The 57,194-nt window shown below is 37.9% G+C and overlaps 1 long non-coding RNA gene across 1 annotated transcript; it reads left to right on the forward strand.

The window, feature by feature from the left end:
* Positions 1-1,503: 1,503 nt before the first annotated feature.
* Positions 1,504-43,770, forward strand: LOC143654823 (uncharacterized). Its single transcript, XR_013161986.1, has 3 exons — positions 1,504-1,642; positions 1,757-1,939; positions 43,657-43,770. It is a non-coding gene; the product is annotated as an uncharacterized LOC143654823 (long non-coding RNA).
* Positions 43,771-57,194: the final 13,424 nt, after the last annotated feature.

The following is a 57,194-nucleotide window of genomic DNA, read 5'->3' on the forward strand; positions in this document are numbered from 1 at the left end:
TAATTCTTGTTTCCCCCAACTCGTGACTCCCAGCTCCACGTTCTGCCCCGAGCCTCCCCCCCCGCCGCCCCCCCGAAGTTCTTTTCCAACACGACAGGGACAAGTCAGAAAACAAGACTGGCAATTTTCTCACCACCTAGCAAAATGAAAAGCCCTAAATGTAATCCAAAAAATCCCAGAGGGAAATAGCTTCAAGAATCTTGAAAATCATACCTATTTTTGTTTGTAACATGTGAAATTATTACAAGTGTGTTCACCAAGAGGACTGTTGCTGGATGACTCACAATTTAGCTAAATCCAATGAACCACACACTGCGCCTAGCCCAGTAGGTGATTCATGCATTTCTTATTTCAAGTATCGAGTGTTTGCCAAAAACAGTATTTAAAAAAAGTAATGAAAATTGTTCTGAAAGGGCTCGTGAATAGGGCAGGACTACCCACTGACAGCCTCGTCGGTGCCCTGACCACTCACATGGGATCTGGTGGGTCTGCGGGAGCAGAGCTGGGCAGAGAGGAGGCTGCTGGCGAAGCAAGCAGGTGGAGGGCAGCTGCTGCTATTCCCCGTGCTGCTTATCTCCCCACACCCCAAAAAAGACCTGGGACCCTTGGGGGGCTCCCTCAATGATGCGTGTGAATGCACATATATTTGGAGGACACATATGGGTTTTGCTGGATCATATGGAAAATACATACATTCAATTCCCGTTCATCTTTTATTGACGTTATCCTTTTCTCTACCTTTTTAATTAAGGGGAAAAAAAGAAAAAGAAAAACCCAGATTATCAGAGAAAAAAAAAGGTCGCCCAGAGGAAATAATGGCGAGGCTCGCTGGCGAGGACCGCAGTATACACTTTATTCTGACTATTAGAGTTTGCACACACACCTGCTACTGTGCCACTCACAAAGCCCCGGGAAGGGTCCCTTTTCCCAGCCTGCTTTTCTGAATGGCCCCTGGCGCAACAGCCAAAGGAAAGTTGTACAGTCCCCTCTGACCTATTGATTTTCTCTTGCAAAAAATAGTTTCACTTCACTGATCACCTAAAGACATCCTTGTAAAGCTCCATCAGATATAGCATTGCACATTAACTTAGGTGTTTGAATAAACATTTACAGATTTGGGGTGTTTCAAGGGAACGAATTTTAACACTTACGAATGACATTTCCAAGGACGTGAAGATGAGCACAGACAACGTTCCTAGTGCCGGTGGTATTTATTTCTAGAGATTATTGTTCTTTTAAATCACAAATGATGACTGATTCAGGTCGTATGTCAGCTTTTCTGTTCCTTCATCATTGTGGGCAAATAGTAATGAAGGGTTCACTGTCCTTTTAAGATTCCTAAGACCTTCCCCCCCCACACCTGTTATGGATATTATGTCTTCCTATAAGAAGGTTAATAAAAGAAGAGTGCAGTGGGAGAACTTAGGGGCTGACCCAAAGCCTTACATTCTATGGATACACCTCAGTGGGTTCTGATCTCTTGTTGCTTAGCAACATCTACAAAGATATAATCTCCTTCTAGTAATGAAATCAAGTATTTGGGGGCCTCTGTTTACGTCAAGATAAATTGAGCTCTAGATACCCTACAAGGCAAAAAGGCTCCTTGGCTTCTATTTTATCCTCAGTAGGAGAGAAAAAGGAGGTGGGGAGAGGCTTTTTCCTTCTTGCACACTTCTCTGGTCTGCTTATCAACTGCTGCATAACGAACCACTCTAAAATTCAGTGATTTAAAATGACAACCTGTTATCTCTTACAGTTCTGCAGGTGACTGGGCTTAGGTGGCGGGTAATGGCTTTGATCTTTCATGCAACTGCAGTCAGAGGACAGCTGAAGCGGAAGTCTTCTGAAGGCCAGCCCGGGCTGGCCAGCCAAGATGGCTGCTTTTCTCACATTCCTGGAGTCTGGACCGGGATGGCTGAACTACCCTGGGGCTGGCCAGGTATCTCTCTCTTGCCACATGGCTAGCGTGGGCTTTCTCACAACATCGGCTTGCGGGGGCTGCCTCACAACATGGCTACCTCTGGAAGGTTGGACTTCCTACCTGTTGACAAGCTTCCCCCAGAGCAAGCATTATAGGAAGAGAGACATCATCTGGGAGGTTTCTTAGGCGCTAGCCTCAGAAGTCCTGTAGTGCCACATCCACCGCCTTCTGTTGGTCAAAAGCAAGTCGTTGAGACATCCTAGACTTATGGGGAGAAAGTTAAAAAGGATGTGAACACTGGGAAGCATACTTCATGGGGGGCCATCACTGGAGACTAGAGGTCACCTTCTCCATTACCATTTGCCTTCCTCCATGTAGTCTAGAGTCATATGATTATTTAACTAAAGCGAGAGTTCACTACATTTCAACCCACTGGAACCTATTTTGAATTCAGGATTTTATTGGGCCTTGGGATCCTCTGGTGAACTTTCTTTAAGTATTTTTTTTGCTGAGGTAAAATAATTTCTAGTAGGTCATACCAGCCTGTAGCCATGACTTTCAAGGTAATCAATTTTTCTCACCTTAACTTTGGGCCAAAATTCTTGTATTCATAGTTCAACTCTATTTCTCACATGAATTCATCTGAACAACTGGGAAGAATCCAGAGTCGTATCACGCCACTATAACTCAAAATTTTTAACATAGATCCTAGGTCAGCTGTGAATAGAATTTTCAGGTTTCCTGAGCCCATAAATTATGACCAATCAGCATATCAAGACCTTAGAGGCATAAATATTTCTTAAAATAGCAATAAGCAAGCTTTTTTTATGTGCCAGGCACTTTTTCTTTCTTTATTCACATATATTAACACATCTAAAGCTCATAACAATCCTATGAGATAGTAACACTTATTTCCCCTATTTGAAGATGGGGAAACTGAGGTTCAAAGAGGTTAAGAAATTGTCTCAGGTTGCAAAACTAACAAGTAGAAAAACCAATACAGGCTGAGTCTAGTACCTAAGCTCTTAACAAAAATGCTACGTTGCTCTATAATTTACACAGTGGGTATTGTTGGGCATGAGGGACATAAATGTGAGTGCACCAAATCGTTGTAAAAAGTTCCTTCAATCAACAATTAAAAAATAGCTGAGCATCTCCCATATGTCTTAGATGTCTTGGGGGGTACCAACGAAGGTGACTTGCTCCCCACATACAAGCAGTCTGATATCTGCTAAGGGAGACAAGACTAACTATACACAAATCCTAAACTTGTGTGGCGATGTAGACTCTAAATAATATAAGAATTCAGGTAGGGTCAGAGGACACACTGTGATACTAGAGACAGAACTTTCCCATTTCAGTCAAGCTACAATTTTTTTTTTTTTTTTTTTTTTTGACTCATGTGATGCAACCTGTGACTTTCGGTCTCTATAGAACTCCATGGTCCATGGAATAGTGCATCAAAAAATCAGACCCATGGTTTTACACCACAGTCTGAATTTAGTAGAGCTCCCTCAAAGAGAGGTCACCTCTCTACTCTTTTAGGATGCCATGATGTGGTAACAAGGATGAACACATTTTTTAAAAAATGTTTAACAATAGGAGTGACTTACTATCTCAAAAAGTGGTCATCTTGAAGAGGGAAAGCTGAGCTCTTGACTGATTCCTTTATTGAAGAAGCTTGGCAAGGCTCAGAGAATAAAGCACCCTCCTGGCTGTTGGATTCCAAGCTCCAAATCTGGCATTGATCTTGGGCTGGTCATTTAACCTGCAAAAAGAACAGAACATAAGGGCAAAGAACTTACAGATAATAATGATGTTCAGAATGCATGAAATCAATTATTCTGTGGCATAAATATGCCAAACAGACACAGCATTGTGGGAGAAAGCAATCCTTTGAGAACACGAACCTCTGAAATATATCCACTTTAAAGACTATTCCTGGTGCAAATTGAGTGTACTTTAATTTAGGATTCATATGTATTTTTAATGGTGCACCATGAACTAAAAACAGAAAACACCACTGGGGGTGGGAAAAGCCATATGTACAACATGAAACAAAATTACTTTGTTTCTTTTACAGGGAAAATAAAGTATTAGCACCACAATGAAATTTTAAGTTGATTTATTCCTATCATATCTAATAGGACTACTTGAAGAAAAATCATAAAGTATCAGCAAATAATGATTTCTACTTCAATGGTAAATAAATATCTGTCACAATGACATTAAATTGTTCAACACTAGACTCTAAAAGCATAATGAATTATTGCAGACCTTAAACTTTGAGCTCAGAGCACATTTCAGAGAACTTGCTTCTTTTAGGATGAGATTTTAAAGATTTAGTTATATAATTCAGACTTTCGTAACACTGAATGCAGCAAATGTTTCTTATGGTTTTCTAAGTACCGCAGTAGCATGGACATTTAACAATCATAATTCAAAATTCATCAACAGTTTTTGACTTAATGACTTAACAGTTTTTGACTATCATAAGAGCAGATATTTTAAATATTATATCTTTTGACAACCTTTATGAAAATCTCCAGTTACTGAAAAAATATACAATTTTCCTCACAGATTAATTTAACAGAAGTTTATCTCAAATTTTTGAAAGCACTAAAAGTTATTGCACAAAGAAGAAAACAGGAGAAAGCTGTTGCAAAAACAGATAAAAGGATCTATTAGGCAGATCACTTAACCTTTTAAAACAATTATGTAATTGCATCATTATAAGAAACATAATTGTGTGTTCTTCATATCATTAATTGGGTTAGCTCCATTAATTATCACTAGATGCTCTAAGGAAAACGATGCACTTATCTTTTCAATCTATAAAAGAACAAAAATCTTTTTATTTCAAATTTCCAATAAAACCAAACATTTCAAAGTTAAAGAGTTCCAGTGGTCTTAATGACCTAGTTTTAGTTAAAACCAAAAATTCCAGTAAAGTCTAGCCACAGAAAAGGCGAGGCCAGCTTTGGTTCTAGGTTTATTTATTATTTCTCAATTATCTGGGAGCTGTTAGTTCAGCTCCCATAATTCTAGAAAAGATTTCCACCACCACATCAGAGAAAATCTACAGAGAGAACAGAAAATAAGGGTAAAATAAATTATATTCTGGTCCAGGTTTAGAAATTTCTTATTGTTCCTTCCATACTTTAAAAACTGCATAGAAACTTCTCTTTGGGATCTTTTGCCAAGGATCCAGAGTTCTGTTTTCTCAATGGACCCATGTCTAAAATTTAGTGCATCATGGTCTTCTAGCTGGCACTTTAGAGTTGCCACCTCTGGCTTCTGCTCCTGGATTCACCCACCAATTCCCTCTGTGACTCCGTAAATTCTTTGAAGACTTGGCATGATTTTTTAAATCTGTAATGTAAGCACAGATTCATGCATCTTATTGTCCAGATTAAGTCTTTGGGGAAAAAAAATCGAAATCATTAACTTTTTTTACCTAATTTGTGACTTTGTAGAAAGAAGTAAAGTTCTCTAGGAAAATTAAAGTGAAGGTTTGCACAGTCTTCCTAATAGTAACAAAAGTGGCATCAGCAGTCCCTTTCCAAGTGCAGTCAGAGTCCTATAGGAAGTCATAATCGTCTCAAACTGGAAACAACCCAAATGTCCATCAACAGGAAAATTGATAAACAGATTGTGATATATTCATACAATGGAATAATAACGCAACCATAAAAAAGAATGAACTAGTCACATAGAAAATGATGATGAATCTCAAAAACTTTATGCTGACTGAAAAGTAAACTTGCAAGAATGAATGTGTATAATTCCATTTATATGAAAGCCAAATGCAGGTAAAACTAATCTATAAGGGATAGAAGTCGGGTAGTGTTTGCAGAAGGGGTAGGGTAATTGACTGGAAAAGGGCACAAGAGAAATTTGGGGGATGGAGGGTGGAAATGTTCTAGATCTTGTTTGGGGTGATGGTTATATAAGTAGATACAATTATCAAAACATGTTAATCTGAGCACTTAATATCTATGCATCTGATTGTATGTTACTTACACCTTGTCAAAATAGCTTCTTTAGGAGTTATGCTTTGCTGAGGACTCTTCCCCAGACAGTAAGGACTGATTGAAAGCTAACAGCAGTGCTTATTTCTCGGAGAAAGGAATGGGGATCAGGAATAGGATTATTGGTCAAAGGGGATTCTGCTCTATCTGTGACATTTTTCATCTGTATAGCAACTTGCCTTTTCGCTTAATAGATTTGGGAAATCAATCCGTATCCGTATTGGAGATAATTCTTAATTTTTAATGGTTACGTAGTTTGTATCAACCAGGGTTTAATCAGGAAAATGTAACCATATGAAGTTATGATGTAAGAGATTTATTATAGGAATTAGATCTTATACTAGTGTAGCAGGAGCTAGGGAAGCAAAAAATCTGAAAATGGGAGTTAAAGTTTCAGAGGAATCACCAGCCAATCAATCGGCAGAAGCCGGGTACAACCTGCCACTAAGGTGGGACCAAAAGGGGTTGCTGGGAGAACTGTCTTTGGGACACCATTGCCCTGGGGAGCAGCAGAGAAGCAACAGTTGGGAGGAATCTTGATGCGGAGCAAAGAAAGGTGAGGACATGCTGGAAGCCATTGGTACCTCTGAGTCTGTCTGTTACCGCAACTAACTCCCATGAACTTAAGCTGCCAGAGGCACCTTATCCCAAGCAGTGACAACTAAAAATGTTTGCTAGTGGACAAACTATCCAAACTATCAAGAAATATTGAGAAGAAAAAAAAAAGGATTTCCTCCATAAAGCCTTTTTGTTGCAAAAGATAAAGTTTACTGGGTACAAGATGGAAAGATATATTTTGAAGTCGAGCTAAATCACTCTGTATTACAAGAAGTGAAGGATCTAGAGCTTAGGAAAAACAGACTGGGTGAAAAGGGGGCAAGGAGAGAGAACAGAGAAAAAAAGTAGACGAAAGAAATAGTAGTCTGACTCGTGTGATAAGACAGGAAGTTAATATGTGTCGGGCTGTACCCAAAGAGGAACTATTTTAAAAATACTCCATTTTGATTTTCCCTTAGATTCTCAGAACAATTATTTTATGCATCCAGCATTGAGTCTTATTCTAAGTTGTAGAAAAAACTCTTTTACCCCTGAATCGTCAGTAAAAGTTCTCTACATATGACTGCCTTCTTTGTATTAGTAGTGGTTGTGATGGTTGGATGCGTGTCCACTTGGCCAGGTGATGGTGCCCAGTTGTCTGGTTAAGCAAGCACTGTCCGAACATAACTGCGAGGGCATTTCATGGACTTATAGCATCAGTCAGTTGACTGCATCTGTGGCTGATGACATCTATGATCAACTACAGGGAGTGCCTTATGGAATGAGAGACATTTAATCCAACCAGCTGAAAGCTTTTAAGGGAGAGAAATGACTTTAGCAATAAGAAGAGAGAACTTTCATCTCTACTTCAGTCAGCCAGCTTCTCCTGGAGAATTCACTGGAGACCTTCACAGGAGTGCCAGCATGCAGCCTGCCCCATGGAGTTTGGATTCATGCATCCCCACAGTTAAGAAAGTTTTATAAAATGTCATACTATTTACAGATATCTCCTGTTGGTTCTGTTTCCTTAAGGAAACCTGACTAATACAGTGGTACTCTGAAGAAAAGAAAGAGAGTGCTATCCAGAGGTGCAGAGAAAGGGTAGCAAACACAAACACAAGATGCTAAAAGAGTGTAGATTCAGAGGAAGTGTGCCTCAAGGCACAAATACTTTCTGAAAATCACACACAAATTGGGGAGGAGGCACACAGAATTCCCCACTTCATGGGGAAAGGGGGCTTGAGCTAGTTTAATTGGATATTAAAGGAAAGATCAACCCCAGAAGACAAGTGAACTTAGAAAAAGTTACATATATTCTTATTGTATGCATGAAAAGAAATCTGGAAGGGTGTATAGAGACCTGATTTATAATTAAGAACATGGACTCTGGAACCAGACTGCCTTTGTTTGCATCCAACTCTGCCACTTATAGCTCTGTATCTTTGTACAAGTTATTGAAGCCCCTGAAACTCAATTTCCTTGTCTGTAAACAGGGAAATAATACCTACCCCACAGGGTTGTTATGAGAATTAAATGAGGACAATTGTAAAGTGGCTGACAAGTGCTTGGTATATAGTAACTGCTATACAAGGGCTTTTTAAATAAAATAAATATACATCAAATCCTTAACAGGGTTTATTTCTGGGGAATAGGGTTATGGGGGATTTGAATTGTTTAAACTTAATGTTCACTTCTGAATTATTTAGATTTTTTTACAATGAGAATGTATTATTTATAAAATCAGAAAAAAAGATAAAAAGGTTTCCATTTAGGAAAAATGCAAAGTAGCAGTAAGAATCTTCTCGATAAGCATCAGGAGCAAGATTTTTTTCTACAACAAATGATTAGATTATTGTGAATTTTTCTGTTAAGATACAATCCCTATGCTTTTTTTAAGAGCATTTAAAGAAGTCAAATCTGGACTTGTGTCCAGCTCAAGATTCAACTTATGTATCATCAATAGACAAGCAAGACTAATGAACACGTTTGTTCAGAGTCTGGTTCTATTTCTAGAGACTATTACCTTAGAGGGCTCATCAGTGTCTGCTTGTAGGAGATAATATGCTTGAATCATACAAATCTCACAGTTCTTAAACAGGGCCCAGATTCATTCATTATTGATGAATAATTAAAATTGCTATGAATGTATAACACTCATCTTAAAAAGTACTTTATGTGGCTGACAAATAGAATTACAAATAGGATTCTGCCCTGTTATGCCCACTTGGAGACAACAGCAATATGCATATTATATGAAAATGCTCATGTTTGAGGGCCTTTTCCAATCAGGATGTAGCTCCAGTTACATCCCCAACTATTTTTCATACAGGTTAACTTGGTTTAAACTAGCACTGAGTCGACCAATATTTGTTATGCTTTTGTCTCACACAAGGACTGTATTCGGAGTTCTCCAGCATTTAAAGACACGCGTGGTAGTGTTCCTGCCTTCTGGGTGGCATGCAGGCCACGTGTGAGGACCACATACGTGCTTTGGTTGGCCAGGCAAAGGGCAGAGAGGAGCAGGGAGGTACTGTATTAGGAGCTTCAGATCTTCTGTAGATACCATCTGCCAGCCTAGCCTCTCCTTTTCCTTCTGTAACTTGAGCTAGTCGATTACAGAAGCAGAATAGACCTGCCACATGGACAAGTGTGGGTCCCAGGAAACACTTTGGCACTCTTATTTTCCAGAGTGCAGAGTGTGCAAGGCAGTTTATGTAATCCGGAATATAGAACCCCTAGCACAGAAACTCCCATCCCTGGATTTATAACCACCAGGGAGCATGAGGATTATTAAACAATGCAAAGATAGGGCGCCATTCTACACTTGATTGTTGGCCAATGCATCTTCTGGCAAATGCATCCTTCCCTTGTTTGGGGAGCAATTGTTCCCCCTCCCCGCCACCAACTCCAACCATGTGGTTAAACGGGATCTGGAATGTTCTTATATAAGTCTGCCCTTCTAGTCACAGCTGATTCTAGTCAAGGGCTAGCAATCACCCAAAGCAGCCAATCAGAGTTCTTTCCCCACTACTTTCAGCAATGGCTGAGAAAGAGTCAGTCCATCTCTCTAGTGGAAGAAGTTGTAACATGCAAGGTGCCCAAAGCCCCATTCACTGCCAAGTAGAGTAAGCTGGTCTGTCACAACAAAAGAAAATAAGAGAAGCAGAAACTAAAAATAGACAGATGAAGTACTAGCATGCAGGGGTTTCTTGCTCAAGGATTCCTGGGGACCTGCTACGTTCTTTTCTTCTCTTCCTGTGATTTAGTTGTTCTGCTGGTTTGAAAGGATGTATGGCCCCTAGAAAAGCCATGTTTTAAGCAAAACCCCATTTTTAAAGGCATAATAGTCCCTATTCAATACTCTCTATTTGAAACTGTAACCAGATCATCTCCCTGGATGTGTGATTTAATCAAGAGTAGTTGTTAAGCTGGATTAGGTAACGACATGTCTCCACCCATTTGGGTGGGTCTTGATTAGTTTCTGGAGTCCTGTAAGAGAGGAAACATCTTGGAGAATGAGAGAGATTCGGAGAGCAGAGAATGCTGCAGCACCACGTAGCAGAGAGTCCACAACTAGTGACCTTTAAGATGAAGAAGGAAAATACCTCCCAGGGAGCTTCATGAAACAGGAAGCCAGGAGAGAAAGCCAGCAGATGATGCTGTGCTCGCCATGTGCCCTTTCAAATGAGAGAGAAACTGTGACTATGTTCGCCATGTGCCTTCTCACCAGAGAGAAAAACCCTGAACTTCATCGGCCTTCTTGAACCAAGGTATCTTTCCCTGGATGCCTTTGATTGGACATTTCTATAGACTTGTTTTAATTGGGACATTTTCTCGGCCTTTGAACTGTAAACGAGCAACTTATTAAATACCCCTTTTTAAAAGCCATTCTGTTTCTGGTATATTGCATCCTGGCAGCTAACACACTAGAACAGTTGTCCTACTCTTTTTTTTTTTTTTTTTTAATGATGTGAGCTACCCCAAGATCTTTCCATTAAATACCTCTTTTACCTAAACTAGTTAAATATGGATTTCAGATACTTGTCTGTAGTGATGCAAATAAGCTTTACCCAACCCAAATAAATTATGGAGTAATACTTAAATATGGCTTAGATATCGCCAGCCTATCTTTACAGAACAAATTTAGCATTACACTGATGTTTTATTAGATCAATTATTGTAATGGGTTTCTCTATTTAGCAGAGGTTTCACATCAAATTTTTGTGATAGATTTTTATCACTGGGCTGTTAGCTTACTTTGGTGGAAAGACACTTGGATCTGATAGTTCCTCTTCTTTCCCCCTTTTCAGTGAACATTGCTTTACATAAAGTACGAGCAGCAAACCTTAGGGATCCATATTTTTCCACTGTGAGTTATCAAGTATGTAAATTATTCTTGGCCACATTTCATCAGTGTTTTAGTTTTCTTGGCTGCCCCAGTGAACACCTTGAAATGGGTTGGCTTAAACAACAGGAATGTATTGGCTTACAGGTTTGAGGCTAGAAAAAGTCCAAATCAAGGCAAAGCTTTCTTCCCAAAGACCGGTGTTGTGGGATAAATGTTGGCAGTCCTTGGTCCTGGCTCCTCTGCCACATGGCAATGCACATAGTGACCTCTCTTGGCCTCTCCCTTCTCCTCCAGATTCTGTTGACTTTCAGCTTCTGGCTGCTCCCTCTGTGGCCTTCTGTCTGTCTGAATTTCATTCTTCTTATAAAAACTGCAATAATAGAAAAGGGGAAATATCCAACTTCCCCATTGGAGAATTCCTGATATTCTAGCAAGCAGTGGGAACAACCAAATCAATAGGCCGAGCCCTTGATCTTGGGGTTCGATGGGGGGTTGGGTTTCAGAAACACACACACAAAATTATGAAAATAAGCATGTGTGGAGGCTTAATAGCTAATTTTCCAAGTTGATTACCTTGACCAGTTCATTGGGATGCTTAGCTAATTTAATTTGTTTCATCCTTTTTATTGTCTTGTTTAAATAGCAATTAGTCAGTGGCTGAGAGATTTCAAACAGAGTTGAGATGTTATCCATAATTCTTACGCATTATAAAGATATCCCCTTTCCAGCTTAAGGAGTATTATAGAGGCTGGAGGGAAGTGCCTGAAACTGTAGAGCTGTGTTCCAGTAGCCATGTTTCTTGAAGATGATTGCATAATGATATAGCTTTCACAATATGACTGTGTGATTGTGAAAACCTTGTATCTGATGCTCCTTTTATCTAGGGTATGGACAGATGTGTAAAAACTATAGTTAAAAAATAAATAAATAATAGCAGGAACAAAGGTTAAAGTAAATTGGGTAGAGGGAAATACTGGTGGTCAATAAGAGGCAGGGATAAGGCGTTTGGGATGTATGAGTTTTTTCTTTTTTATTTCTTTTTCTGGAGTGATGCAAATGTTCAAAAAAATGACCATGGTGGTAAATACCCAACTATGTGATGATATTGTAAGCCATTGATTGTACACCACATATGTAATGTTTTCTGTTAAGAATGTTTGTATCTTCTTAACAGATACAAACATTCTTTTAAAAGGCCCAAGCTGAATGAGGTGGGCCACACCTTAACTGAAGTAACCTCATCAAAAAGTCCTACTTGCAATGAGTTCATGTGCAGAGAAATGGATTAAGTTTAAGGACATGTTTTTCTGGGGTACATAGCTCAAAACCCCCACAATGGGATCGTAGTGTTTCAGAACTGGTATCACTTGTATAGACCTTTTCTTGCAAGCCATATTAAGCCTGATAAAATCTTGGGTAATCAAATATGTGTATATGCAATCAATACAGCCTTCACTTTAGAACACTTCTAAATTACTACTGTCAATCTAAGGGAACAAAAAGAATGCTATTTTCAGTATTAATACTCTTGCATTCAGTTTGGGAATCCTTAAATCTTCTCTTTTCAGCCTTTTAGGACAGAGACCTATATACTTTTTTATAAAAGGAACAATAGCAATATTAAAACAAAATGGTAGCACACATAGTAAATAATGCAACCTCATTTTCATTGTGAAATATGTGATTATGGTACTGCTGATTACCTGCAGAGGCAAAACGCTACTAGCGCCAATTGCTATGAATTAACTCGTGTTCACTGGCATACATTCAAGGATTTAGAATGACTCTTGGAATGAGTGCTAATGAAATGAAAACATTGATTCCATCTACTCAGCACATGGCAAGACAATCTGCTTTTCCCGAAAGTAACAACAGATCAGATGTTTAAGCATCCCATTAATTCCTTTCTTATTTATCAGAAGAAACAGGAGTCTTGAGAAGAGGATGATCTAGGAAAGTACTGAGATTTTTATTTGAGTTTTATTAGATTTGCTGAGTCTATCACATGTCTGAAATGCAGGACAGCTGCATTTTTAAAGTAATCACTGTGTTCAAAGGAGAGCTTTTAAGTTAATAAACAAATGCTCACTGGGTATTCATGATGGACTAAGCTCTGTGCTAGACACTCTTCTTAATCTAATAACCTAGTTAGAGAAAAAAAGACTAACATATATGAAACAACAGTGAAAAAATAGTATGAGAACATAATTAAAAACTACCTTGTGTAGGACTAAGATAGTGGCATAAGATAATCCAGGTGCTGTTCCCCACAGAATCTTTGAACAACTTGCAATAAACTGGCAAAGTCATCTTCCTTAAGACTCCAGAAAACAGTTAAAGGATTACAATAACTGGGTGAGTGCCAAGTCCAGAAAACACAGCATTAAAAATGGCAGGCGAGGGCGGTGCATCTGCGACTCAGTGGCAGAGTTCTCACCTGCTCTGCTGGAGACCCGGGTTCGATTCCCGGAGCCTGCTCATGCCAAAAAAAAAAAAAAAAAAAGGTATCATCTGTGCCAATCTATAGAGCAGCAGCCTGAAAGAATGACCCACCTCTGGTCACCCCCCCAGAGTGGGCCCTGCAGGCAGAAGCAGCTTGCAGGCAGCTAAAGCAGAATAAGCAAAAACTAAATCAAAATAGTTTGGGGCAAAGGATTACCTGCTTTAAGTCATAAAATATACACCCCAAAGGGAGGAAGGTATATTTCCAGGGAGTAGAGGGAGCACTCGAATTCCTGTAAAAGGGGGAATTCCTAAGGCTATGAGCAAGCACAACCCAGAACAAGAACAGGCTTGAAAAGACAGAGCGGACCCTGCACAACGCATTTGTTTCAGAAGGATCTTGATAACAGGGTTAAAATTTGAAGGAGAGCATCAGCTGATACAGAGCCAATTTGCAAATACTGTGAAAGGTGTTCTTTGCATTGCTTTGTTTGTTTTTATTAGCTCCAGGCACTCAAGGAAATCTCTGTTGTTTCCTGGGCTGGATATAAACTTAAGAAACACATGTTAAAATATTGAAATGTACAATGTGTAACAAATTATTATGACAAACAAAGAGACAGGAAATGATGCCTCACCCAAAGGACTAAGATGAAAATTAAAGAAATCATTAAAGAAAAAGAACAGACTTTGGGTATACCGGACAAAGACTTTAAAAAAAACACGATCCTCAGTGTGCTCAAGGAGATAAAGGAAGACACAGAGGAAGACATAAGAGGTATCAGGGAAACAATAAATGAACAATATGGGAATCTCAATAAAGAGATGGAAATTTTATAAAGGGACAAAACAGAAATACCGGAGTTGACACTCACAATAAGTAAAATGAAAAATTCCCTAGCAAGTTTCAAAAGAGATTAGACTGGCAGAAAAAGAATCAGAGAACTCAAAGACAAGACAATTGAAATTATTTGGGCTGAGGAACAGAAAAAAAAGAATGAAAGAAAAAAGGGAGTAGAGGCTAAGAGACCCGTGGGACACCTACAAGCACATCGATACATGCGTTAGGGAATCTCAATAACATAAAGTGTTGATTTCACAAGAGAAACCATGGAAGAAAGAAGACAGTGGGATGAAATATTTCAAGTGCTGGAAAAAAATAATTACCAATCAGTAATTTTACATCCCGTGAGACTGTCTTTCAAAAATGAGGAAGAGATCAAGACATTCCCAGATAAACAAAAGCTGAAGAATTCACCACCAGCAGCTCTCCCCTGCAAGCACCGGTAAAGGAAATTCTTTAGATTGAAAGGAAAAGACACTAGACAATGGATCAAGCTGGCATAAAGAAATAAAAACTTCTAGTAAGGGAACAGAGTGGGTAATTATAAATGTCAGTATATAGTATTTATTTTTTGGCATGTATTTAAAATGCAAATGAATAAAAAGTAATGATAGAGTTATGCTTTTGGACAGTATAAAGGTAATATTTGCAACGACTACAACAAAAAGGTGGGAGGATAAAGGGGTATAGGAACAATGTATGTGTATGATATTGTTAAGTTGGTACCAAATCAAATGTGATTGTTATAGATTTAGGCTTGATATAGGTTAAGCCCCATGGTAAACACAAAGAAAATATCTAAAAATATATACAGACAGAAATAAGAAGGGACTCAAAATGGTGCACTACAAAAAACAAATAAATATGAAATAAGTCATTCATAGAAAAATTGAGGGACAAAAAAGGTAGAAGATTTACAAGACCGAATAGCAAAATACCAGAAGAAAATTTTGCATTATCAGTAGTTACTTAAATGTAAATTGGTAAAACTCTCCAGTCAAAAGTAGAGATTGGCAGAATGGGTAAAAAAGTATGACCCCGTAAAAACATAGGCTGTTTCCAAGAGACTCCCCTTAAATTCAAAGACACAAGTAGGTCGAAAGTGAGAGGATAGGAAAAACTAATCCTAGATAAAACAGATTGTAAGTCAAAACTGTTATGAGGAACAGACACTATATACAGGTAAAAGGGTCAACTCTAAAAGAAGACATAACAATTATATATATATGCACCTAATGATAGATTCCCAAAATACATGATGCAAATATTGACAGGTTTGAAATTCAAAATAGACAGTTCTATATTAATAGTAGAAGACTCCAATACATCACTTTTAATAATAGACAGAACATCTACATAGAAGATTGGTAATGAAATAGAAGCATTGAATGATACTATAAAACAACTAGACTTAATAGATGTATATAGAACACTCACCCTGCAGTAGAATACATAGTCTTCACTAGTGCATATGGGTAATTCTCCAGGATAGAACATAACTTAGGCCACAAAACAAGTCTCAATAACCTTTAAAAATCTGAAATCCTGCAATGCATCTTCTCTGACTGCAAAGGCATGAAGCCAGAAATTAATAACAGAAGAGGAACTGGAAATTACACAAATATGTGGAAATCAAACAACACACAGAGAAAAATTATCCCTCGATTTTTCTATGAATGACTTCTTTCATACAACCAATGGATCTGTGCCAGTTTGGAAGTATTATGTATCCTAGAAAAAGCCATGTTTTAATCCTGGTCCAATCTTGTGGGAGCAACCATTTCTTTTAATCCTAATTCAATATTGTAGGTAGAAGCTTTTGGTTAGCTTATCTATTTCATGCAGATGTGACTCACCCAATCGTGATTGTGATCTTTGGATTCGATGGAGATGTGACTCCACCCATTCTAGGTGGGTCTGGATTAGATTACTAGAGACTTTAAAAGGGCAAACATTTTGGAGAAACAGGAGCCTGCAGAAATGACAGATGCCTCAGAGCTGACAGAGGGGATGCTTGGAGAACAGTTGCTTCAGAGAACAAAGACATGGATGTTTGGAGATGCTTGGGGCCTAACAGACATTGCCATGAGATGTTAAGCAAGCCAGAACCTGGAGAGAGCCAAGGGAAGCCAAGAGATGAAAGCCAGCCCCAAGGAAGCAAAGTGAAGAATCCCCACAGAACACAGGCTGAAAGCAATGGAGCCCAGGAACAAAGGACCAGCAGATGCCAGCCATGTGACTTCCCAGCTGACAGAGCTGTTCCTGACCCATCAGCCTTTCTTGAGTGAAGGTTACCTCTTGTTGGTGCCTAAATTTGGATATTTTCATTTCCTTAGAACTGTAGACTTGAAACTTATTAAATTCCCCTTTTGTAAAGGCCTTTCCAGTTCTGGTATATCACATTCCAGCAGCTTACTAACTAGAACAGGGTCAAAGAAGAATTCACAAATGAAAATAGGAAGCATCTGGAAGTGAATGAAAAAGAAGATACAAACCCCAAAACATGGGATGCAGCAAAGGCTAGCATAATACCTCTAATAGCCTACATTAAAAAAAGAAGAAAGATCTCAAAATTAAAGAGCTATCTTCACAATTGGGGGATCTAGAAAAAGAAGAGCAAACTAAACACAAAAGTGAGCAGAAGGAAGGAAATAATGATTAGAGTGGAAATAAATGAAATAGAGAATAAATAGCAATAGAGTCAAAGAAATCAAAAGTTGATTTTTTAAAAAGATCAATAAAATTGGTGTACCTTTAACTAAGACTGACAAAAAAAGAGGACAGAAATAACTAAAATAAAAAATGAAAAGGGACTTTACTTCTGACCCCACAGAAACAAGGATTATAAGAAGATACTATGAATTACTATACATCGACAAATTTGATAACCTAGATGAAATGGACAAATTCCTAGAAACACACAAACTGCCTAGGCTGACTCAAGAAGAAATAGAATATCTCAACAGACCAATCACAAGTAAAGAGATTGAATCAGTAATTGAAACTCTCCTGTCAAAGAAAGCACAGGACCTGATGGCTTCACTGAAGTATTTTACTAAACATTCCAAGAAGAATTAGCACTAATCTTCTTCAAACTCTTCCAAAGAATTGAAGATGAGGAAACACTTCCTAATTCATTCTATGTGCTCAACATCACCCTCTTACTAAAGCCAGATAAAGATTACAGACCAATATCCCTTATGAATATACATGCAAAAATCTTCAACAAACACTAGTAAACTGAATCCAACAGCACAGCAAAAGAATTGTACATCATGATCAAGTGGATTTTATACCAGGTGTGCCCGTCTGAAAGTATTATGTACCCCAGAAAAGCCGTGTTTTAATCCTGATGCAATCTTGTTGGGGGCAGCCAGTTCTTCTAATCCCGATTCTATATTGCAGGATGGAAAGTTTTGATTACACCCAATTGTGGGTGTAATCTTTTTATTAAATGGAGATGTGACTCCACATATTCTAGGTGGGTCTTGATTAGGTTACCAGAGACTTTAAAAGGGGAGAGATTTTGGAGAAATGACAATGTCTATAGAAACAACAGAAGCCTCAGTCAGCACCAACAGAGAGCAGATAAAGACAACTTGAAGAATATTTGCTTCAGAGAACAGAGATATGGATGTGTGGAGATGCTTGGAGCTAAGTAGACATCATTATGAGATGTGAAGCAAGCCAGAACCTGGGGAGAGCCAAGGGAAGCCAAGAGATGAAAGTCAACCCTCTAGAAGCAAATGAGCAACTTCCACAGAACAGAGGCTGAAAGCAACAGCAAGAGACCAGCTGAATCCAGCCACATGTCTTCCTAGCTGACAGAGGTGTTCCTGACCCAACGACCTTCCTTGAATTAGGTATCTTTCCCTGGATGCCTTACTTTGGACATTTTCATAGGCTTAGAACAGTCAACTGATAACCTATTAAATTCCTCTTGTTAAAAGCCATTCCAGTTCTGGTATATCGCATTCCAGCAGCTTGCAAACTAACACAGCAGGTATGCAAGGAAAATAAGAAATGAATTAACATAATACACCATAATAGAACAAAGGGAAAAAAGATATGATCATCTCAACTGGCAGAGAAAAAGTTCTTACAAAATCCAGCATCCCTTTCTGATAAAAACACTTAGGATCTAGGAATAGAAGGAAACTTCCTCAACATGATAAATGGCATGTATGAAAAACCCGCAGCTAATATCATACTCGGTGGAGCAAGACTCTAAAGCTTTCCCTCTAAGGTCAGGAACAAGACAAGGTCACAACTGTTTTTCAGCATTGTACATGACACTCTAGCCAGAGCAATTAGGCAAAGAAAGGAAATAAAAGACATCCAAATTAAAGCATGAGAAGCACCGATCTAACCAAGTCCCTAGCTTTATAATTGAGGAAGATGAGGCTCAGGGAGGTTAAGTGAGGTGTCAGTGACCAAACAGCTCTATAGAAGTCCAGCTAGGACGCCTACGTCTCCTTCCTCACAGGCCAATGCTCCATTCACGTAACTCAATCAGAAAAGATGGACTTAAGTGTGTGCCAGTCTTCAAATAACTGTTGATTGTTCTCATCATTTCTGTGCAAAGTGCACACAGAGGGCCTGAGTGGAACCCAATCACTCTCTTCCCAGCACCCCCACAGGCCAGGCTCATGTCAGCCGCCCACTGATACTTATGCTGTCACCCTCCCTGGAAGGCGTTTCGTCTGTCCATTTTCTAACCTTTTTCGGAGATCCAGATGCTTCAGGAAGCCTCCCTCAGTGATTCCAACCCTCTTCACTCTCCCCCTTTTTAATCCAGCTTTGCTCCTACAGTCTGCAGTCAATCTTAAATAGTTATAGCCTGATACACTTTCTAATTTCCTGCACTACACATTTTGGCATTTTAAGATATAATGATAGCATAAATGCAATCATTTCTCTGTTGCCCTTTTCAGTAATTGTCCATGTCTCCTTTCCTAAATAGATGGCTTTTATTTTATTGTATTAGATTTGTCACTTAATACCAGGCACAAAAACAATGCTCCATTCTTAGTGTAGACACCACCAAGCTCTTTCCCAGTGCAGGCAGTGGCCCTTTATAAAACATCCCCGAGACATAGTCATTCAGTTTGTACTCACTTTCTCTGTTAGGACACTCACTACTTTTTTTCAAGGCAGCACTTTTTGATTCTGAATAACTTTCGTTATTACAAAATTCGGAGCTGAAACTTACCTTCCTCTAACTTCCACCACGTGTTCAGTTGTGTCCTCAAAAGTAATTTAGAATACGTCTACTCCATCTTCTACAAGAAAGCCCTGCAAGGATTTGAACCAATTTGGCAAAAAGAAGAAGAAAGGGCAAGGCTAGCAACTAAAAGCAATGTCGAGTCTTTCATTCCAAGCCTGTCCCTATACATTTTAATGAATTCATGCTTTCAAGAAAGTGTGTTGAATGCCAACACAAGGCAGAACAGGAATAATTTCACAGTGGAAGCTTGAGGCCATTTTTATCCCTTTATCCCACTTTGCTGCTTATCCAGGTCCTCGTAAACCCCTCAAACCACTGCTCATCTCCCATACTCTTATCCGGCAGGGACCTGCGTTTCTTCCTGGGCGAATTATGTTCTGATGGCTGCCCTTCTACGTAATCCTTTCCAGAAGGCTTCCAGAATTTCAACTCCAAAGTAAACTCCCCAAAACCCTCACCTTTTCCCATAACATTCCTCACCTGTATGCTGGAATTTCCTCTGAGAATTCCAGCCTCGCCTCTTCCCTCCCCCCCGCCCCCACTAAGGTGAAAGATGCTTTTCTTCCCCCGACACAAGCATTCTTTAAGCTTCCCCCTTGGCCTTCCAGATGTCTCATTTATTTATTCATTCATTCATTCAATACCCATTGAGTACTTCCCATGTTTCAGGAAGACACTAGGATCCTTCATCCAGCATACAAGCACCTCTTTTAAGGCTAATGCAATCTAGTTACAGGAATAATTAGAGAATCTTATGATTGTCCTGCTCTGCAATAAAGAACATTTGTTCCTTCTGGGCAACTGTTGCACTGAGGCAGGAACTGCTGAACTGAGGACAGACTTTTCACCTGCGTCTCTGATTTGCATTTGCCTCTCGAGGAAAGTAAGACCTTTTCTATTCCTTCATCGGCATATTACAACTTTAAAAAATTTTCTACCTTTACAAAGTCAAGAAAAAGATACAAAGGAAATTAGTAATGCTAAAGGCTTGTAGAGGTCTATCATGATTTAAAAGAAAACGCTTGAGAGCAAATACTCTTTTTTTTTTTTTTTTTTAGGTTCTTCAACTGTGAATCAAACCTGGGTCTCCTGCATGGAAGCTAAGCATTCTACCACTGACCCACCCGTGCACCCCAAATACCATTTTAAACATGTATAAATTTCTGCTTTCTCCTTAATGATCTTCCAACAGACCTTTTCCCCTTCATTACTTTGGTTATGTGAACCTGGGGTTTCAAGGACAGGATAGAGATAAGGGACAATAATTATTATTAGACTTTTTGTGGCTTTTTTGCAAAGCTGCAAGGGCCAACTGGCTATAGAGAACTCCACACACTCAAGCTGTGTCAACCCATCTCTCTAAGGTTCTACCACTTCAAGGGGGCTTCCAGCCTAACCGCACTCCACACTGACCATCCTGCACTTAAAACTCTTCAGCACAATAAATAAAATAAAAAATTAAAAAAAAATCAAAAATAAAATTCCTAAAGTCTCCAACACAGTTATGTCATTTACTTATTGCATTCTATTTCAAATGTGTTTACTTTTTCATTTCCAAGTAAAGCCATCTGAGAATAGGGACTGTCCTTCCTACTTCTTTTTTCTATACATGAGGCATTAAATCAATATATGTTGAAATTAGACATCTTAGATTGTCATCATAATACACGATGCAAAGACTGCAAAATTTATTAGTGGAGTGCTACATATCTAGAAAACCCCTTTCAGCTCACCTAAGGTAGGGCTACATATCAATGAGCAGTTGATATTAGAATGCCTTTTAATGACAATACACCGAAAAGTTACACCATGTAATAGCTGCTTGACATCTATGCAAACAAACAGTTTTAAAACAGAAGGTACAAAACAGAAGCATTCTGATTTCTAACCAGGTTGATAAGTGGCTTTTAAATAATTACAGCATGTGGTTGGCATCATATAAGTGAATCTAAATTTCCAAATAGCCAAACATGTTTCAAATTTCTGAATATGTAAATAAATAAGTTGCTCTAAGGTATTCACTGCTTAGACACACATATTTTGATCATTGGCAATTTTTTCCTGGAATGACTCAGGCTTGAGTCAAGTATGTTCACCCGCTCTGCCTTTCACCAGCGCCATCATTTCAGATACACAAAACTATCTGGCACAGGGTGAAATCATGATTTAGCAAAGGGGCAAGTAGGAGGCAAAATAGAGTGCCATCACTAATTGCTATTTAAACAAGACAGTAAAAAGGATGAAACAAATTAAATTAGCTAAGCATCCCAATGAACTGGCCAAGATAATCAACTTGAAAAACTAGCTATTAAGCCTCCACACATGCTTATTTTCATAATTTTGTGTGTGCATTTCTGAAACCCAACCCCTCATTGAAACTACTGGGATGAAGGTATTCTTCATTTCTCTGAGATAAGTCATTTGCAATTGGGCTTGTTGAAGCTAGAAGTGAGATTTTTGAAATGCCTTAGTTCATCATTTCCCATTTCAGTGCTAAAGTTGTTCAAAGGTATTTTGATTGGACTTGGGGAAATATGTAAAAGGGGAGAGAAGCTGACTCAAGCTACTCACATCCCTGAATTCTTCTACTTGATTTTTTTTTTTTTTTTAGGGTAAGCAGGCAGAAAATATATTGAGAACACATGTGAAAGGATATGTGGTTACTCTCAGGAGTGAGGGAGGCAAGAAGCCCTTCCACTTGATTTTAATCTCTTTTCCAAATATGTGTGCTAAAATGTATGGGTTTGGGTTTTTTACATTACATTTAGGTATTTATCGTTATCATTCTTATTTTAAACACCAGACTTTGACTGGTTTGCAGGCTACTCTCAATAATATTTTTCAGGGATTTAAGAATTCTTATTTCTATTTTTAATATTTTCTACCTCATCATCCTGTCTCTCTCAATGTTAGCCCCTTTTACATATAGGTCTTCATACTTATAAACAGCTAATTCTTTATTGCTCATGGTAGTCACTGAAAAGACCATAAACATCAATACAATCTACAGACAATAAATAGTCATGATTATGTCTACCCAATAATTCTAACTTTATAGTCATAGAGCTATTACTGGAGCATTTTAAAAATAAGTAGCCAAATGGGTTTATTCAAGAGTCTCCATTCATACTGCTTCACTAGGCATCGCTTTGCTATATCACAATTTCTACCCAGGGCAAAAAGGTGTTGGACCATATATTTAACAGGAAAAGAAGCAAGGATTCGGATGATTCACAATCAGGAAATCTGAAACCCACTGTCTTAAAGATTAGCTTTTCAAGTAAGAATGTTTTTTTTTATTATTAATTAAAAAAAGAATTAACAAAACAATTAGAAATCATTCCATTCTATATGTACAATCAGTAATTCTTAATAACATCACATAGTTGCATATTCATCATTTCTTAGTACATTTGCATCGATTTAGAAAAAGAAATAAAAAGACAACAGAATAAGAATTAAAACAATAATAGAAAGAAAAAAAAAACAAAAAACCTATACCTCACATGCAGCTTCATTCAGTGTTTTAACATAATTGCATTACAATTGGGTAGTATTGTGCTGTCCATTTCTGAGTTTTTGTATCCAGTCCCGTTGTACAGTCTGTATCCCTTCAGCTCCAACTACCCCTTCTCTTTTTTTTTTTTTTAATTAACAGAAAAAAGAAATTAACCCAACATTTAGAAATCATACCATTCTACATATGCAATCAGTAATTCTTAACATCCTCACATAGATGCATGATCATCATTTCTTAGTACATTTGCATCAGTTTAGAAGAATTAGCAACATAACCGAAAAAGATATAGAATGTTAATATAGAGAAAAAAATAAAAGTAATAATAGTAAAATCAAAACAAAACACAACAAAACAAAACAAAAACCTATAGCTCAGATGCAGCTTCATTCAGTGTTTTAACATGATTACTTTACAATTAGGTATTATCGTGCTGTCCATTTTTGAGTTTTTGTATCTAGTCCTGTTATACCGTCTGTATCCCTTCAACTCCAATTGCCCATTATCTTACCCTGTTTCTACCTCCTGCTAGACTCTGTTACCAATGACATATTCCAAATTTATTCTCGAATGTCTGTTCACATCAGTGGGACCATACAGTATTTGTCCTTTAGTTTTTGGCTAGATTCACTCAGCATAATGTTCTCTAGGTCCATCCATGTTATTACATGCTTCATAAGTTTATCCTGTCTTAAAGCTGCATAGTATTCCATCGTATGTATATACCACAGTTTGTTTAGCCACTCTTCTGTTGATTGAGATTTTGGCTGTTTCCATCTCTTTGCAATTGTAAATAACGCTGCTATAAACATTGGTGTGCAAATGTCCGTTTGTGTCTTTGTCCTTAAGTCCTTTGAGTAGATACCCAGCAATGGTATTGCTGAGTCATATGGCAATTCTATATTCAGCTTTTTGAGGAACCGCCAAACTGCCTTCCACAGTGGTTGCACCATTTGACATTCCCACCAACAGTGGATAAGTGTGCCTCTTTCTCCGCATCCTCTCCAGCACTTGTCATTTTCTGTTTTGTTGATAATGGCCATTCTGGTGGGTGTGAGATGATATCTCATTGTGGTTTTGATTTGCATTTCTCTAATGGCCAGGGACATTGAGCATCTCTTCATGTGCCTTTTGGCCATTTGTATTTCCTCTTCTGATAGGTGTCTGTTCAAGTCTTTTTCCCATTTTGTAATTGGGTTGGCTGTCTTTATGTTGTTGAGATGAACAATCTCTTTATAAATTCTGGATACTAGACCTTTATCTGATATATCATTTCCAAATATTGTCTCCCATTGTGTAGGCTGTCTTTCTACTTTCTTGATGAAGTTCTTTGATGCACAAAAGTGTTTAATTTTGAGGAGCTCCCATTTATTTATTTCCTTCTTCAGTGCTCTTGCTTTAGGTTTAAGGTCCATAAAACTGCCTCCAGTTGTAAGATCCATAAGATATCTCCCAACATTTTCCTCTAACTGTTTTATGGTCTTAGACCTAATGTTTAGATCTTTGATCCATTTTGAGTTAACTTTTGTATAGGGTGTGAGAGATGGGTCTTTTTTCATTCTTTTGCATATGGATATCCAGTTCTCTAGGCACCATTTATTGAAGAGACTGCTCTGTCCCAGGTGAGTTGGCTTGACTGCCTTATCAAAGATCAAATGTCCATAGATGAGAGGGTCTATATCTGAGCACTCTATTCGATTCCATTGGTCGATATATCTATCTTTATGCCAATACCATGCTGTTTTGACCACTGTGGCTTCATAATATGCCTTAAAGTCAGGCAGCGCGAGACCTCCAGCTTCGTTTTTTTTCCTCAAGATGTTTTTAGCAATTCGGGGCACCCTGTCCTTCCAGATAAATTTGCTTATTGGTTTTTCTATTTCTGAAAAATAAGTTGTTGGGATTTTGACTGGTATTGCATTGAATCTGTAAATCAATTTAGGTAGGATTGACATCTTAACTATATTTAGTCTTCCAATCCATGAACACGGTATGCCCTTCCATCTATTTAGGTCTTCTGTGATTTCTTTTAACAGTTTTTTGTAGTTTTCTTTATATAGGTTTTTTGTCTCTTTAGTTAAATTTATTCCTAAGTATTTTATTCTTTTAGTTGCGATTGTAAATGGGATTCGTTTCTTGATTTCCCCCTCAGCTTGTTCATTACTAGTGTATAGAAATGCTACAGATTTTTGAATGTTGATCTTGTAACCTGCTACTTTGCTGTACTCATTTATTAGCTCTAGTAGTTTTGTTGTGGATTTTTCCGGGTTTTCGACGTACAGTATCATATCGTCTGCAAACAGTGATAGTTTTACTTCTTCCTTTCCAATTTTGATGCCTTGTATTTCTTTTTCTTGTCTAATTGCTCTGGCTAGAACCTCCAACACAATGTTGAATAATAGTGGTGATAGTGGACATCCTTGTCTTGTTCCTGATCTTAGGGGGATAGTTTTCAATTTTTTCCCATTGAGGATGATATTAGCTGTGGGTTTTTCATCTATTCCCTCTATCATTTTAAGGAAGTTCCCTTGTATTCCTATCTTTTGAAGTGTTTTCAACAGGAAAGGATGTTGAATCTTGTCAAATGCGTTCTCTGCATCAATTGAGATGATCATGTGATTTTTCTGCTTTGATTTGTTGATATGGTGTATTACATTAATCGATTTTCTTATGTTGAGCCATCCTTGCATACCTGGGATGACTCCTACTTGGTCATGATGTATAATTCTTTTAATGTGTTGTTGGATACGATTTGCTAGAATTTTATTGAGGATTTTTGCATCTATATTCATTAGAGAGATTGGTCTGTAGTTTTCTTTTTTTGTAATATCTTTGCCTGGTTTTGGTATGAGGGTGATGTTGGCTTCATAGAATGAATTAGGTAGTTTTCCATCCACTTCGATTTTTTTGAAGCGTTTGAGGAGAGTTGGTACTAATTCTTTCTGGAACGTTTGGTAGAATTCACATGTGAAGCCATCTGGTCCTGGACTTTTCTTTTTAGGAAGATTTTGAATGACTAATTCAATTTCTTTACTGGTGATTGGTTTGTTGAGGTCATCTATGTCTTCTTGAATCAAAGTTGGTTGTTCATGTCTTTCCAGGAACCCGTCCATTTCCTCTAAATTGTTGTATTTATTAGCGTAAAGTTGTTCATAGTATCCTGTTATTACCTCCTTTATTTCTGTGAGGTCAGTGGTTATGTCTCCTCTTCCATTTCTGATCTTATTTATTTGCATCCTCTCTCTTCTTCTTTTTGTCAATCTTGATAAGCGCCCATCAATCTTATTGATTTTCTCATAGAACCAACTTCTGGTCTTATTGATTTTCTCTATTGTTTTCATGTTTTCAATTTCATTTATTTCTGCTCTGATCTTTGTTATTTCTTTCCTTTTGCTTGCTTTGGGATTAGTTTGCTGTTCTTTCTCCAGTTCTTCCAAGTGAACAGTTAATTCCTGCATTTTTGCCTTTCTTCTTTTCTGATATAGGCATTTAGGGCAATAAATTTCCCTCTTAGCACCGCCTTTGCTGCATCCCATAAGTTTTGATATGTTGTGTTTTCATTTTCATTTGCCTCGAGGTATTTACTAATTTCTCTTGCAATTTCTTCTTTGACCCACTCGTTGTTTAAGAGTGTGTTGTTGAGCCTCCACGTATTTGTGAATTTTCTGGCATTCCGCCTATTATTGATATCCAACTTCATACCTTTATGATCCGAGAAAGTGTCGTGTATGATTTCAATCTTTTTAAATTTGTTAAGACTTGCTTTGTGACCCAGCATATGGTCTATCTTTGAGAATGATCCATGAGCACTTGAGAAAAAGGTGTATCCTGCTGTTGTGGGATGTAATGTCCTATAAATGTCTGTTAAGTCTAGCTCATTTATAGTAATATTCAGATTCTCTATTTCTTTATTGATCCTCTGTCTAGATGTTCTGTCCATTGATGAGAGTGGGGAATTGAAGTCTCCAACTATTATGGTATTTGTGTCTATTTCCCTTTTCAGTGTTTGCAGTGTATTCCTCATGTATTTTGGGGCATTCTGGTTCGGTGCATAAATATTTATGATTGTTATGTCTTCTTGTTTAATTGTTCCTTTTATTAGTATATAGTGTCCTTCTTTGTCTCTTTTAACTGTTTTACATTTGAAGTCTAATTTGTTGGATATTAGTATAGCCACTCCTGCTCTTTTCTGGTTGTTATTTGCATGAAATATCTTTTCCCAACCTTTCACTTTCAACCTATGTTTATCTTTGGGTCTAAGATGTGTTTCCTGTAGACAGCATATAGAAGGATCCTGTTTTTTAATCCATTCTGCCAGTCTGTGTCTTTTGATTGGGGAATTCAGTCCATTAACATTTAGTGTTATTACTGTTTGGATAATATTTTCCTCTAACATTTTGCCTTTTGTATTATATATATCATATCTGACTTTCCTTCTTTCTACACTCTTCTCCATACCTCTCTCTTCTGTCTTTTCGTATCTGACTCTAGTGCTCCCTTTAGTATTTCTTGCAGAGCTGGCCTCTTGCTCACAAATTCTCTCAGTGACTTTTTGTCTGAGAATGTTTTAATTTCTCCCTCATTTTTGAAGGACAATTTTGGTGGATATAGGAGTCTTGGTTGACAGTTTTTCTCTTTTAGTAATTTAAATATATCATCCCACTGTCTTGTCTTCTAGCCTCCATGGTTTCTGCTGAGAAATCTACACATAGTCTTATTGGGTTTCCCTTGTGTGTGATGGATTGTTTTTCTCTTGCTGCTTTCAAGATCCTCTCTTTCTCTTTGACCTCTGACATTCTAACTAGTAAGTGTCTTGGAGAACGCCTATTTGAGTCTAATCTCTTTGGGGTGCGCTGCACTTCTTGGATCTGTAATTTTAGGTCTTTCATTAGAGATGGGAAATTTTCAGTGATAATTTCTTCCATTAGTTTTTCTCCTCCTTTTCCCTTCTCTTCTCCTTCTGGGACACCCACAACATGTATATTTGTGCGGTTCATATTGTCCTTGAGTTCCCTGATACCCTGCTCAAATTTTTCCATTCTTTTCCCTATAGTTTCTGTTTCTTTTTGGAATTCAGATGTTCCATCCTCCAAATCACTAATTCTATCTTCTGTCTCTTTAAATCTATCATTGTAGGTATCCATTGTTTTTTCCATCTTTTCTACTTTATCCTTCACTTCCATAAGTTCTGTGATTTGTTTTTTCAGTTTTTCTATTTCTTCTTTTTGTTCAGCCCATGTCTTCTTCATGTCCTCCCTCAATTTATCGATTTCGTTTTTGAAGAGGTTTTCCATTTCTGTTCGTATATTCAGCATTAGTTGTCTCAGCTCCTGTATCTCATTTGAACTATTGGTTTGTTCCTTTGACTGGGCCATATTTTCAATCTTCTGAGCATGGTCCGTTATCTTCTGCTGGTGTCTGGGCATTTAGTCAGATTTCCCTGGGTGTTGGACCCAACAGGTTGGAAGATTTTTCTGTGAAATCTCTGGGTTCTGTTTTTCTTATCCTGCCCAGTAGTTGGCACTCGTGGCACACGTTTGTCTCACGTGTTTGGAAGGGATCCCCCCCGGTCACCGTTCTCCGCGGCCTGGGGATTTCCGATCCAATTCTCTCAGTTGGTCCGGGGGGCTGCGCGTGGTGTGGGTGCCAGCCGCCGCAGTTTCAGGGGACCGCCTCTCCAATTCTCCCAGCCGGCCCAGGAAGGGGGAAGGGAGTGACTCCGGCCGCTTGCCACCCCGCCCAGTGAATCCCGCGCGCCTCGGTGATCTCACCCGAGCAGCTTCTCTCAGCCAGCCAGCCGTTCCAGGATGGGGTACGCTGTCTTTTTTTTTCTCTGTTGTGGCTTTGGGAGCTGTTCTGTATCGTTTCTACTCCCCTAGTAGCTGTCCTGGAGAAGAAACTAAGATCCGCGCGTCTTACTAAGCCACCATCTTCTCCGGAAGTCAAGTAAGAATGTTTTAATTGAAGATTAAGAACACATCTTTTCTTAGTGGATTATTAGTGTGGCCTATTCTTTTTTATTTTTTCTTGAATTATCTTTTGTGGAGACATTTTTTAAAATCAAATATTTGAATCTAACCCTAAAGAGAATAATTTTTATAACCTGTTTCCATATTTGTAGAGATGATTCCTTATAAAGCATTTCTGAACTGAAAAGCAAAGCTGAATCATCTCAGAACTCTCAGAGCAGAATTCCAGAAGATCCCAGGTATGGCATGAAGCAGTTTGACAGTGTGGGTTCCACAGGGTCTGGGTTGCAGAAAGAAGCCCAAACTCATGCCTGGTACTGTGAAAGCCAGTGTTCTAGCTAAGCGACGTGCTGCATGTCCAGCTTATTTATGCTTCAATGTTATTGCAAACAAACAAACAAAAAGGAGATCAAATGAAAAGAGAAACTCTAAATGAAAATGGGTAGATGGTACTTCAGGTCAAGTGTCTGGTATTAGTGTTATTTTTAGCAAAATAGAAATGCCTAAGGGCATGCAATTAGATCAAAATACATTTTCACTAGAAAGACAAAGAGGTCTTACCCTTTGAGGTGGAGATAAATAGGATGTATATTTCCTAATTATTTATTAATTAGGAAATATACATCCTCGCAATAGTGGGTTAATATTCATGCCTTACACATTTTGAATTTCTTTATCAAAGGTAGGATGTGTGTCCCATTTTTACATTGTTATTGAACATTAGAATACAAACACATGTACTGCACTCACACCGTCAGATGCATTTCTTCTTCATTGAGTCAACATGTCTGATTCTCAAGAAGAGAAACATCTATTACATGTTTGAACAGAATTACTGGCATATTATTTCAGATACATTCAAATTGTGAAGTTTCATTCCACAAATATTTACTGAGTACTTACTATTTCTCCCAGAACTATATTTACTACGGGGATCCAGAATAAGCAATGAATTAGACATAGCCCCTGTTGCTAAAGAGCTCATAGAGACAGAGTTTGGTGACAAACAAGGAAAAAATTATATGTAACTTGGGGAATGTAGTGCCTTATGTCATAAAAGATAAAGTAGAATATGTGCACTCTCAAGCAACTTAATCCATTTTGTTCCACTGCATTGTAAGTCATTCTTTATTGCTTGTTAAACATTATGGTTTGCCTTAGAGTGAAAGGAGGTAGAGTAACAACTATACTCTAGGTATTTTACATTTTAAAATGCATCCTTTTCTCAAAGCATCACTGACTTGAGTTGAAAGAAAACATATTTTTTTTAAAAAAGTAAAACGAACCTGATACAGAAAAAGAAATTAAAGATAAGATTGAGAAACATTAATCTAGATCATATATTAATTAAATAGTCTTTTATGGTCTATTCTGAATATCTGGGGCAGATTAAAGTTGGCTGCAAATTTTTTGCATCAAGAGATGGGTTCCACGTTCCTTGCCCTTGCTCTGGGTGATCTCTTGGACAACTCCGACCAATACAAAACAACAGAAATGATGCTATGCCAGTTTCCAGGTGTAGACCTTAAGACATTGGTCAAGCTTCTGCTTCCTATCTCTTAAAATTCTCACTCTTAGAACCCAACCACCGTGCTGTGAGAAAGCTTAAGCAGCCGTATGGAGGGATCTTCATGGACAGGAAATAAGGACCTAGTCTGAGCTCCCAGCTGCAGCCTACACTGGATTGCCCAGCCATAGAAGTGAGCTGTTTTGGAAGTGAATCTCCCAGCGTGTCTAGCTACTTCAGCTGACACCACATGGAGCAGAGGCCTGCTGCCCAGAGAAGCCATTCCTGAATTCGTGATCCACAAGGAAATTGTGGTTTGAGTGATAGATTTTTACTCAGTAATAGAGCATCGAAATAGAGTCTACTCAACATTAACACTGTCACCTCTCTATGTAAAGTGATTAAGAGTACAGTTTCTATACCACAATAACATGGATCTTGAATAGGGCGTGAGATCTTGTTGGTTTGTCTAGGTTAGTGTGATGCCCCAATATATCCCAAAGTTATTTGGGCAGAGAATAAGAAAGTATTTGCAAGGTCCCCTTGGGGGGCTGGGGAGAAAGGAAGAAATATTTAACTTCTTCATCTGGGAAATTCCTGATATTCTTGCAAGCACTGGGGTAAACCAATTCAATAGGCAGAATCCTCAGTCTTGGGGCTTGCCACTATGAAGCTTATTCCTGCAAAGGAGAAGCTAAGCCTGCTTATAATTATGCCTAAGAGTCACCCCGAAAAAACCTCCTTTGCTGCTCAGATGTGGCCTAAGTCAACTTGGCAGGTGAACTTACTGCCCTCCCTCCTATGTGGGACCTGACTCCAGGGGATGAACTGGGACCCAGCATCACGGGAATGAGAAAACCTTCTTGACCAAAAGGAGAAAGAGAAAAATGAGACAAAATAAAGTCTCAGTGGCCGAGAGATTTCAAACAGAGTCGAGAGGTTATTCTGGAGGTTATTCTTATGCAGTATATAGATATCCATTTTTATTTTATGGTGTATTGGAGTGGCTAGATGGACGTACTTGAAACTGTTGAACCGTGTCCAATAGCCTTGAGTTTTGAAGAAGACTACTATATAACTATATAGCTTTAACGATGCGACTGTGTGATTGTGAAAACCTTGTGTCTGATGTTCCTTTTATCTAGCGTAGGACAGATGAGCGAAAAAAAAGATAAAATAAATAAACAATAGGGGAAGATAAAGGGTGAAAATTCAGTAGATTGAAATACTGTGTGTCAATGAGAGGGAGGGTAAGGGGCTGGGATATATGAGTTCTTTTTATTTCTCTTTCTGGAGTGATGCAAATGTTCTAAAAATGATCATGGTGAAGAACACACAACTGTGTGATAATACTGTATAATATGGTTGGACTATATGTGTGTGGATATTTATTACTAAAAATATTAAAAAAAAAAAAAAAGCTTCTATAGTCAAATTGCCCAAATATGGGGCCATGGGCAATTTAAATTCTCTGTGCCTCAGAGCCTTATTCTGTAAAATCAGGTTAATAACCTAAATCATGGGATTTTTGAAAGAATTAAAAGAGACAGTTGACATAAAACACTTAGAAAGCGCCTAACACCTAACTAACATTATTGAAGAATTCCCTGTTATCATTGCAGGAACATGTGCTGCGTTAGAAATTACTTTTAAATGGACTTTGAGAATACATCCGTCACAGTGTGGGAGCTTCTCTGTTTATCTATCAGATTCTTTAGTTTTACTCTGCTCAGCTTCCCCTATAAAATCATGAGCTTTTCAGTGATTATCTCTTCCTCGAGGTTAATTCAGTGTTATCCCAAGCTCTTATATTTCATGTACTGTGAAAATATTGTTTCAAGAAATGTTCTTCTCATCCAAATCACGCATCTCAATTGTGTTAAGTATATAATGACCGGCCATGTTAGCAAGACAGATCCAGGGTTAATTTAACATAAGTATTTGAGATTTGTTTTCTTTTTTCTGGCTCTCTGAATTTAAACATTTTTCTAAACTTGATTTTTTTTTTTTTTAGTTAGAAGCAGTATTCCAACATGGGGATCCACAGAATGAATTTACAACATCAGTTTCCAAACTTTTGAATTGTTCAAATTGGACAAGTGTTTTTTCAAAGTACATGAGTATTTTCAAAAATTACCTTGTTCTTAAAAGTTACTTGACTCTGTTACTACAAATCAAACAGATAAATTACTAATTTTAATTATAAATAACTTAATTTTGAACAGTTCTGCTAGCACTAACCTGTGAAATCAACGAAAATCAAAGAGGCAAATCAAAGAAAAGCTAAAAAAGCAAATGCAGAAGTTTACAAATTGAAGTCTAAATAATAAAACAGCCTCATTAAATTAATGTTGTTAATCTAAAGACAATTAGTCCTTCTGTGATACATGTACATGTCGAAGCATATTCTGAATAGATTGTTGTCAGGAGCTCAGAATCATGTCACATATTAATTCATAATAATCCCCTGGCACCTCATGAATGGCGTTTCTTGGACTATCTTAATTTGTGCATCAGGTTTTTCTAAGTGGGAAAATTCTCCAAACATTTGTGCAAAGGGAAGGCAAAGAACACTATAAATTAAAATTCCATGAAAGGAGTTTATTGCCAAGCTAAAGCTTGGAAATATTTCTGTGTTGAACATTGCTGACAAGGACACATTCTTGATTAGACTTTGCTGATGGGCAAAATACAGAGCACATTGCCAGTTCCCTAAGTCTCTGGAACACTAGAAATCCAATTCTGAGCTTCAGAAAATAACTCAGCACGACCCCACCCCCAATCCCCAAAGAAAATAATACCCAGCAAGTACAGAACTGACAGATATAGGACAAATAATGTTTTCTACAGTGGACTCTGGAACATATACACAAAGTACATTTAAAAAGAGATGTTTTTAAAAAACATTATGGAGGGAAGCAAAGTTAAAAGGTTTTAGTAAGGGGTCAGTCAGCCTGACAATGGAGAAAGAAGCCAGGAACAGGGGAGAACTGTGAGAGTAGAATGTTTGGGGAGTGGGGCAGGGAAAATTTCACGATGGAATTATTATATCAGGGGAATTATTATATCAGGTATTAGAATTGTTGCCTCCAAAATTTGCAGAAACCTTATAGAAGTGAGAATCAGAACACCAGGAATCTGTATCCTATTCACCACCGAACAATGGTATGATCTTAGAAATGTCACTAACTATTCTGCATTTTCCCCCAGTTTTATAATAAAAATGATTACCACAAGTCCCTTCCCTGGACTGTTGAAGTCCATGAACAAAACTTCCTTAAAAGCCCTATAAGACTATAACTTAAACGCAATAGTTTCATTTTTATAATTTTGTCATTCCTGTCCCAAAAGCCCATCTGAGGGGTGAACCTTTATGAGTAACGGGCCCCAACCTTTTTAAAATTGCTGATTCCCTCCACATCTTGTATTAGTTCTGCTTCTTATCTTGCACAGGCTCAAAACCTCCATGGAACCAAGGAAAATGTCATTCGTTTCCTAATTTTTATTTTTATCACTTACCTACTGGCCTACCTCTTCTATGGTTCCATATCTCATGGGGCTACAACATTTCTGCCACCAGACTGCATGCAAAACACAGTTCCCAGCAGCCATTAAGGCTAATTAAAATATCACTAAACGGTATTAAAAGGTGAGCCCACATGTTTTACATTTCCTCTAGTCCTACTCTTGGTGATTTACATAAATGCTTCAGAATATTCAAAACGCATTTCTAAATGTCACCACTTCCAGGGATTACTGTTATTTGTATATTGCTCTTAATTAACTTCAACTTCAAAATCTGGTTGGTCAGAACGATTTTGTGCATCGTATCTCCTGGTCTCACTCAGCACTGGTTTAATTAGGTTCCCAGCTTGCTTTCACCTAGATCAAAAGCAGGGGCAGGGGACTTGAAGAGGATTATCATAATAAATAAACACGCTGCCTTGTTCTTTTGGTTCCTCATTCTGTGCATTTTTTCCATTTAGACTAGATATAATAAATGCACAACAGGCCTATTCTATATATGCTAATGCATCCAAAGTACTGCAAACACTTAAATGTTAAAGCAACAACTTTGTTATTTAAAAACTGAGCCTAATTTCAAGCTCAACATTTTGTCCCAGGAGAATGCAGAAAAAATAACTTACACTGTGTTTTTAATGGTTTATACACTTCAGAAACCATCATGTCAAGGGAAAAATATCATCCAAACCATTTATTCATAGTAATAGTCATAGTGATTTTTTAACTGCCAGCAAACTCGTTGAGATAGAATCATCTAAGATCAAAATAAGCAAAGAGAAATGTGAGAGATCTCGAATCCATGGAAAATAAAATACGATGAAACACAAGTTACAGGAACCCCCAGGCATACCATTCAATTTTTTGATGCTCATTTCAAACTTTTTCAAATAATGCAGAAGTAAATAGTCTCAAAAAAGTAAAAGTTTATCTTATTTCCCCACCACTCTTCAACTAAGTCCCACCCCTTCTCATAGGTAGCCATTGCTCAGAATTAGGTATCTGAACATTTTCAAAACATTTTAATGCATGCATAAATGTCGCCATGTAATATATAGTGTTGCTACATATAATTGTACAAATAATATCTACATGGCTGTACACATTTATTCATTCATTTAATGATTTTACTTTTGATGAACATTCAGGTTGTTGAAAATCTACCACACACATCTTTGAACACATGTTCAAATATTTCTGAAATATATATTCTTAGGAACATAATTGCTAGTTCATTTTTATTTTGATAGCTCCAGGCAAAATTACTTTCCAAAAATTGTCCAGGGGAATTTAAACTCCTGCTAAGAGGGAATGAAGGTGGCATCTCCCTACACCATTTCCACTGGGCATTGCCTCACCCTTTCCTGTCCTCTAGGGCGATCATGACTGTGTTCTGTAATTTCAGTGGAATCCTAGAAAAGAGTGAAGGTAAAGTGCATGCTCCATCTTCTACCTTTTACCAAAAGTACCACTAAGCAAAATATCTAAAATCAGGAACGAAATATATAAATCTTCTCTGAACCAAATTTGGTTAAACGTGCACCTATGGTCATCTCTCAAACACCCATATTTAAGGGAGGGAGTGGCTACTCTGGAATTCTGAAACAAATACAAGAAGACCATTAGGCTGTAATATCCAAAGATCACTGTTGCTTCTGAAACTTTCTGTAGTTCAAACTGTAAGTTCTAGGGAAATTTAGAAGGTTTTTAAAATTGGAGATAGTTTGTATGTAAGAGCTCTCTCCCCAAAGAAGTCACAAGTGATTTTTGAAATAAAATATATCATAATAATTACATTTATAACTAGTTTTGGTTGCAAATAAAAACTCAAACAGCTTTATTATTATAACAATTCAACAGAATAGTGCACCATAGCACCCACCATGATAATTTATCTAGCCTTTGTTGAAAGAGAAGGCCCAAAACCCTCTTACAGTATCAAATAAAGCAAAGATAATTAAAACAATTAAGTTGCATATTTTGATCAATATAGCTAAATGGAGAACGCAGAAAAAAACTATACAGTTTAAATAGGATTACAAAATAAAATATTAAAAAAGGAGCAGAATAAAATTTTTTTTTAAATATTAGCAAAGTCCCTTGAGGGAAGGGAGAAAATATATTGAACTATTAAACTTTACCACCAGGGAAGCCCCAATACTGTGCCAAACATTAGGGACACCCAAATCAATAGGCCAAGTTCTTGATCTTGAGGCTTACTCTTGTGAAGTTTATGTGTATAGCTGAGAAGCTTAGCCTACCTACGGGTATGCTTAAGAGTAACTTCTGGAGGACCTCTTCTGTTGCTCAGATATGGCCTCTCTCTCACTAAGCCCAACTCTGCAAGTGAAATCATTGCTCTCTCCTCTTTGTGAGACATAAAATCCACGGGTGAAACTTTCCCTGGAGACATGGGAGACGACTCCTAGGGATGAGTCTGTTCCTGGCACCGTGGGATCAATGATGCCATCCTGACCAAAAGGGGGGAAAGAAGTATAACAAATAAAATATCAGTGCCCTAGAGAGTTCAAACAGAGTCAAGAGGCTACTCTGGAGGTCACTCATACACAAGCTTCAGTTAGACATTGCTACCTATCACAGTTTGCCAAACCCCAACCAAAACCATTGCAGCCAATCCTAAAGAACACCCAGGGCATTATATAATATTCTACAACGATTCTATGCACTAGGGTAACTTTCCAGAAATCCACAACCTCCAGGTGGGTACCTGGACCAGATATGTCCTGAAATGCAGAGGGGCCGGTCTCTCTAGTACATCATGTAATCCCATCCCTCTATCCCATATGTGTCAGTTTGAATCTGTGGCGGACCCCAGAAAAGCCATGTCCTTTAATCCTCATTCAATATTGCTGGGTGGGAACTTTTTGATTATCCAAGATTTGACCCACCCAATTGTGGGTGGTAACTTTGATAAGGTAGTTTCCATGGAGATGTATCTTCAGCCATTTAAGGTGGGGTTGCTTACTGGAGCTCTATAAGAGGAAAACATTTTTGGAAAAAGCCTCAGAGCCATGAGAGCCCACTTAGCCAGAAACCTTTGGAGCTGAAGAAGGAAAACACGCCCAAGGAACGAAAGCTAGCAGACATCACCATGCTCACCATGTGCCTTTCCAGTTGAGATAGAAACCCAGAACATCATCAGCCTTCTTGAACCAAGGCATCTTTCCTTGGATGCCTTAGACAGGACATTTCTATAGCCTTGATTTAATTTGGACATTTTCACAGCTTTAGAACAGTAAACTTACAACTTAATAAATTCCCCTTTTTAAAAGCTGCTCCATTACTGGTATATCATATTCCAGCAACTTCCAACCGAGAACACCATATTATCAACAGCCCCTTCCAAGATGAAATGGTTAGAATGGCCATAGCTCAAGTATCCCTAAAGATTGGGAGAAGGTTCAAAGGTGAAGGTGGAGTTATACAGAAAAGTACAGTTTGACAAACAAATATGATTGCTGAATGATTATATTGATATTTCTTTCTGCCTCTAGTATCTTAGAGCAGCTAGAAGTAAAAACCTAAAATGCTGGAATTGTAACCCATACCAAATTCTGAAATCTGTTCTACAACTAATTGTTGCAGTGTGCTTTGAGATATATTGCTTTTTAGTATATATACTATTTTTCACAGAAGAGAAAAAAATTCTCTTCTAACCTCCAGGAATTTGGAGCAGCTGGAAGGAAAAATCTGAAATAGTGGAATGGTAACCCATAACAAACTCTGAAATCTGTTCTGTATCTACTTATTGAAGTGTACTTTGAAAATCATTGCTTTTCCCCCTTTTCTTTGTATATACGTTATATTTAACAATAAAAAATGTTTTAAAAAACCCATGATGAGGGTGTATGGGTGGGTCAGTGGTAGAATGCTCTCCTTCCATGCGGGAGACCCAAGTTTGATTCCCGGACCATGCACCTAAGTAATAAAAATCCACGGACCAACACTACAAAAACAAAAACGGAAGCGGGAGGGAGTAGAAAGGATTATCTAATGAATAGTTTAGGGATAATTAAATCCAAATTCAGCCAGAATATGGATCTGTACTTTACACCACATAAGGAAATAAGCTCCAGATGTATTAAAAAGATAAATATCTAAAAATCAAATTACAGAAAAATTTTTTAAAGAATAGAAAAATTGTTGGCTCCACAGAGAAATGTTAACTGTCTTAACCTTGAAGCATAGAAGTCACAAAGGTAAAACTGACAGATTCAAATATGAAAAAATTGCTTTATTTTGTCTAGTGAAAAATAAAAGTAGTAGAAACCACAGAGTATTGCTATTTTTGAGAAAAATATCAGGGCCAAGAGCATAAACAGAGAGATAATTCAAAGAAAGAGAATAAATACACTTAAAGGAAGAAAGCCTATTCTGGCTGGAATTCATAAACATTTTTTAAATGTGGCTAAAACTGTTATACAATGCTTCTGTAAGGCAAAGTGACACTACAAAGTAAAATTTTAATAAATACTAATAACTTTTCATACATTTTAATATATTACATACCTAGAAATGTATCCTAAGAAATAAAATAAAACTGCTATTTACTGTATTCAGTACTTTACAGATATCATCTTCTTTAATTCAACAAAAGGAAAAAACTCTAAGCCCAGATATATTCAGTATGCATTTTCTACAAAGGCAAAAACACTCTAAATTTCCCACCACGGGGGAAAACATTAAGAAAATTATGGTCTTTATGACATAGTACATATCCAGTTAAAAAAAAATGTTCGAAGCCAAGGTAGAGGTGACACAATACAGTTAATTCGGCAGTGCCACCTTCCCTCTCTCTCTCTGCCGTGTAGCTAATACGAATCCTCATACCCTTGACCCTGTACAAATGTCAGCTTGGATAGATTCCCCCGAAAACTGCGCTGAGTGGAAGGCTGGCAGGAGGAGAATTTTTGCTCCTTTGCTGTGGGAGAAAGAGTTTGATGTCTGAGGATCCCAGCTGCAAGGAAGAAAGGGAATATTGAGGGACCAGGGAAGTGGTAGCAAGATAGGAGGAGAGCAGATTCTTCTGGGGCACAAGAGTAAGCAGCTCCCTGGAGTTTCTAGGTATTGAGAACAAGAGTAAACGGGAGACTTCAGCAAGACCTGCTGGTCACCAAGGACCTCTTTAGTGTTTGAGAGGCAAAAATCAGGTTTGAGATCCCTGCCTGGGTTGCCCTTTCTAAAAGGAGAACTTTCGCTTAGACTGCATGACTCTCCTGTCATCACTCAGCAATACAGCAAGTGTATGTGATATAACTGCCTATCACCTGCTGGAAGGAATAGGAAACAGCCTGAAAGAATTGCTTATGGAAAGATACACACGTGTGGGAGCTCCTGGAGCAGGCCAGAGGTGTGATCCCGAATTCTGAGCTCATGGATCAGTCCCCAGAGCAGCAATCAAAGCTTAGGAACCATGGAAGCATCAACTGGTTTCCAAACTGCAGTGCTGGTGACACGCAGTGACAAGCACTCGGCGGTCAGCCATGCTTTCGTGTAAAACACATAAGGAGGTCCACAGTTCTGGAGATGATTTTCAAACTCTGGATACTCACTAAGGCCTTCCTTTCGCAGGGTCCTTTCCACTACTTGGCTCTGGAGGCAGACTTACTTGAAAATGCTAAATATTAATTGCAAGAAAGCAGAAAAGGGGAGGAAAGATGATGCATAGGTCCAGAGACTAAAAGATAATATGCAAAACTTAGTTTGAGTAGTGTGTGTGATTGACTCTTTTCTGATTTTTCATAAATAAAAAGATTTTTTTCAAAATCATTTTTTAAATTTATTTTTAAAATCCTTTACACAATAAAAATTAAAGTGCTGGGTAGTCACACATTTCAATGGGTGGATGTCCAGTGACTTTTATTATGTTTTAACGCAATACAGTAGAAAAATGGTATGGGGCAAGATGTTTCCTTCAGCAAGAGAAGACAATATCGAACAGACAATATTCTGACAATATCAGAACCATGGAACCCCGAGATAAACATTTTAGCCTCATATGAAACTGGCAGTTCTTACTATTTTATATTGTATTTCAAACTTCCTGAACCATTAACTTTGAACAGATGAAGTGTAATAATCTGTCTAATCCATAAAGACATTTCTCATTGACCACCTAAGAGTTATAGGCTTTGAGCTAAGCTCTGCAATAAGTTTTCCATTAATTAAAAGCACTACAGAAAGAAAGATTTTTAAAATTTAGGATACCATACTATCAGAAGTGATTGCAATTCAGTGGCAAATAATTTTTGCATAAATGGGGTGTGAGTACGATACTCTACAGGGAAGCCACCAATATCGTTTGTCACTTGAAAGGAATCTGTGCAAGTGGACTTGTGATCAAAGTTGTAATTTAATACAAATTTTATCATCTGAAGCCTTCTTACCATCAATTACTAAAATTCAAATGGTACTTTTTTTCTTATTAAATAATTAGAGAATATCTGTTCACTAATTATACGTGAATGACCTTGCCATTTTAAGTGGTGAAATAATCAGTGGAGGTCGTTAAGTGATATCATAGCTGTACCGCAAACTTTCTCATACCGCACAGGATAACGCGTTATACCTGAAGCCTTATTTGCACATTAGCCAAGTATAGAATTACCTGTCAATGCTCTCAACACATGGCTTATGGGGTCTTTTTCTCAATGGAACTTGTCGTAACAGACTTTAAAGCACCCCAAATTGAGGATTTTTTTAAAAGTATCTACCTCAATGATCAAAGAGAAGAAATCATATATATTTTTCCACCTGATTTAGGAACTAAAAATCATTGACAGCCCAGACAAAACAAGCCCTTTTTAAAAAAGATTTTTAATTGTGTTATTTTTATTCAGATTGTAATACAATTTTCTTGATCTTAAAGACTTTTTTTTCAGCCAAGTAATTTTTTTTTTTCACATAGGCAGGCACTGGGAATCAAACCTGGGTCTCCAACATGGCAGGCAAGAACTCTGCCACTGAGTCACCGTGGCCCACCCAGCCAAGTAATTTTTTATATAACTTTCCATTTAGCATCCTGAATCGAATGCAATAATATATTTTATTTATTATTGCAAAGCAGAGTATAAGAATTTTTTTTCATTGCAGACTATACCTAAGAGGTGATAGTTAAAATTCTTGAGGATTAGCTGAAAATCAGCACCTAAGAGCAGATATATGCCACAGGCATCATCAAGAAAAAACATCTCCTGCATCAGAAATAAGAAGAAACAGAACTTGACTGCAAGCTAATAAGTGGCAGAGTTTCCTTAAAGAGAACGTACTGGTCAAAAGGAAGATTGGTTAGGATAGAAAACAGAAAACTGGATGCTTACCCACAAATTTGTCCAAGGAAAAGGATGGCCTCACTAGGAGACTTGACAGTCCGAAGGAGAGAACCTCCTTGTTCTGATCATACAGCTGTCGCAGTCTCATAGGTGACTCCCCGGGGCCCTTAAACATGCAGCGTCTACAATTAATTCCCCTTGACCCGATTCCAGGTTCCTCAGCTCACCTTCTGATCCCAAACCCTGCCACATAGTCCTTCTACAGGGTAAGCGGCCCATCCCTTAAATTTCTTACTACAGATTTAAAAAATATTCCGTTTAAACAATTGTCAAGAGTTTGGAAACTATCAATCTGTCCCTGAGAAACTGAACCCCTCTTGGTTAGTGACAAAAGCTGAGAAATCAACCAAATCCTTAGTGTACATGCACAATATTTACTTTTTTTAGGAGTCTGGTTTAAAACGTTTTAAGAAGTCTGCCATGAGAGATAGGTCTTCAGCCAGTTTGTAAGAACCAGTCTGCCCCCTGCAAAGACAGAGTCAAAGGCATACCTCATTTTTTCCCCTATGTTTTGCATCTATTTTACATATTTGTTTTGTTGCTGATCCAGACTCTATTTGTCTTTGATGAGCCTTAATGGAAACTTAAAAAACAGACCCATCACTCTTGCTTCAAAGAAAGTTTGGAAGAGCACCGAGCTGCTTCTTTAGGGTACAGACAGCAAAATGTTACCAAGAAGCAGACAGTACGACAAAATGATCAAAGAGGCAGGTTTCCTTAGTGTGGCTTGAACAGAATATTAGATGTAGCCATATAAGCAAACACAAAGTGAAAGACTAAGAAGTTTAAACTCCTATGCTTATGTTTATACAAGCAGTGAAGAGATGATGCAGTAAAAATAGCAATACTTTCCAAACCGAATGAATGAGTTAACAGTCCTGATTTTGAATCAGAGACAATAAACCACTACTGTACATTGACATACCTGTCAAGGTGGTAAAAATCAGGACTGTATGTTTTAGAAAACATGAAGAGAAGAGTTATGTGCTATAAATAACAATGCTTAACGAATCATATCTGCTATCTGTACGATAAAATTGGCAGGAGTTTTAGGAAATACTTTTAGCCTAAATCATGTGGGGGATCTCTCAAAGGTAAGAGGTGGAGGTGGAGCACTGCTAAGAGAAAAGGAGAAACTGAGAGAGCCACAGGGAGATGGAAAGGGAAAGAGGGAAAGGGAGAGGGAGAGAGCTTTGACTCTGGAGAAGGTAGTGGGAAGTTGTCCGTCTACCTCTGTTTACAGTCATGCCTGACACTAAAATTTGCAACAAAAAATTCTTCAAGGTGGAAGTTAATGACAAAGCAGAAATCAAGAACATAAATGGTTCAGAAAAAAAAAAAGAGACAGTCAAGAGTCGAAAGAATGACTCAAACAAGACCTCAAAATAATTTAAGATTAGAAAATATTTTAATATATCAAGGACGAAGCACAAGAAATTCAGAAATAAAGAAAGGTAAGGATGTGACTTCTGTCAATATATTAAAAAGTAAAATAATTTTTAAATGAAAGGCAGAGGGAATTAAAGATAAAGATAAAACTGAAAATAGATACAAGGAAAAATGTTTAAAAATTTTTAAAGGACAAATAAAAGTGGATCAATATATAGCAAACAATAAAGTACTCTAAAACAGTTTTCTAAAGGTATTCTAAGGTAGATATTTTTTAAACTTTTTATTATAGAGGGCTTCAAACATAGAAATACAGACAATGACACAGCGAGCACTCACGCACCTCACCTGGTTCAACAACCGCTAATCCATAACCAGTCTTCTTGTGTTATCCTCCTTCCCCCAAATCCAGATTATTTTTGTAAATAGAAAGCATCCATTTGTCTCTAATATTTTAGAATGCATCCCCAAAAGATAGCCATCCCTTTCCTTAAGCATAACCACAATATCACACCAAAAAAAAAATAATAATAGTAAATTTCATGCCTTCATGTCATTAATTATCCAGTCACTGTTCACATTTTCTCAGTGGGTTTATAAAAACTATTTATTTTATTTGGAATTTAAAAAGGGGTTCTATCAATTCCTATTTGTTGATATAACTCTTACTTGTCCTGTAATCTATCAGTTTCTCCTCTCTTCTTTTTTCACCCTTACAAAAATTTAAAAAAAACAACAAAAAACCAGTTTGCTTTTCCATAGAGTTTCCCACCACGTGGATTTTGCTGACCGCATCCCTGTCACATTGACAGGATCCTCTAGCCCTTGTGTCTTCTGTAAATTGGTAGTAAGAGCTAAACTTACCAGATTCAGGTTTATTTTAACTAAGGCAGCCTCATGGGTGAAGGCTGTCCTTCTGCATGGAGGTACAGCCCCTTGTTGTTCTTTCTGTTATTTTAGCAGTCATTGATAATCATTGCCTAATCCATCGATTCATTAGGGGTTGTGGAATAATGATCTTCTAATACACACCTTTTTCATTATTCACAGGAATACCTCTTCAACAAGAAATTTCCCTTCTCCAACTATTTGGTCGTCCTGAGATATGATTTGTTTTGTACATACAAACACATGATATGAGGTAGAGATAAATGCTTGATTCTTCTCCTTTATTTATCACGAGGTTATTTTCAGTGTCATTGTGACCTCATGATTTAAACATACTCGACGTTTCCATCCGTCACAACTATTGTCCTTATTGATGCTCGGTTGTTTCACCCTCCAAAGTCAATATTTTAATAGATTTGTACAGAAGTGTAACTATAAACTATTTTCACAGGATATGCCTTATAATTGCCATTTGATATATGAGAAGAAGTCAAATGAGTTTCTAAACGCACAAATGGCAGGACTGAAGTTGCACCTCTAATTCCCTGCTCTCAAGTTCAGTGCTCTTTCCAGATTACCAGGAATTCTCAATGCCAGGACAGTCACAATCTATAATGAAGTCTTCAGTAGAAATGAGATAAATTAAGACCATCTCCATCTATTGAAGTATAAACATGAAAGGGCACTGTTTTTCTAATAACTCCTCCCCAGGGTGCTGTCAAACACTCCCTTTCCCTGAGTTAAATGCTTGGTTAACGATATTTGAGCCCAAATCCTTAACTTTTCACTCATTTTGGATTATTGAAAACTCTCCTTGAAAATACTGTACTTTTTGTCTCTTATTTATGTCATCAGTGCAATTTGAATGAATGTGTATAGTTCAAGGGGTTCATGTTCAGATTTTAAAGTCAGGTAAATGTCCTCATCTTTCCAGCTTGAATTCCCAAAAAATGAATTTTCATTTTAACTTCTACAATGTGAAGACAGTTCCCTATTCCCTGCATTTAGAAGCATAAGCAACACTAATTTGTTAATTCTATAAGTAATTTTTTATGATTACGATGTAACTTTATCTTATCCTTAAAACATTTAAAATAAATCCCTTATGCACAAAAGCAAAACAAAACAAAAAACAACAAAAATGCCCTCATTCTGTTTCTCAGGGCTCTCCTGTTCATTATAAAACTTCAATTTCATTTTCATTTTAAAACTTTCCTCCTACCTCAGACCTTTTACCTTCTCCTCTGCCTCTTCTTCCCTAGTGCAGGCTAGACTGGGGGGTCCAGAAGCCTGGAGTGGGGAGGAATTGGGGTCTGCCCTCTCACAGTTAAATCTTCCCTGTGCCTGCTTACCAACTGGTGCTGGGGCAAGGTGAAGGAAGAGGAGAAAGAGCACCTCTCCTCTTTGCGATGGCTGCCACCCCATCTTCGTCTACACCTCGTTGACCACGGCTCTGTTTCCGTGGCTGCCATTACGAGCACCTAATCCCTTGTGGGGTGCACTCGCGGTTCTCTGGAGGCGCCTGCACAGTACCCGCAGGTGACAGGTGTGTCTCGGGTCTGACCTTGTCATCCTCTGCTCAGGCCCTGCCTCAGTATCCACCCAAGGCCTCTTACTGCCAGGACACCCTGGCTCAGCGAATAGCCCTCTTCAGTCCAGCAAGAAGGCGTAAGCCCAGCTGCCTTCTGCAGAGTTGACTTGACCCAAGGGAAACTTTTGTCTGCTTGCTACACGCCATGAAATACAGATTGCCCCTACCCCTATTCCCAACCCCTGACTCCCTCTCGCAGCTCTACTATCCTTTCTTCTTCTCATTTTCCCTGGTGGCTTAACAACATTCGATCAAAAACAGATCACTACGCCTCAACTTACTGAGACGGGGAACAGTTGCAGAAGTGCCAGTTCTACCAGTGAGGAGCGCAAGTGCAATGACCTCCCCCCCCCCCCCAGCCCTGGGGCAGGGGAGAAAAGAGCTGGAAGGCATCTTTCAACGGGCAGCCCCTCCTCGACCTCAGTCCTCTGGGACTGATTCTGTGGAAGGGGCACCTCCTTAGCAAGCCTGGGGGAGGTGGCCACAATTCTCACTTAGAAGGAGGGTGAGGCAACCTTTTCTCACTCCGCTCTGGGTAGGACTGGCGCTGCAAGTCTTATAGCACTGATTTCATTTTATTCATATTGCAGATAACTAATGCATCTCCCACAGGGCCTACCACAGAGGATTGCACGAATAAACCTCTCTGTAAATATTTATCAATATTTAAAAGTACTTTTGGTCTATAGAAAAGAATACTATATAATTTTCAGGTTTTATGTCTTAAATCTCTGATATTTACCTCCAATAGCATATAGAAAATAGTCAGTGTCTAATTTAATTTTACCAAATATCAAATGTAGAAACCCTCAGTGAATGAGAGAGCAAGATTTCTTTATAAAATTCAAAAGAAACTTTGCAACTTTTAAGTAATTGCGAAAAATACATGTATTTATTTTGGGGGCATGGGTACGGGGGTCTCCAGCATGGCAGGTGGCCATTCTGCCACTGATCCACCATCGTATCACCCCCAAAATACATATTTTTTAAAAAGTAAAGTCTAAACCAACACATGAAGAAGGATTTATTACAACGGAAATTAAATAATTATTTATATACTGGTTTGTTTTTGTGTATTTTGCCACTAGATTGCAAGCTCCAGGAGAACGGGGATCACTTGCAGCTGTATAAACAGCACATGGCCAGAGGCTGGCACTTAGTGTGGTAAAATTTGCGAATGAATGAAAGGAAACAACAAAGATAAAGAAATATATTTTAAGGGGGAAAACTTTGCAGATCAATTCATGTTGACCGATTTATTATCACAGCTGATTGTCACTCTCAGAGACAAAATGGAACGCCTAGGTTCTGTTGCTGAGAAGTCAAATCCTTTCCTTATGATGCCCAAACCAGACCTCTTGGTATTATTTCAGTTTTCATTTCCAGTTACTGCAGTTCAGTGTTTGAACCCAAATCTTTTTAAATCCCAATTTTCAGGACTATGTAAGTCTCTTAGAGTTAAAAGAGGCTACTCCATTGGTTCAAAATTGTTTTGTGATTCTAGTTCTCTGCAGTCTATTGTCAACTGGGTAGCATAGGAAGTGAATCTGGAGCTTAGGATAGCACCTCCCTCAGTGGAAAGCACAGCAGACTTCAAATCGTAGCAGGCCTCCAAAGGAAAGTGCCCCTTTCCTTTCAAATTCTACTTATAATTAGCCACCAACAGAGGAAAACATTCCATTCTAAAATATCTTTGCATGAGCTTTGAGCTCAGGGCTCACCACATTAATGAGAATAAACAAGTGACCCTGTGCTGGTTCTATAACTTAGCCATCCATGCCTTTTCCAAGCCGAGTGGCAAGGAGCATTCCTCATAACATTTTAATTAAAACTATGAGTCACTCGTCACAGATACAACAGTGGAAACATAGAAAACTAGGTTTACCCTAGTAGGCACTGGGCTAAGCAAAAAGAGCCATAAAAATTCACAAATACTTATCACAAAATCATCAACAAAAATGCCATATTGCTCTAGGATATGTCTAAATTTAGAGTTCCAGTTAGCACATCCCTAGGACTATTCTAAACAACTATGTACTATATCTGGATTCCTTGCTGGAATAGCTTTTTTTCTCTTTTCCCAGAATATCAAGCTATTTACTTGAGGCCAGACATGGCCCCACCAGGTCAGTTTGGGGAAAATATGTGGAAAATTTTGCTCATTAATAGCCTTCCCAGGCTGAGAAAACAGAAAACGTCATTTTCCAATGGTGTATATTTAGTCACCTCTCCACCAATAAAATCACATCTTTTCTTTTGTCCAAGACCTAAAGGGATTGGAGGAAATGATGCAATATCCAAATAATTAACACCATTTAAAGGTACTAGAAGCATTAGAACTACAAAAGGCAACCTGTGAATCAGACCAGGATGGCAGCACCTTTTAGAGGCCAATCTGAGACTTGTCAGCTGTACCTTTCCCTCTGCAAATGTTGTCATACTTTGCTCCCACATCACAAAAATTCAAGCCCAAAGTTGCAAGAGCTCAAATGAAAACTAGGTCAGGGCTTCTTTGCACTCTTGGAAATCCATTTGATGAACTATAAAGAAAAAGTTCCTCTCTCTAGAGCACAGCCTGGGCAAATCAGATGTTTTACTCTCTTATCAAACAACTGAGATATGAGCACAACTTCAGAAAATACATTGGGTTTGTTCTGAAGATTCCCTAAGTATAAGAAAAATGATAAAGTCTTTGCCTTCCATAAGGAGACTTAATATACTGTACACCAACCAAGTGGCTAATTTATTAGGCTGTGTTGGGCATATTTCTGAAAGAGACGTAATCGAAAATAATTCAATTTCCTGCCCACCATGTTAGGGCACCATGCATGGCTGTGGGTGGTGGCTTGATTTGTCCCTATATACTCCAAAAGAGCTGTTTTCTTTATCCTTACAGATGGAGGCCCAATCGCATGGGACTCTTAAAACAAACTGGAATCCAATACCAGAAAGCATGCTTCAGAGAACACCCTTAAGTTACAAAGCGAAAAAATCTGATAAGTTTTATTTGACGAAGGTGCCAGTTCAGATGTTGCCAGCCCACCTCAGACCTGTGTGGTTGTCAGTGATGTGCAGGGCCCTCCAAGCTAAGAGCAACTGGGAGGCCATGATCATCCTGACTCCTTCTTAGTAACCTGGATAGCAAAAGCAAGTAACGGAGGGATATGATACGAATTTGGAAAAGGAGAGGCTAGCCCAAAATATTGAGGAGTCTAAAGGACCTACTTAAGGCCCAACAAAAGCTTTAAAAATCATTGGCAGAGAAAGAAAGATGAGTACACTAATCTATTCTGTAACTTGGTACCACTAAGTCAAAAGTTGATATCAATGTCTCCTTATTCCCACTCTAATCTTGGCAGTGTGTTGAAAATAATGAAAGATAAGAGAAGTAGGTTTGATTTTTCACCAGTTCTGCCATCATCACCACAGGATTAAGTCATGAAATGGATGGCCCTAGGAAAGGAAGGTGAAAAACTGGCTATGAGCACATTACCCATCCAATGTAAGTTCTGGCTTATCTCCCAACACAAAGAATCATAAAACAAACTTGTCCAAACTCTGCTGGACAAAAGAATGTTTATATTTAGTTAACAGAATCAAATGTCTTCAATCATGAAGCATTCTAGAAGGGAAAATAAAAGAATTGGAGGGTTTGGCGTGATCAGATTTAGAGTTTTTTAATGGACCACTAGAATTATTATGCAAAAAACAGACTTGTGGGAGGGAGAAATGGCAAGAGTGGAAGCAAGGGGACACATTGGGAGACTTATTGCAATGGTCCAGGAAAAAGATAATGGTAGCTTGGACTAGGATCCCAGACATGAAGATGTTCATAAGTGGGCAGATTTGGAATTTATTTTGAAGGTAGCACTGTCAGCAGGATTTGCTACTACCTTAGATGTAGGGTATAAAAGAAGAGAAGACTCCAGAATGACTCCAAGTTTTTTGTCATGTGAAACCAAGTAAAGGCAATGCCATTTACTGAGATGGTGAACAAAGGTGAAAAGTTTAGGAGAGAAAAATCAAATTTTGTTTTAGATGTTAAATCTGAAATGCCTGTTAGACATCTAAATGAAGAGATCATTATCTGTCTCAAAAGATACAGATGGTTCCAGTATGGTGAAAATTAAGAGCTACTCACTGGATTTGGCAATATGGAAGTTATTGGTAACCTTGACAATGAAAACTTTAAAAAATTTATTTATCATTGCACAAACTTATATTTGAAAACTGCACTATGGTGTTTTCTACTTTAGATAATTTTCTAGGCTACAGTGTGCCCAGGGAATACAAAGACTTCCAAAGGGTAATGACACAATGCATTGATTTGACAAAATTAAACTCTGTTACAAAAATCTCTTAGTTTCCAGAGGAAATAATGAAGTGCCTAACTTAAACCTTACTGAATGTCTGCCGGCTACCAGGTACTGTTCTAGGCTATGGGTGTAGCATTGAAAAAAAAAAAAAAACAAGAGACCAAATTCTCAAGGAATTTACATTCTAGTACAAGGAGAAAGACTTTTTTTTTGTACGCTGTGTGGTGGGGTCACATTTCATTCTTTTTCCATGTGAGCATCCTGTTATTGCAGCACCATTTGTTGATTTTTTTGTTGTTGTTTGGTTGGTTGGCTTTTTGTTTGCGTTTTGCTAGTTTGTTTGTTTTTTTGGGAAGTGCATGGACCGGGAACCGAACCCAGGTCTCCCAAACAGCAGTTGAGAATTCTATCACTGAACTACATTTGCATCCCCGACATTTTTTTTTAGTTAGGAATGGCTGATGTTAAATGTACAAATCAATGATTACAAAACTTCTTCCATACAGGAACCACTTCACTGGGGACAATATTGCCTGGATAGTCAACCCCACAAATTATTATTATTTATTTATTTATTTATTTAACATGGGCAGGCACCGGGAATCGAACCTGGGTCCTCTGGCATGGCAGGCGAGCATTCTTGCCTGCTGAGCCACCATGGCCCACCCCCCACAAATTATTCTTGCCACTGTGAACAGCTTCTCTAGAAGGAGGGAAAAGGAAAAATGGCAAACAGTTCATTGTATTTTACCTATCACAAATAAATGTTCTATTCAAAATAAAATGAAAATTTTGAGCATAATTTTACGAACACTTTACAAACATTAATACTAAAGAAATCAGCCTACTTACCACCTCATGACCATACTTTGAACATCAAAGCTTTCAATTGGATATGTTATACTATTAGAGTCTTCATACACATGTCCTTTCATTCATGGACTCCACTTCTCACAAAATCCTGGCTTTGAACACCTCTACGCAAATAATATCTTTTAATCCCACCAAGATCACTCCAGAGGAAAAGAACCTAAACATAAGGGTACTATTTCTAATTTCACTGAAATTATACCAAATCAGGCCCATGTTATGTTCTTCTAGAACTATTTGAATCCACCTTATCACATATAGAAGAAAATACAAAACTTAACTACTTTGGAATCTTCTACAAAGTAGCTCATTATATTCCATATATATATATGTAAAGTTTTATCTTACATATTTGCTTCTGACTTCCCTTTTATTAGCATCATAATTTTAAATTATAACTGAGATATAATCACAGACATGTTAGAAACCTTCACAACATTAGATTTAAGACAAATCAAATGACTAAGACTCACTTAGTATTTAGGGAGTCATCGATAAATTTGTCCAATCATCACTACAAATGGAAAAAATCAGTACAGTTTTACAAAGATCATGTGTGCACATCAGCAGCATTTAAGTACATTTGGGCAAATAAACCATTTGATTTATTAGAGTAACAGGATTGTGAGTGATCATAGTTTGCATAGAGATTTATTAGTATTATTGCATAATTACATTTAAAAATAAATGTGGGGTGGGGAGATTATATGGTAGTCGTAAGGAAATTAATAAATATCAACATCTTTCCCTTTTTGTTAAGTGATAAAATTCCACTTCTCGGCTACTTAAAGCTGTGTATCACACTACGTGGCTTATTTTGGTCAACAGTATCAATGGAAGTTTTAAGAGCTAGTGTGTGCTTTCTTGGGTTCTCTTTTCCATCTGCCATGGCAATAGACGATGTTTCAAATAGATGGTACTCTAGCAACATGAGTCACATGGGAAACATTGGTGTAACAGAGCCCCCAGCTTATCCTTGACGGATTCAAAGTGTCAATGAGAATTAAACTTTCATTATTTTAAGCTCCTGAAATTGGGGGAGTTTTATGTTACTGCAGCATAACCTAGCCTAATCTGACTGATAAAGGGGAAAGCAGATACGCCAACATCAAGGAAATTTGAATAGAGAGAGTTTAGATGACTTTCAGAGTTACATAAACCATCAAGAGCAGGGTTAAAATTGGAGCCCAGTCCCTGACCCGTCATCTTTCAGACTTAAGCCTGAGTGATTTGTCTTCCCTCAAAAAAAACTATACAATTTTCAAATAGGAAAAAATGACTTTAAATTTGAAAAATCCCATTTCACCGTACTAGTCACATATCCAAAATAAAAGAATGTCATATCCATGAATAAATCTTTTAACTTGCATTAATAATAAAATTGTCTCTTTTGAGTAAAACAAATGCTACTCATAGTTACTTTCCACCAAGTAGAGTTCCCTAACTTTGTGCTTGAAAATAAAGTTGATCTTAATGCTTAAATTGTAGTCATACATCTTGCTTTATCATATTATTACTAATTAAATATACTTTAACTAATGCTATTTTTTTTGCATGGGTAGCACCAGGAATCGAACCCGGGTCTCTAGCATGGCAGGCAAGAACTCTGCCTGCTGAGCCACTGTGGCCCGCCCAATGCTACTTTAAAATAAAAATAGAAAATGCTCCATGTTTTTTAAATGAAAACTGTTTGTAGCCAAAAGATCACTTTGAACTTTTAAAATGCAAATAGATTCTATGTTAAAATTGCAATATACAATTGGATGAAATGATGTTAAAAAGGCATAGGTTTGTATTCCTCAAATACTTTCCTTTGCCAAAGAATATCATTAAATCCATATTATAGGCCAGAGTTGTACCATGATAGACCAGCATTTTAAATAATTTTGGACCAAGCATAAGTTTGTAGAACTCACTTAAATTCAGGAACAAGTGAATTTATTTGTAAAAGTCTAAAATCCCTCGTCCAATATATATTTACAGTTAAGATGAAGGAAATATGTTTTATTTTGAAATATCCTTAGTGATCTTTCTTAATAGAGTAAATTATCAAATTACCTGTAAAATCAGTGAAAAATATAGCAAACTTTGTCACAAGTTGTGCCAGACGAGGAGGTAGCAGGAAGAGAAGGGGGAAAGAAACAGGAAAATATGGTTCACCTGCTGCAAGGTTACCCATGTTTGGGTCAAGAGAAACCAAACCCCCAAATCACTACAAGGAAACAAAGACTGTGAATCTTAGTAGAAACTTAAAGCCAGAACAAATTATTGCCGCTCAGATGTGTTGTCTCCTCCACAGTTTAACCTCTGGATATTCTATAGGTCACCTAAATAATCTGTTTAAATTAATTTTACTCTTCCCTGGCCTGATCGGTTTCTGGAACTTAGTATAAAAACAGACTTGTTTACCAGTCAAAAAAAGGTTTCTTATTAAAGCAATATGAGATTCAGATCTAAGGGGCCCATCACAGGTAAGACATTAGATCTCTCATGTTAGCTATCCCCTCACCATATACCCACCAAACACACAGCTTTACTTATAGTAGACCTGAAAATGTTTCCCAACTCAGTGCTGGGGAGCATGCAGACAGGATAATTGGCTACCTTATCCATGCACAGCTGTGGATAAGGCTTAAAATATGGCCCTTGACCCTGGGCATAATTTGGAGGAAAAAGCATCCAAGGCAGATGTCTCCATCATAGTTTACGAGAGTATGTGGTACCATCCGCACTTTTCACAGCCAAACCTTTGAAAACTGAGAGATGGACAAAGGAACCCAAACATGAAGAGCATTCATTAAAAGATGTAAATAGCCAGGATCCGAGCTGTTTTGTCTCAATCTTCTTTACACAGTTGGAAACAGGAAAGCCTCCTGTCACGCAGGCTCCAGGATTCTCAGGGCACAGTAAAGGTTAGTGACATTTTCAATTCATGTTTGTTTTCATTCTTCTAATCATGAACCTGTGTCAGCCTGAGAAACTAGCTGAGTGTAATCCATAACCTTTTCAAGTGAAACATTAGCGCACAGCTCATTCTGATGTCTTTTTAATGTCATACAAAAGCAAAAGCAGAAACACCCACAATATACATGTTTAAAACCCAGTAGCCAAATGAGAAAGTTTAGTTGAAACTTTCATGGCACAGAGCCCCACGTACTTCAATGGTCATTCACCAGTGGTCAACCTAACCATAACCTAAACTGAAGATAAACACAAATAAACCAACCAAAGTAATATTCAAATAGAAGATCAAGAAGAAATTGCTAAAATCTTTCACGTTTCCCACGAATTACCAATGGTGCTCATCACATAATAGGCGTGCACCACAGGAAATACTTTCATTTTTTTTTTTTTTTTTTTTTTTTTTTTTTTTAAAGGAAAGACAGAGAGAAGGAAGGAAGGATAGAAGGAAGAAAGGAAGGAAGAAAGGGAAACATTTTTAAACATTTTCTTGTTTTATTGTATTCTGTTTCTCCGTTTTTGTTACATGGGCTGGGGCCGGGAATCGAACCGAGGTCCTCCGGCATAGCAGGCAAGCACTTTGCCCGCTGAGCCACCGCGGCCCGCCCAAATACTTTCATTTTAATCCATAGTTGGTATAAATGCATCACTTCTTAATAGATAGTCTTCTTAGCTAACTGAATAAGTTTCTAAGCTGATCAGAAAAATACTGCTGCATCATTTTCTCTAAAACCTATCTATGCCTACTGCTCTACAAGATGCTCAGAAATATGGATTTTTAGGCCAGATTCCAATTTGCCAAACAGAATATGGGTCCTAATTGTTTCATTGGGGCCAATAGTTTACCAAAGACCATCTGCTGAGAGTATAATTTCTCCGGGACAGTACATTCCTAACCAAACATCTAAGAAACAGGCTTTGCCATCCCAGTTGTGATTCTCCATTTCAGGAATTAAGTGGCATAAACATTAAGGACTTAAGGAAACCAAGAAAGTGACTAGCAGGCAGAATCCGAATGAATGCCTCAGTGGAGAGGAATGAGACCCGGGCAGTCAACCCCGCAGTGTGTGAGAAGAAAAAGATTAGTGTTTATACCAAAAAGCGCCACTTTTCTATCCCAGATCAAGAGAAGATAATCTATGAAAGTAAAAGTTCTGTGGAACAGGACGAGATTGACTTAACAGAGAGAAAGGTATAAATTGCCAAGAGGCACCATGAGGAAGCTCTGAAAGAACTAGATCAAGAAACAGAGAAGGAAAAGTTCTGTACTCTTAATCTCTACCTCTCCCAACACAGACGCACACGTCAATGGCTGAAAACATTCCAGTGAATACAACACAACTTAGGTTTGAAGGAATCAGAAGGAGAAGGGCAAAAATGGGCCAGAGATCCTAGTTTTTATTAGCATTTATTTCATTAGTTCTAATTGCTTCATTATTATAAACATTATTATATTCATATTTGTTTCATCTCAAACTAATTTAATTGATAGAATTCTGTGTCCTTGCTATTATATGATACAATTAGCTCTCATTAGTTCACATTTCACTCATTTTCTCCTGACTGATTGCACTACACACTGATGTTCACTAATATCAATATGTAATGTAATCAGTCAGGAGTGAAATGTTTTTACAATGTCTCTAAAACTATCATACTTAGCATCCTGATTGTCTTCAAAGTACCGACATTCTTCCTTTAATTTCTGTCTTAATAATGTAAAATGTGGTGTTAATAAAAATTTTTACCATGCTATTGACACATTGATTAACCATCATTTAAGTAATTAAAGCAGATTATTAATAAACCTAAAAAGACAAACTAAGTTTTTTAATGCAGCCTTTTAAAATGAAACATTATTTCTTTGGTCTTCTTCTGAATTACATAAGTTTTTTCTTTTTATCCTCCCTAATCCTTTTTTTTCCCCATTGTTTTGATCCTTCTGTAACCACATGGAGAGCTTCAGGAAAGCAAGGACCTGCGGCCGATGCTTTCCAGGGGAGGTGAAGAGGTCCTCGAATTGTGCTGTTAATTTACCCTTTGAGCATCTACAGCAGAGTCTATAATGACAGAAGCAAAGCACAAAGATTTGTCTATCTGATTATTATGTCAGAAATGCTAAAGACGCACAGGGAAGAAAAAGGCAAAAGGCTTTTTGTAACCAATTTTGTCAAATCCACTAGGCTTTCAGTGGGGCCCATTGGGAAATGCCCTGCTTATTTATTCCAATAAAATATACAGAGACCACATTCTCCTGCTGGACTATTCTAGTGTAATTACTTAGAATGTGAATGTGTACATACATTTATAAAGAAAACACTGTGCTGTCCTTTCTTCCCTCACCAAGAATTATATCCTGGGGTCCCCCCACTAAACTGCAGATCATTCTTGGAGAGAAATAATGGCGCAACAAACCCAACTGTATTATGCCTGAGCTCACAGAGCTCAGCTACAACACGAGTATTTAACAATCTTTTCAACTGGTTTTGAGCGAGATCAGGAGGGTTTAAAACAACAACAACAACAACAACAACAAAGAAGCAAAACTGGATGCCAGAAAATTTAAAGCAGCAAAAGACTTAGCCGTTTTGATTTTTGTAAAGTTCAAAACACAAATCATTTTAAGTCAATAAAAAAAGAGGGGGATGAGTCTCCATTAGTTTTGCCGAGTGAGATCCTACCTCAAATAATAGCAGAAGACATTTGAATACTGGCGTTGCTATAATAACCCCTGTTTGAATCATGGTTTCTCAGAACTGGGTTAAGCCTTTAGACAGAAACTAATTGCTACAAACACTAATTTTCAAGTCCCTTTTGTTTCCCTTTGCAGGCACCTCTGGGCACAGAAGGTACCCAATTAGCAGGATTCATGGTCCTGATTGTGTATTGTGGGGCTGGATGGGTGCGCTGGATAAACACAGTTGATTGCCATTGCTCAGTAATGGCTGATTTTTTGATTGCTTAATAAGACCATCTATTCCACATCAGGGGCCTGGCAAAGCTGTTGGTGAAATCAGTCAGGTCACTTTTTTTTCTGGTCTGGGGAGCAGGAGGAGTCGGTGATGGTAGCAGTTGACTAAAAACATAATTACAGGCTATTTAATCGCATCTGTTTCCCCACTTAACATTGTTCCTTCAAGTTAGACATAGTTAAGTAAATCAAAAGGACAATAACAGCAAAAACACTAAAAAAATTACTATTACATGGTTAAAACTCGAGGGTCTGGTCTGGTATAGTTACAGAAAACAGAACTTGCTGTGACTTTTTTAAGGTACTAATTTTTATTACCTTCCATCCATGTATTTTGCTTATTTGGTTGCTGCTGGGTTTTTTGGGGGGGGGGATGGGATTTATTGCTTAAGATTCCATTTTAGATAAATAACAATTTATTTCACGTGAAGGGTCCTACAAGGATGATATTGTTTATTATGGTGATTTTTAGGGGCTCATTCAGTATTATAATTAGCAATCAAGTAACTCCTATCCTGTTTGGTGATTAATAACTAATCCCATAAACACACCTTCCACTGCATAGAATTGTCTAACCAGCTCAGCCCCCCTGAGCATCATACCCAAGGGCACTGTCATTCGCTCAGAGCTGCCCCTTTCCTCCATCTGCGTGTCATACCTGTAATTTATCAATAACACAGAACTGCTCTGCAATCAAAGGGATGAAACCGAAAGGCGCCCAGACAGCCAGGGTGCCAACAGGCATTGGGCCCATGTCCTGGTGCTACAAAGCAGACCTTCGAAGCATCAAGGATGCTGAATCAAGATCGAGTCACATGAGAAGAGAGGCAGCTTCTCTCTCATAAAGTCTCCTGCGCTCACTGCCACATGCAGCATGCTCAGAAAATAACCTACAACCACAGAAGCCGGGTATTTGTTAAGCAGTCCACAAAAGTGTTTTAGGATACCAATCTTCGAGTCAGCTCATTCAACAGAGAAAGCTGCCCTTTTT

This window comes from Tamandua tetradactyla, chromosome 14, assembly GCF_023851605.1.
Source record: "Tamandua tetradactyla isolate mTamTet1 chromosome 14, mTamTet1.pri, whole genome shotgun sequence".
Classification (NCBI taxonomy): Eukaryota; Metazoa; Chordata; class Mammalia; order Pilosa; family Myrmecophagidae; genus Tamandua; species Tamandua tetradactyla.